The following is a 66,046-nucleotide window of genomic DNA, read 5'->3' as shown; positions in this document are numbered from 1 at the left end:
ACATAGTTGCCCATTAAATACTCTTTTCACTAGTGAGGAAGTAACCCCAAGGATTCTGGTTATGAATAGGAAAAGAAAAAGTTGTATGAAGAGAAGCAGAAGTAATACTGTAATAAAGATAGCAGTTAGATGATCATCTCTCTTTTTCCATTTATCCTACCTTTCTCAAAACTTGCTCTCACTTAGATTACTGCAACAGTCTCCTCACTGGTTTCCATGCCTCTAAGTCTTGCCCCTCTCCAAACCATTCTCTAGGATGCAACCAGAATTATCTTTCTGTAATGTAAATATGATCATGTTACACCCCTGTTTAAAATGTTTTAATGACTATCCATTTCCTACAAAGTGAAGGCCAGATTTGTGAACATGGCCTTTAAGAGCCATCATACTCATGCTTTTCTCACCAGCTTTACACCTCACCATCTTTCTGCTTACAACCACCATCACTATCCCACCTTCAAGTTCTGTTCATGCTGAATTGATCAGAATCCTTCAGTGTTATTATTCTATCTTCATATCTGGACCCTTTTCACATCCTAAGCACCTAATCTGTTCAATATCTCTCTCAAGACACAATTTAGCAACCATTTTGTGTGTCTTGTAGGGTGCATCACACTTGAAAATTCCTAAGGATTTTTAAAAGTTTAGTTAAAAGGCTAACTATTCTCTGTGAATCCTTCCTTGACTTTCCTAGGCAGAGTTAGTTTCTTTTCTAGTGCTCCTTTTGAACTATGCACATTTCTCAATTATAGCATTAACTGTTGCATTTCAGTTCTTTGTCTGCCTATCTCACTCTCTACTATATATACAGCATCCTAGCAATGGGCCTAACAAAAAGTTGATGCTCAATAAATGTTGAATAAGTAAATATAATAATAAATCAACCAATAAATAAATAACCATCAATTATTTAAATTGTGATAGCCCAGCAAGATATCTTAATTTAGGAAAGCACCAACTATGAAAGCAATTTCAATTGGCTCTCAGAGCAGAAGAAAACAAGAGAAAAAGTATTACTCTTAGTGGCCATAATTTATGAGAAAGATCCATTATTCATAATACAGTAGCTAAAAGCAAATTAATGTTTCTGTCTGTAGCAAAGATTTCTGAGGATATCTGCAGTTGAGTTAATCTACAAAAGATAATTATGGCAATTAATTTTGAGACAACTTTATATTCCAACATGATTGCATACATATAAATAGTAAAATAAATTGTTTTTTCTTAAATGTGTTATAAAATATTTATAATTAGTACCAAGACTGTCTTAGTCCATTCAGGCTGACCTTATAGAATACCATAGATGGAGCCTCAAATAATCTCAATTACTTTTCATGCATAGTAATCTGCACTCTACCTAAAACATATAAAAATTTTTTACTAAAAACCAAGAAAAAGAGACTACATAATCAAACCCATGTAAAGTCTGGAAATTGTAGATTTTAGACATGAACCTTAAAAGAAAATAATGATCAACAATTTAAGAAGTTCAATGACAAGGTGAAGAATTTAGCAGAGAACTAAGAATTGAAACCAAAAAATCACATAGGAATTCTAGAATGAAAAATTATAATAATTATAACTAGACTTAATGGATGGGTTTAATAGCATATTAGAAATGAAGAGAGAAGAAACAAATTGAAATATGTGTGAGAATTAAAGAAAAACTATATTATGAAACAAAATAACAGAAAAAAAGTATAAGAAACATATGGTGCATGGGGAAGAATTTTGACATACATGTAATTGGCATCACAAAAGGAGAAAAATAGAAATTTGGGCAGAAACAATCCTTGCAGGCAATGCCTAAGAATTTTCAAAATTGAGAGGTAATATCAAGCTACAGATTCAGAATGTGCTACCCCAAGAAGTATAAATGCAAAGAAAACTACTTGTAGTATAAAAATTAATGAAATAAATTGAACACAACACAAATGAAAAGATATTTCATGTTCATGGATTGGAAGAATTAATATTGTTAAAATGTCCACACTGGGGCGCCTGGGTGGCTCAGTTGGTTAAGCAACTGCCTTCGGCTCAGGTCATGATCCTGGAGTCCCGGGATTGAGTCCCACATCGGGCTTCCTGCTCAGCAAGGAGTCTGCTTCTCCCTCTGACCCTCTTCTCTCTCATGCTCTCTGTCTCTCATTCTCTCTCTCTCAAATAAATAAAATCTTAAAAAAAAAAAAAGTCCATACTACCCAAAGCAACCTACAGATTCAATGTCATCCTTATCAAAATATCAACAGAACTTTTTCCAGAACTTGAACAAATAATCCTAAAATTTGTGTGAAGACACAATAGACCCTAAATAGCCAAAGAAGTCTTGAGAAAGAACAAAGTTGGAGGTATCTCAATCCCAGATTTCAAGATACACTACAAAGCTGTAGTAATCAAAACAGCATGGTATGGGCACAAAAATAGACACATAGATCAATGGAACAGAATAGAGAGCCTAGAAATAAACCCATGCTTATATGATCAATTAATCTACAACAAAGAAGACAAGAATGTACAATGGAGAAAAGAGAGTGTCTTCAATAAATGGTGCTGGGAAAACTGGACAGCTACATGCAAAATAATGAAACTGGACCACTTCGTTACACAATACATGAAAATAAACTCAATATGAATTAAAGAACTAAATATGAAACCTAAAACCATAAAACTCCTTAAAGAAAATAATAGTCAGTAATCTCTTTGGCATTGGCCTTAGTAACATTTTTCTAGACATGTCTCCTCAGTCAAGGAAAACAAAAGCAAAAATAAACATTGGGATTACACCTAAGTAAAAAGATTTCACACAGCAAAAGAAACATCAACCAAAGGAAAAGACAACCTACTAAATGGGAGAAAATATTTGCAAATCATATATCTGATAAGCAGTTGATATCCAAAATAAAGAACTTATACAACTAAAGACCAAAGAAAAACCCCATAAACAATCCAATTATAAAATTGGCAGAGGACCTGAATAGATATTTTTTTCCAAAGAAGACAAAGATGGCCAACAGACACATGAAAAGATGCTTAATATCATTAATCATCAGAAAAATGTAAATCAAAACCACAATAAGCTATCACCTCACTTCAGTCAGAATGGCTAGTAATCAAAAGACAATAACAAGTGTTGGCAAGGATGTAGAGAAAAGGGAACCTTCATGTTCTGTTAGTGGGAATGTAAATTGGTGCAGCCACTATGGAAAACAGTTCCTCAAAAAATTAAAAATAGAAACACTATATGATCCAATAATTCCACTACTGGGTATTTACCCAAAGAAAACAAAAACACTAACTCAAAGAGATATAGCCACCCTTATGTTATTGCATCATTATTTATAATAGTCAAGATACAGATGCAACCTAAGTGTCCATCAATAGATGAATGAATAAAGAAATCACACACACACACACACACACACAGAGTGAAATATTAGTCATAAAAAAGAATGAGATCTTGCTATCAGACAATATGGTTGGACCTAGAGGGTATTATTTTAAGTGAAATAAGTCAGACAGAGAAAGACAAATACCATGTGATGTTACTTATATGTGGAATCTAAAAAAATAAAACAAATGAACAAACAGTATGGCAGAAACAGACCTGTAAATACAAAGAACAAAACAATGTTTGCCAGCGGGGAGGGGACTGGGGAGATAGGAAAAATGAGTGAAGGGGAGTGGGAGGTATAGGCTTCCGGTTATGGAATGAATAAATCACAAGGATGAAAGGTACAGCATAGGGGATATAGTCAATGGTATAATAATGTATGGTGACAGATGGTAGCTACACTTGTGGTGAGCATAGCATAACATATAGAGTTGTAGAATCACTATGATATACACCTGAAATGTAAGATTGCGTGTCAACTATATTTCACTTAAAAAAATCACTAGTATATGAGAAAATATGAAAAAAGAAAACTGTGTATGCTCATCATAGAAAAGTTGTTGAAACCCCACACAAATTTTTTAATTGTAAAAACAGCCATAGAAGGCAACACATGTATTACTTTTACATTTTGGGTCACTTTGCCCCTACAGAGTTTCCCTTGGGATGACCCAAATTGAGTTCCTTCTGTGGGATCCACATTTAGCCTACAGGAAACGTGGGCTGCACACATCTTTCTATATACAGTCAATCTCTGAAGGTGCAAGCTATTTCCAAACAGCTGTATCTTTCTGCTCTACTCCCCTACATGTCCCAATCCTTCATCTTCATTTCTTCAGACATGAATCAGGTATGAGCACTCTTATCTTCAAGATGTCCCCTCTGAAATACACATAAATCGCCTCTGAAACCCTTCATTTGGCTTGATGGAGTAAGTATACCTCCCACTGGCATAGGATGGGGTTGGAGAAGTAGAAAAAGACCAAATCATTTAGTCTCTTGTAGGTCATGGTAAAGAGAGAGAGAGAGAGAGAGAGTTTTCTAGTGCAAGTGGAAGCCCTGAGGTGTGTTAAGAAAGGAGGTTAAAGGTACAAATGTCCAGTATAAAATAAGTAAGTCATGGGATGTAATGTACAGCATGGTGACTATAGTTAATAATACTGTATTGAAAATTTGAAAGTTGATAAGAATAAGAAAGCACATCTTTAAAAAGTTCTCATCACAAGTAAAAACTTTTTGTAAGTATGTATTGTGAAGGATGTTAACTAAACTTACATGGTAATCATTTCACAATGTGTACAGATATCAAATCATGTTCAACAATGCCCTCCTTGTTGCAATGAACACTGGGTGCTGTATGGAAGTGTTGAATCACTATATTGTATACCTGAAACTAATATAATGCTATATGTCAATTATACATCAATTAAAAGAAGAGAGAGAAAAAGAAGAAAAAAAGAAAGGAGTAACAAAATAATGTTTGCATTTTAAAAATATCAGTATATTTGCAATTTGGAAATAAGATTAGTTGTAGTAATAGAAGATAAAGCAGTGACACTAACTAGGAGACCATTGAAATAGTCTAAACTAGAGATTATGGTGGCTTGAACTTGATGGTAATAATACATATAGAAATAAGTATACAGATTATAGAAATATTTTGAATGATTCTTTTTGAGGTAGCCAGGTCTCCATTCCTGTCTGCTACTTTGACTCATCTGCTGTTTTTCATGTCAATATATACTAGCTTTTTATATTTCTGCTCCTATTACATAGAATTCATGATTTCTTATACTATATAAGGAAAGAAAAAATATTCTTTGAAATATTATAATTAGGTTTGTTAGTAGTTTACATCCGAGTCTTCTCTTTAACTTGTTTTGCAGTATTTTATTTTTCAAAGTTTCCATATATGGTTCTTTTCTTTCTGTACATCCTTGAAAGATGCAATATTTATCCAGATATGGTATATAGCAAAGAAAACATCCATTAATTTTTTGGTTGTATTCACTCCTTTGCTTCCATGAAATGCTTTCATAAAGACACAGAGGTAGTCAAGTTGAGTCTCTGCTATACTAAAGTGGGTTCTATTTCTATATCCACCTATTAACTTTCTGATATTTGGAAGCAAAATAGTTCCAGAAATGAAAAATAGTTGGGCACTGTGGTTGATCCTAGGGCTGTTCACATATCTAGTTTTCTCTATAGTGACATGGCAAGATGGCACTCTCAGCTTCTGTTGAAGTTAGGTAATGTTTTCATTGGCCAATAAAATGGAGTACATTTACAAGGGAAATGTTGAGATATTGTGTGATTCACTATCTTCTCTTTCCAGTGCTCTAGTGATAATGGAAGCTCATGCCAAAATGAGAACTCAATCAACCTGAGTCCCTATTTAATGATGATGAGCAGAACCAACTGTATACTACCCCCCCCAACTTCCCTTGTACTGTTAGCATGTGAGAAAGCTTTTTAAAAAATATTTTATTGGGCACGTGGGTGGCTCAGATGGTTAAGCGTCTGCCTTCGGCTCAGGTCATGATCTCAGGGTCCTGGGATCGAGTCCCGCATCGGGCTCCCTGCTCCTTGGGAGCCTGCTTCTCCCTCTGCCTCTCTCTCTCTCTGTCTCTCTGTCTCTCATGAATAAATAAATAAAATCTTTAAAAAAATATTTTATTTATTTGAGAGAGAGAGCACAGAAAGGGAGAAGTAGAAGCAGGAAGCCCAACACAGGGCTCAATCCCAGGACGCTGAGATCATGACCTGAGCTGAAGGCAGACACTTAAACAACTGAGCCACCCGGGTGCCCTGTGAGAAACTTTTTTGTCCTAAGCCTACTTTCATAGTGGTTTGTTAATGTGCAGGGCCTAACCTGTCCTTATACAGACATTGGGTTAGGTCAACCTCTCACTTCCAGTATGATTTTCCTCTAAAACAATGGAGTTTCTGGACATTTAACACTGATAATGATTGAGAACTTACTGTCTTGAGGTAGTGTTCTCCATTTTTAAGTAGTTAAAATTATTAAATTATTCTTCTTATCTTGAACCAAAATTTGCCTTTTATAATTTCTACTCAAAAGCTAATTTACATACTGGGCTTAATTAATGAAAAGGTACTTTTCTAAATTTCTTCAGTGATATTCTGCAACTTAGAATTTATAACCAGCCTCAGGAAGTGTTCTGTTGAAACTATTTTCTGAAAAGCCTAAACCCTAAACAACAGAACACATTTAATGTAAATTAAGCAGTGCTCTTGAGCAGAAAATTAAATTTGTTCTATGACATGGGTTTTAAGGAAGCCCACGTAATATAAACAGTGCTGTAAGTGACTGATAAATCTATAAACTCAATTGGTACCCTACCTTGGTGATAACCAGTGGGGAAAATTAGAGTAATATGCATGAGCATCTCATTCAAATACTTTGATTCTATTATCTAAGCAGAACCAGAAAATATTTTCAAGTAATTAATAACACTTTAGTCCAGAAATATCAATATAATACACTTTTAAAGTGCTCTCCTTGGATGAGCACTAGGTGTTGTGTTGAATCACTTTACTATACACCTGAAACTAATATTACACTGTTTGTTAACTAACTAGAATTTAAATAAAAACTTCAAAAAATACCCTCCTTTTAGTTTTTATAGGAAGAATGCTCTACTCACCATAATCCTAGGTTTAAAACTAAGGTTTGGTGGTTAAGAGCTCTTCATTATAATGGTCTATTTTACAACTGGTGCAAAGAAATGAGTAACAATCTACCCAGTACAATTTATAAGGCACTAGAAAACTGCTATTGCCCCAAGTATCTTTACCAAGGGTCATTCACATTTGAGGCTTATCATATTACTTATTAAATATTTTGGGCTCTTAAAAATAAATACAACTTATATAAATGCACAACAGAATGATAAGAGAAGGAGAAAAATAGGGTCTTCAAAAATGAAGAAATGTGAAAGCATAAGAATTGTGTATAAACATGCTTAATTCCCTAGAAATCAAATAGCAAAATTAAAGTAATAAGATCCCATTTTTTATCTACAATATTGGCAATTTTATTTATACTAACAATATCTATTATTGATAAGAGTTTGGGAAATGCACCCTCATCACTTTTGATAGAAATGTAAAGTGGCATAGTTTTATCTATCTATCTATCAACTATCTATCTAACTATCTACCTGGTGATTAATGAAAAGGAAAATACTTTGTAATATGTAATTATAGCAAACAAGACCCAATAGGGATGAAGAAACTGTCTCAGGTGCTTCAGGGATGAGCATCTTCATTACCACCACCCCCAAACAAGAAAATTAGACTTGCTAAAGGGTTAGTTATGGTGAGAGAAATTTAGAATGTATAGTGAAGGATGAGAGTGGATGATAATTACGTCATCAGAATCAGTGACAAGTAAGACTTGGAGCTTCTTCTACTGCCTTTCCTGTATTAAAACCTTTTTAGAGATTGTGACTGGCCACAAACTTCAAGGCTAATAGACATTAATAAATGGCTTAATTGTATCAGGCTTCTTGTGTACCACCTCACATAATCTCAACATCAATTCTGAATCTCACCATGCCTATGGCGAACAGTTTTCTGCAGGCTTCATCCTACTTCTCACCAACTGCCCTAAGAGGGTTCCACATTTCTCTCATTTATGGCTCTAGGATTTCTCTGATGCTGCAGCATGAGCCACCTATGGAAGAATCCTCAGCACTTGTATATGTTCTACCAAGAAGTGTGGGGGAGTTAATACCCCAATGGGACAACTGTTACCAAAAGAAGATAAGAGTCAAAGGATAAGTGCTTTTGCCCTTTATGCTCCAGCAGAAACTTTACAAATGCATCTGGTACAGAATTCTTAGAAATTCCTGTGGAACAAAGCACAGGGTAACTGTTATTTTTCCTTTGTCCTAGGTTTCACTCTCCATGGGCCCTCAATCCTGCAATCTCACATAACTTTCCATAAAAACACCCTTATGTGGGCCCCTATTCTAGGTTTTATTTGAAAGAAACCCAGGCTAAGACAATATGAATAACTTTATACAGAGAAATTTATTTTCAAGAAATTTATTCTGAGGAAATAATTAGTCACAAGAAAAAATTTCCTTCTGACATCAGGTGTAATATTTTACAGAATAAAAATACTTAAAATGCAAATGTTCGGTAATAAGGGGTTGGCTAATCCAAATCTCAAATTTCTATGGGGAAATGACAGTAGTTTTATTGGAAGATAACCCACATTTTAGCCCACCTCCACTTCGGCAAGTAAGTGAGATCCCTAAAACCTGGCAGAGAGTCACAGAACAAAAATTATAAAGGAGGAGATTATTGGGTTTTGAACTTCTGTGGAAGTTTAATTTATGTACAAGATTTCCCCCATATTTCATTTTTGTGTTTTTAAAGTCTCTTTGGGAAATTATAATAATGTGATAGAGGTTGATTATATTTAAAATTCAGCCCTCTTCTATTTTATTGTATAACCCTTTATGAAGAATTAGTAAGATTGTATAACTTTACCTTTTATTTATTGGACTAAAGAATAGGAGTCAAACATTCAGCTTCAGGAATAGGGAGGCCTTAGAGGTAATTTAAGTTATGGTCCTGACCAATCTCTGGAACTTTTGAGGACAATCAACTAGAATGTCTATTGTACTGGTCCAAGAAGGATCAATAGAAGCTCTGGTAAATTATAAACAAAATATAGAAATCCTATTTTTGATAGGCCTTTTATCTATATTTTCCAGAGGGAAACAACCACATCATGGGCTTACCCATTAAACTTAATGGCTTAAACAAGAAAGGAAAATGGGAGAATCAGGGAGAAGCCTCTTAGCCTTTGACTTCTTCCCTGTCCACTTTTGTCAGTACCTCCTTCTACCCAACTCCCCAAACCAAAAAGGGTGAAATAATAATCTTATTTGTGAGATACTAGGAAACTGATAAGGTTGCAATTACTATGAGCAGTAACTGTTATAAATGCTCATGAATCTCTTTCTCCTTCTGCCTCTTTTTTATGTAGCATCAAGAGAAAGTAAAGATATGTAGCATATTCTCCCTCATGGGCTTTCTGGAATTTAAGCCTTCTTATTACTTTGAGTTTAGTGAAAGACTGGTTGTAAACTACAGATTTGAAGTGAGTCAAATGTATGGTCTTTTCTACATTTCTAAGTTACATGTTCTAATTTAGTCTTATGAGAGAGCCTTGCACTTCAGTTTGTAGTGACCTGGACAATAATAGAGTGGCAGTTCATATCTAATTTAGCATTTTCAGACATGCATACAGCTTTCTAGTAAACATCCAGGGATGAGCTGGGGCAGAGGCAGGATTCAGGTATCCCTAAATAATCTGGCTATACTACCATTTAAGATCACCACAACTTTAATTCCATATATCAAATACTACTCTTTCATATCCAAAAATTAACTTTTTAGGACTGACTTTGAATTATCTGTTATTTTTATATGGTCTTAATTTTTCAGTTAAGTTGGATAATGATGAAAACCTCAAGTTCCAGAATACTGTTGATGGACAATTACAAGGTATGGAGGTGGAGAAAGTTTCATATATGTAAGATGGTTTTTACCTTGCTAGGTAGGACAATAGATTCATTTATGCAGGACAGTTCAAGTTATGTGCCCCACTTATATTTTCTCATAGAATCCTCTACTTTTTACTTTGGATATGTCATTGCCAGTCACTCCTGTTAATCTGTAAGCTCCCAAAGGTTAAGAAGTATGTTTAAGTTACTTTGTCTTGCCAATAACTACCAGATTTCCTAGAAAAAACTGTGCACTCAATCAATCAATAAATTAACATATACTTTGCATCATGAGAAAATAAAGTTAGTCATTGTCTTAGTCTGCTCAGGCTGCTGTAACAAAATACCATAAACTGGGTGACTAAAACAACATTCATTTCTCATAATTCTGGAGCCTGGAAAAATCAAAGTGCTAGCCAATTCAAGTTCCTCCTGAGGACACTTTTCTTGTCTTATAGATGGTCATCTCTTCATACAGTGGTGACAGTGTGAAGTGAGAGAGAACAAGTATGAGCAAGAGCATGCAAGCAAAAGCAAACTCTGGTCTCTTATAAGGGAAGTAATCCCATCAGAAAGACTCTACTCTCATGACCTCATTTAAATCTAATTACCTCCCAAAGAACCCACCTGATACCATTACACTGAGGTTAGGGTTTTAACAAATGAATTTTGAGGGAACACAAGCATTCAGTCCATACTAGCTAGATACATAAATGATCTCATAGTATTTGAATTGATCTTAGAACAACATACTTTTAAAAAGCATTGTGATTCTAAAAGGAGATGAGTTTTTGATTGGTATGAAGACTGGTAAAATAATTTTAAATAACTCAATCATAAAAATAATTACTCTTTGGCAATTTATAAATTCTTATTTACTTATTTATTTAGAGTTTGGGAAGTTAGCATAATAGTTAAATATAAAGGGATTTTATTTAATTTTTTTTTGTTTTTAAAGATTTTTGTTTATTTATCTGAGAGAGAGAACAGGAGTGGAGAGAGGGGTGGAGGGAGAGGGATAAGCAGACTCCCTGCTTATGGAGAGCCTGACATGGGGCTTGATCCTAGGATTCTGAGATTACGACCTGAGCCAAAGTCAAATGCTCAACTGACTGAACCACCCAGGTGCCCCCTTATTTAACTTTATTTTAGTCCTAGGTATATTTTAAAAGAGTATACCACTTTTCCTCATTGTACAGGGGTTGACAGATGCTTAAGACATCAGGATAATATAATGATGGAAATTAAAGTATTGATTTTGTTTTTTTTTAAATCTTACTGTAATATAGATAATAATAAGATATTCTGCTAATTCAGGGCAAATTACTCCTTGCAGCCTTTAGTCATCCGAATTAAGCAACAGATATATAGTTCTTTGCCAAGACAGCATAGGTATCATCTCAGGGGGCACCTCTAAAAGTATTAAGTGCTCCTTTACACCACAGTGAGCAAACACCCTCTAAGTGATTTCTGAGAGTAAGCTGAGTAACTTTATTTGACACAAATATATCTTCACTTGTCTACATGGTTAATTGGATGATTCAGTTCATTTGCTCTTCTATTTAGCTGACAATTACCATATATACATTATATGGATTACCCCATTTCAACAAAATGGCATTTCACTGTAAGGCAACACTGAACACAATTTATATTGTTTAATGACTGAGAAGGCACCTCATGATCTAGTTATGGGACCTCAGGGACATCACAGTAAATCTCAAACATCATACTGATATATAAAGAATTGATTGAAGTAATATACTGTGTTTTCAGAAAAAAATCATCACTTTATTTATGTTTTACTTTGTTATACTCTCCACAATTTGGTACAAAAAAATAATTTATTGATACTTTGAATATGGCAATGCCAGTACACCATCATTTAATCATTAGCTCTTTTTTTAAAAAAAATATTTTATTTATTTATTTGCCAGAGAGAGAGAACACAAACAGGGAAGCAGGGTGAGCGGCAGGCAGAGGGAGAAGCAGGCTCCTTGCTGAGCAAGGAGCCTGATGCGGGACTCAATCCCAGGACTCTGGGATCATGTCCTGACCTGAAGGCAGGTGCTTAACCACCCAGGCATCCCTCATTAGCTCTTTTTTTAAACCATAGAAATTGGAATTATTTAAATCCTGACTATCTTTAAGGAGAAATCTGCAACATTCTGGGAAGTTTTTTTTTTTTTTTTCTCCTGGAAAGTTTATCTCAGTTTCAAAGGACTTCAGTTAAAATGCAGAAACTAGGAAATCTCCTGTTAAGGAGGGTGATATCATAAACATGATCACTTGTCCGAAATAAAATCTGGTGTGTTTAAGTTTTAACCCATTAACTACACAGTTTTATTTAAAGTAGCATCACATAGAGAATTAGAAAAAGAATTAGATGATAAACCTACCAAGTGAATTTTTGTTTTAGCAGTTATATAGCTAACCCTGAACAATTTCTAGAAGAATCAGCCACTTTGGGAGTAATAAATCTTTATAAATGGAAGCAGAGACCTGTAATGCATTCACCTCTCCAGTTGAATTTAATAATTAGATAACTGTCTAGTGGTGATTTCTGACCTTTTGTTAATAAAAAATAAACAAATTATTATTACTGCTGTAATTGAATCAAGCATGAAAAGCACAAAGCCCAAACAGCAATAAGTTTCCTATTTCCTTGGTCTCCCCTCAACCCAAATATCCCCATTAGTAAGCCAGCAGCCCAATATGGCTTTTCTTCTCTTCCTCCAAAAAACCCAGCAATTATGCTAATCAGTTGTTGCCTAACAATTAAGCCACTGTGTAGAAATGAACTATCATAAAAACATACTTATTCCATTCCAAGGAATTCAAAGCAAGACCTGGTTAGTAGTTTTTTTTTACACAGTGATTTGTTTTCATCACACACTGTGCCCATGTGCCAGTTACACAACTGCTGCCAGGCCCAGCTGCTGAGCCATGCCCAGCTGCTGCACCTTGTCATACCCAGCCATGTGCCCCATGCCACCATGGCGTACCTAACCCAGACACATCCAGCCATCACCATATGCTTTCCCCAGCCTCACACACCCTCAGATGTTGCAGCATGCATCTTCCAGCCACTGCAGTGCTTTGGAGGACATGGCATAGGACTACTGGCTGAGTGGGCAAGTTTTGCTAATACTGCCACCCACTCCCAAGTTCCTTGGTAGACACACCCCTTCAGAGCTGGCATGCCTGTGTCCCACTAACACCACAGAGAGGAAGTTCAGGCCACAATGAACAGAGAGTCAGTACAGACAACTACATTAAAAGGAAAAGTAACTCAAATGTAACAAAAGGGCATAAGCAACATACATAGGATACTCTCCTGAAGTGCCAGGTTCTGGTAAAGAGGGGACACTGTACTGAGGGCACTCAGGACTGCTTCTTCATAAAGTCACTACTTTCAAGAGCAGAAGACATAGCTGACTTTCTTAACACCCAGAAACAGACAGAGAGGTTAAAAAAAATGAAGGGACAAAGAAATTTATCCCAAATGAAAGAGAAGAATGAAGCCACAGTCAGAAATCTAAGTGAAACAGATATAAGTAGCATGCCTGATAGAAAATTTAAAGCAATAAAAAAACTCACTAGACTTGAGAAAAGGGTGAAATACATGAGTGACTCCTTAACATAGAGATAAGAAATAACATAGCAGATATAAAGGGCTCAATAAGCAAATTGAGAAACACACTTAAAGGAATCAACAGCAGGATGGAAGAAGCAAAGGAATGAATTAGAGACCTAGAAGACAGAGTAATGGAAAGTAACTAAGCTGAACAAAAGAGAGAAAAAAGAAGTATGTAAAACAAGAATAGACTGAGGAAACTTTGTGACTCCATCAAATATAATAACATTCATATTATAGGAGTCCCAGAATAAGAAAAGGGAGAAAAGGGGTAGAAAATTTATTTAAAGAAATAATAGTTGAAAACTTTCCAAACCTAGAGAAGGAAATAGATATCCAGGTCCAGGAGGCACAGAGAACTCCCATCAAAATCAATAAAAGCAGACACACACCAAGACATAATTAAATTGGCAAGAAACAGTGATGAAGAACAAAATTTAAAAGCAGAAAGACAAAATAATATAGTAACTTACAAGGGACAACCCATAAGGCTAGCAGATTTTTTAACACAACCACTGCAAGCAAGAAGAGAGCGGTGTGATATGCTCAAAGTGCTGAATGGGAAAAATCTGCAGCCAAGAATCCTCTATCCAGCAAGGCTATCATTCAGAATAGAAGGAGAGATGAAGAGTTTCCCAGACAAACAAAAACTAAAGGAGTTGTGACCCCTGAACCAGCCCTGCAAGAAATACTAAAGGGGACTCTTTGAGTGGAAAGGAGAGAACAAAAGAGACAGTATAAAGGTAAGAAACACAAAAGCAGTAAAAATGATTATTTCTATAAAAAAATCAGTCAAGGAACTCACAATATAAAAGGATATAAAATATAACAACATGTACCTAAAACCTGAGGAGGAGAGGAATAAAGAATGGGTTCAAACTTAAACAACCATCAACTTAATATAGACTGCTATATACAGAAGAGGTTATATACCAACCTAATGATAACCTACATCAAAACCCACTAATAAATATGTAAAGAATGAAGACAAAGAAATCCAAATATATCACTAAAGAAAACCAGCAAAACATGAAAGACAAGAAAAAATCAGAGAAAATCTTCAGAAACAACAAAACAAATAATAAAATGACAATAAATATATACCTATCAATGATTACTTTGAATGTAAATGGACTAAAACAATCCAATCAAAAGACATAAGGTGACAGAATGGATGAACAGACAAGACACATCTATATGCTGCCAACAAGAGACTTATTTTAGACCTAATGACACCAGAAGATTGAAAGTGAGAGGATGGAGAAACATCTATCATGCAAATGGATGTCAAAAAAAAGCTGAAAAGCATCACTTATATCAGACAAATCAGACTTTAAAACAAAGACTGTAACAAGAGACAAAGAAGGACACTATATAATAATAAAGGGGACAATCTGAAAAGAAGATATAACAATTGTAAATATTTATGCACCCAATATGGGAGCACCCAAATATATAAAACAATTAATAATAAACATAAAGGAACTAATCAATAATAATACAATAATTGTAGGGGACTTTAAACCCACTTACATCAATGGACAGATCATCTAAACAGAAAATCAGCAAGGAAACAATGGCTTTGAATGACACACTGGAATAGATGGATTTAACAGATATATTCAGAACATTCCAACCTAAAACAGCAGAATACACATTCTTTTGAAGTGCACATGGAACATTCTTCAGAATAGATCACATATTAGCCCACAAAACAAGCCTCAACAGATTCAAGAAGATTGAAGTCATACCATGAAACTTTTCTGACCACAATGCTATGAATCTAGAAGTCAACCACAGGAAAAAATCTGGAAAGACCACAAATACAGGGAGGTTAAATAACATGCTACTAAACAATGAACTGGTCAACGGGGAAATAAAAGAAGAAATTAAAAAGTACATGGAAGCAAATGAAAATGAAAATACAATGGTCCAAAACCTTTAGGATACAGCAGAAGCAGTTCTAAGAGGGAAGTTTATAGCAATACTGGCCTACCTCAAGAAGCAAGAAAAAAATCTCAAATAAACAACCTAACCATACACCTAACAGAGCTAGAAAAGAACAAGAAACAAAACCCAAAACCAGCAGAAGGAAGGAAATAATAAAGATTATACCAGAAATAAATGAATAAATGAAACTTAAAACAGCAATAGAACAGATCAATAAAACCAGGAGCTGAGTCTTTGAAAAAAATCAATAAACCTCTAGTCTGACTTATCAAAAAGAAAAGAGAAAGGACTCAAATAAATAAAATCAGAAATGAGAGAGGAGAAATAACAACCAACACCACACAAATACAAACAATTATAGGGGAAAATTATGAAAAACTATATGCCAACACACTGGAAAACTGAGAAGAAATGGATAAATTCCTAGAAACATATAAACTACCAAAACTAAAACAGGAAGAAAAAGAAAACTTGAGCAGACTGATAACCAGCAAAGAAATTGAATCAGTAAAACAAAACAAAACAAAACAAAAAAAACTCCCAACAAACAAAAGTCTAGGATCAGATGACTTCACAGGCAAATTCTACCAAACATTTATTTATTTATTTTTAAAGATTTTATTTACTTATTTCAGAAAGAGAGTGCATGTAGGAGCACAAGCATGAACAGGGGGAGGAGCAGAGGGAGAAGCAGACACCCTGCTGAACAGGGAGCCAGATGGGGGCTCGATCCCAGGACTGGTATCATGACCTGAGCCGAAGGCAGATGCTTAACTGACTGAGCCACCCAGGCACCCCTCTTCCAAACATTTAAAGAAGAGTTAATACTTATTACTCACAAACTATCCCCCCCCCAAAAAAAGAAAAGGAAGGAAAACTTCCCAATTCATTCTGTGAGGCCAGCATTACCCTCATACCAAGAACAGATAGACACCACTAAAAAAGAGAACTAAAGGCCAATATACCTGATGAACACAGATGCAAAAATCCTCAACAAAATACAAACTAAATCCAATGATACATTAAAAAATCATTCACCATGACCAAGTGGGATTCATTCCTGGGTTGCAAATGTGGTTCAATATTTGCAAATCAATCAACATGATACATAACATCAATAAGAGAAAGGATAAGAGCCATATGATCATTTCAATAAATGAAAAAAAAGCATTTGACAAAATACAACATCCATTCATGATAAAACCCATCAACAAAGGAAGTTTTGAGGAAACATACCTCAATAGTAAAGGCTATCTAGGAAAAACCCACAGCTAATCCTCAATGGGGAAAAACTGAGAGCTTTTCTTCAGTCAGGTATGAGCGACATGGATGTCCACTCTTACCACTGTTATTTAACATAGTACTAGAAGTCCTAGACTGAGCAATCAAACAACAAAAAGAAATAAAAGGCCTCCAAATTGGCAGGGAAGAAGTCAAACTTTCACTATTTGCAGATGACATGATACTATATAGAAAAGCAGAAAGACTCCATCAAAAAACTGCTAGAATGGATACATGAATTCAGTAGTCACAAGATACAAAATAAAAAAACTGCTAGAATGGATACATGAATTCAGTAGTCACAAGATACAAAATCAATGTACAGAAATCTGTTGCATTTCTACACATCAATAATGAAGCAGCAGAAAGAGAAATTAATGGGGTACCTGGGTGGCCAGTCAGTAAGTGTCCAGCTCTTGATTTTGGCTTGATTCATGATCTCAGGGTCCTGAGATCGAGCCCCACATCATTCTCTACACTCTTCAGGGAGTCTGCTTGAGATTCTCTCTCCCTTTCCTTCTGCCCCTCCCCTGCTTGTGTTCTCTTTCTCATCAATCAATCAATCAATCAATCTTAAAAAAAAAAAAAAGGAAAGAGAAATTAAGGGATCAATCCCATTTACAATTGCACCAAAAACAGTAAGATAACTAAGAATAAACCTAACCAAAGAGGTGAAAGACCTGTATTCTGAACACTATAAAACATTGATGAAAGAAATTGAAGATAACACAAAGAAATGGGAAGACATTCCATGCTCATGGATTGGAAGAACAAATATTGTTAAAATGTCTATACTACCCAAAGCAATTTAGAGATTTAATGCAATCCCTATCAAAATACCACCAGCATTTTTCATAGAGCTAGAACAAACAATCCCAAAATTTGTATGGAACCACAAAAGATCTTGAATAGGCAAGGCATCCTTGAAAAAGAAAAGCAAAACTGGAGGCATCACAATTCTGAACTTCGAGTTATATTACAAAGCTGCAGTAATCAAAACAGTATGGTACTGATACAAAAATAGATACATAGATCAACAGAAGAATACAAAGCTCAGAAATGAACCCACAGCTATATGGTCAATCTTTGGCAAAGCAGGAAAGAATATACAGTGGGATAAAGATAGTCCCTTCAAACAAATGATGTTGGGAAAATTGGACGGCAACATGCAAAAGAATGAAAATGGACCACTTTCTTATACCATACACAAAAATAAATTCAAAATGGATTAAAGATCTAAATGGGAGACATGAAACCATAAAGAGCCTAGAGAAGAACACAGGCAGTAACTTCTTTGACATCGGCTGAAGCAACTTCTTACTAAATATGTCTCCTGAGGCTATGGAAAGAAAAGCAAAACTAAATTATTGGGACTTCATCAAAATAAAAAGCTTCTGCACAGTGAAGGAAACAATCAACAAAACACATATGCAACCCAGAGAATGGGAGAAGATATGTGCAAATGAATTATATGATAAAAGCTTAGTATCCAAAGTATATAAAGATCTTATAAAAGTCAAAACCTCAAAAAGGAATAATCCAATTACAAAATGGATAGAAGACACAAATAGTCATTTTCCCAAATAAGACATATAGATGTCCAACAGACACATGAAAGGATGCTCAACATCACTCATCATCAGGGAAATGCAAATCAAAACTACAATGAGATATCGCCTTACACCCATCACATTGGCTAAAATAAAAAACACAAGAAACAACAGGTGTTGGCAAGGATGTAGAGAAAGAGGAATCCTCTTGCACTATCAGAGGAAATACAAATTGGTGCAGGTACTCTGAAAAACAGTATGAAGGTTCCTCAAAAAGTTAAAAATAGGGGTGTCTGGATGGCTCAGTCAGTTAAGCATCTGCCTTCAGCTCAGGTCAGGGTCCTGAGATTGAGCCCTGCATTGGGCTCCTTGATCAGTGGGGAGTCTGCTTCTCCCTCTCCCTCTGCCCCTCCCCCCACTCCTGCTCATGCTCTCTCTCTCTCAAATAAATAAATAAAATTTTTTAAAAAGTAAATAATAGAAGTATCCTATGATCCAGCAATTGCACTACTCATTATTTACCAAAAAAATACCAAAATACTAATTCAAAGTGATACATGCATCCCAATGTTTATAGTAGCATTATCTACATTAGCCAAATTATGGAAATGGTCCACGTGTCCATCTACTGATGAATGGATAAAGAAGAAATGGTATATACATACAATGGAATATTACTCAGCCATAACAAAGAACAAAATCTTGCCATTTGCAATGACATGGATGGAGCTAGAGAGTATTATGCTAAGTGAAATAAGTCATTCAGAGAAAGACAAATACCATATGATTTTACTCATATGTGGAATTTAAGAAAATGAGAAAAGGGTAAAAAAAAGAGAGAGCGAGGCAAACCAAGAAACAGACTCTTAACTATAGTGAGCAAACTGAAGGTTACCAGAGGGGAGGTGGGCAGGGACGGGTTAAATAGGTGATGGGGATTAAGGAGTGCACTTGTTGTGACGAGCACTGAGTGTTGTATGGAAGTGCTGAATCACTATATTGCACAACCAAAACTAAAATTACATTGCATGTTAACTAACAGAGATTTATTTCTTTTAATTTTGTATTTTTTTAAATTTTTTATTTTACTTTATTTTATTTTATTGAGAGGAAGGGTGGGGGGAGAGAGAGTGTGAGAGAATCTTCTTTTTTTAAGATTGTATTTATTTTTTTGACACACAGAGAGAACACAAGCTGGGGGAGCAGCAGGCAGGCAGAGGGAGAGGGAGAAGCAGTCTCTCCACTGAGCAAGAAGCCCGATGCAGGGCTTGATCCCAGGATCCTGGGATCATGACCTGAGCCAAAGGCAGCCACTTAACTGACTGAGCCAACCAGGTGCCCGTGTGAGAGAATCTTAAGCAAGCTCCACACCGCACATGGAGCCCAATGCAGGGCTTTATCTCACAACCCTGAGATAATGACCTGAGCCGAAATCAGTATTTGGACACTTAACTGACTGAACCACCCAGGTGTCCCAACTAACTGGAATTTAAATAAAAACTTAAAAATAATAAAAATAATTAAAAATAAAAATGGTAAAAAAAAGAAATGCTAGAAATCAAAATGTTGTACAGAAATAAAGAATGCCTTGGAGGGGCTCAACAATTGGACAAGGCAAGGAAAGAATCAGTGAGTTTCAAGGTAAGCCAATAGAAACTTTCCAAACTGAAATGCAGAGGAAAAATAATGTGAAAATACAGAGCAGTATATGTAAGAAATTTAGGACAATAACAAAAGAAAAGTATCAAAAGAATAATATGAAACATATATGGAATATCTGAAGGAGAAAGTTTTAAAACTTTCTGAAATCAATGACATTAATGACAGAAACCAAACTATAGACCCAGAAAGTTCAGAGAATACTAAGCATAATAAACACTGAAAGTACTACGCAGATGTATCATAGGCCACACACACACAAAATGAAAAACAAAGAAAAAACCTTTAAAGAAGCCAGATGGGGGGGATATCCCACCTTGCCTATATAGGAAAAAGGATAAGAATTATAGTAGGTTTTTCACAAGACAACATGAAAGCAAAAGAGAGTAGAGTAAAATATTTAAAGTGTTGAAGAAAACCCCAACAACCTGGATTTCTATATCAAATGAAATTATCCTTCAAAATTGAGAGTGCCACTACACATCTATTATAAGGGGAAAATTCAAAACACTGATCACACCAAATGCTGGCAAGGATTTGGAGCAATAGGAACTCGCATTGTTTTTAGTGGGAATACAAAATGGTACAGTCACTTTGCAAGTTTCTTACACAACTAAACATACTCTTACCGTACAATCCAACAATTATATTCCTTGGTATTTACCCAAATGAGTTGAAAACTAATGTCAACACAAAAATCCCACATGGATATGTACAATAGCTTTATTCATAATTGTCAAAATTTAGAAGCAACCAAGATGTTTTTCAGTACATGAATGGATAAATAAACTGTGGCACATCCAAACAATGGGATACTATTCAGCAGCAAAAATTCTGAGTTATCATGCCATGAAAAGACATAGAGGAACTTTAAATTCATATTACTAAGTGAAAGTAGTCAAATTGAAATGACTGTGTGCTATGATTCCAATTACATGTCATTCTGGAAAAGGTAAAACTACAGAGACAGAAAAAAGTTGAGCAGCTGCTAGGGGTTAGAGGGAAGGGAGGGATGAATAGGTAGAGCACAGAGGAGTTTTAGGGCAATTGAAGTATTCTGTTTGATACAATAATAGAGAATACATATTATTATATATTTGTCAGTGCCCATAGAATGTACCACATCAAGCGTGAATGCTAATGTTAATGATAGACTTTGTGTAACCATGTTGACATATATAATATAGGTTCATCAGTTGTAACTAATGTACCCCTCTGGTTCAAGATGTTGAAAATGGGTGAGACTGTATGTACAGAGTCAGCGTTATACAGGAACTCTCTACACTTTCTGCCCAATTTTGCTGTAAACCCAACATTGTTCTAAACAATAGAGTCTATTTTAAAAAGTGAAAGACAACTAACAAGTTTTCTCGGACAAAAAAAAATCCTGAGAAAATTGATCACTCCCAGACCTGTCCTACAAGAAATGTTCAAAGATTTTCTTCAGGGAGAAAGAAAATGATATATGTCTGTCATATGGAACTATAAAAAGGAAGAAAAAGCATTGAAGAAGTAATAAATGAAGATAAAATAAATCTTTTATTTCTTGCATTCTCAATTGATCTAACACATAACTATTTAAAGTAATTAAAGTCACAATGAATTGAGTGATTTCAGCATATGGATAAGTAAGATGAATGATGGAAAGAAGCTTGAGATAGGAGGGAGGAATTCATAATACTCTTATAAGTTATCTGCACTACACGTGAAATAGTGTTATTAAAGCTGGACTTACATTAGTTAGAGATGCATATTGTAAACTCTAGTAAATCATAAAACATTTATTTTTTAATCACAAAAAATTTTAAGCTATATTAATAGTAAATTGGAATAATAAAAAATGCTGAAAACCAGAGAAGACTGATAAAGAAGATGCAAAAAAGAAAGAACAAGTATAACAAACAGAAAACAATTACAGACATGGTAGATATGAATCCAACTATATCAATAATCATATTAAATGCCAATGATCTAAACATACTAAAAGACAGATTATCAAAGTGGATTAAAAAAAGACCAAACACCTTGTCTACTAGAAACCCACTTTAAATATAAAGGCTCAGATGGGTTAAAGTAAAAGGATGGAGAAAAATATAGCATAACACCAATGAAAAGAAAGCTGAAGCTGCTATGTTAATTTTAGGCAAATCAAACTGATAAAAGTTATCAGGGAGAAAGAAGAGCATTACATAGTTATAATAGGATCAATTCTCTAAGAAGACATAATAATCATAAATATGTATGCACCTAACAACATAGCATCAAAAACATGAGATAAAAACTGCTAAAACTGCAAAGAGGAATAGACAAATCCACTATTATAGTTGGAATGTTTAATACCCCTCAGTACTGACAGAACAAGCAGTAAGGACATAGTTTTCCTGAACAGGTCTATCAATCAACATTTTCTAATTGACATTCATAAAATATTCCATCCAGTACCAGAAGAGTACACATTTTTTTTAAGCTTGCTGGAACATTTACCCAAGATATACCACATTCTGGGCCATAAAACACACCTCAATAAACACAAAGAAATAGAAATCATATATAATATGTCCCCTGCAAGAGAATTATGATAGAAATCAATAACAGAAAGAGCTGGATAATCCTTAAATATTTGAAGATTAAACAACACAAATAAATAAGACAAGGGTCAAAGGAAAACATCTCATGATAAAATAAATAATATTTTGAACTGAATAAAAATGAAAATACAACTTATCAAAATTCGTGGGATGTAGAGAAGACAGAGCTTAGGGGAAATTTATAGCACTAAATGCACATAATAAAAAAAGAAAAAAGGATCTAAAATCAATGATCTGAGTTTCTATCTCAAACTAGAAAAGAACAATTTAAGCACAAAACAATAAGAGGAAACAATAAAAATTAGAGCAAAAATCAGTGAAAATGAACACAGGAAGCCAATAAAGAAAAAAAAAAATCAACAAAGCCAAAGCTGGTTCTTTCTTTAAAATCAATTTTAAAAAATGGTAAATCCCTCCCTCCGATTTCCCCTGCCTTCATCATCGGAGGGAGAGATGAACCATGAGGGACTATGGACTCAGAAACAAACAGGGTTTTAGAGGGGAGGGGGGACGGGGTATTGGTTAGCCTGGTGATGGGTATTAAGAAGGGCACATACTGCATGGAGCACTGGGTGTTATACGAAAACAATGGATCGTGGATCACCACATCAAAAACTAATGATGTATTGTATGGTGACTAACATAATAAAATTTTTAAAAAATAAAAAAATAAACATGATTTTAAGTTAAAAGCTTACTGTTCATCTACAGCATTGGGATGGTTATGCAAATTTAAAGCTTACTGCATTTATAAGTGTAATTTATTAGATTTATATAACCTCTGGAAGGTTTGTTTGTTAAATCAGATAATCAAGATACTTAAGAAGGGAATAAAATGAGCTAAATTTTAAAATACAAAAAAAATAAAAATAAAAAAATAAAGAAATTGGTAAATCTCTATCCAGGCTACCCAAGAAAAAAATAAGGCACACATTGCTAATATCAGAACCAAAAGAGGGGTTATCACTACTGATCCCACAGATATTAAAAGGATAATAAAGGGATAGTATGAACCTTTCTAAGTCCAAAAATTTGGTAATTTAGATGAGATTTTTTTAAATTCCTTGAAAGACGTAAACTACCGAAACTCACACAAGGAGAAGTAGGTAATCTGAATAGACATACATACTAATGAAATTGATCAGTAATTCATAACCTTCTAAAAAAGAAAGCAGTAGCCCCAGATGGTTTCCCTGGTGAATTCTACCAAAGATTTAAGAAAGAGATGGTATTAATTCTCCACAATATTTTCAGAAAACAAGAATTCTAGAATAGATTTGGTACAATAAAAAGTGTTAATTATAAATGTAATTTCAAGCTTTTTAGAATGGAGGAGATTTGTTCCCTCATAAAATAAAGATTAAATGATTTTTTTAAAAAAAGACTCTTTATAGAGCTAGTAAATTAATCTCTACCACTAAAGTGTCTTGTGACCCACCCTATAAAATTATGTACAGGTTCATACTTAAAGGACGATCAAAATCCACCTCTGCCTTCACCTAAATTGAATCCAGCATATAAAAAGATTTACATAACTCATGTCCTTATGAGTTATCCTATCCTTTCAAAATTGAGAAATAGTCCTTCCCACATTCCAAGGCTTTGTTGGAGAACTTTGTGGGTAGCGATATTTCTCTATGCAAAGAGTAGTTGAAGAGATTTATAAGAAATACAATTCAGGGCATTGTCCCCAGTAGTTCTCTCAGAAAACACCAAGTAACACGTAGACAATTAGATTGACATACAAATATAGTATAGTTAGACTAATGTAAGATTATAGAAGAATTGGAAAATTAAGCAAGCACAGGGATTTAGACCTTATTCTGAAAGTACATTCAAAATCAAGATTAGATTTATTCACCTTTTATAGTTATTTTTTGTAACTATATAAATTCATAAATTTAAGAGTGAATTTCATATTTCACTTTAAATCCTCTACTGTGTAGAAACTATTTGAAGTTTGGAACTTACTTTGTAAAATAAAATATGTAGAAAAGTGTTATTTATGTTTGTCATTCTGGATATTGGGGGAGTGATATGAAGGCAGGTATCAAGGGAAGATGGTATTGATCATTTAAGGAAGCTAAGTCAGTAGGCTGCATTAGAAACTCAGATTGAGAATTGCCCATAACTGCTTAATAGTTATGATTCAGGCCCCCGGTTCTTAAGTTTTATACATATGCATTATCCAGAATTTGTGTTAAAATGGGATTTTAATCTTTGGGTTTGGGCCAGGAACCAACAATTATGGCAGACATCACAGATGACTGTGATAAAGGGGTCTATCTTAGGTTTTAGTTTCCGAAATGGATCCTAAGTAAAGGATTCATTTATTAAAAAGATACTCACAGGAGAAAAATAAAAGAAGGGAAAACAGTAAAAAGGAAGAAGTCAAACAAGAGTGATATTTTAGGTCAACTCCCAGACTCAGTCTGATCCCATGGAAAGTTCTGGAACATAAATTATACCTCAGAGTCTGTCCCAACTTGAATCAAGAAAGCTAGGTTTTCATACTCTGCCCCCATTCAGTCATAGGCTTAGGGGCAATCCAAGGGAGATATTAATTTCCAGGTACTTTCAGCTCTGCATACATATGTTTTGTGTGTGGTTCCAGTAACTCAATCATTCCCCTAAAGAAGAGTTTTACCTGAAGATCCTTATAGACAAACTCACATTTAAGCTGGGGGACAGGGAAAGGTCCATTTTTATTTATGAAAAATGATGAGCCATGGATGAGATAGAATTTTCATGACACTAGTATTTTACAAAAGGAAAAGGCTAATACACCAAAAATTAGGTCAGAGAAGTTTGAAATTGAGTGGAGGTAATTTTTCTGAATCAGATCCAAAGATGCTCTGACAACTTGATAATGGGAGATTAGAGTGTTTGTTGGACCTGTTCATTTGTAGACCTGTTCAGAGCTAAATTAGTGTCTATCCTTCTCCTATTCACTCATTAACATATAACATAACATTAACATTAACATAACATAAGGAGATTGTGGGAGGATCTATGGCTCCCTTCAGCCTACCTAGTTGAGCTTGCCCATATTTCCCTTACACAATTTATATTATTTATGTTTTGCACCCAGCCTAGACCAGGTTACAGGATGAAAAAGGAACTAAAGTCCACATGCAATCTAAGGTGTGCTGAGACATATTCTGTAACATCATCAATTCATTTTTATATAGAGTTTTTTTTTTCAGTTTCTTTAAATGTTCGGCATTGTGTTTGCTAGTATAAAGAGAAAAGACATGTTTCCTTATCTTTGCTAGAATAAAAGAGAGCTAAATATGGTCTCAAAATCCAAAGAAACCCAGATAAAGCTTGATTGACTAGAAATATGAGATGGAGTAAATTTAGCTGGAAGAACAGACTCTTCAAATGTAACTTGCTTCTCCTATGGTATGTTTAGGAAGCTTAACATCTGTGTGAATGTGATACCTGTTGGGCACATGTCTGGGAAATCTACCAGAAGGGAGAAAATCATCAGTAGGTGGAACTTGATTTCTGGTATACCTGTAATTAAAGATAGAGTCAAAATAGGGGGAAATGGTGAGATATCCCAAGTCAAAATAGAAAAATAAGTGTAAGAATTTCTTATAATTTTAAGCATACTTGGTTACATTCCATCTAGGCCCTGATGCTGCTGAATAGTTTCTTTTTTTTAAGACTTTATTTTATTTATTTGAGAGAGCGAGCGAGCAGGGGTAAGGGCAGAGGGAGGGAGAGAGAATCCTTAAGCAGACTCCCTATTGAGTGCAGAGCCTGATGCAGGTCTCTATCCCATGACCCTAAGACCATGACCTGAGCTGAAGACAGATGCTTAACCGACTGAGCTACCCAGGTGCCTCTGAATAGTTTCTAAAAAGCATGGAGAACAGTGATCTAAACGTATTCAGATAAAAGATTCAGATTTTTATGGCTGTTCTCTGGGAATAAATGTATGTGGGTATATATGCATATCTATAAAATGTGTACTTATGTGTGAATACTTCAAATTGAATAACATTATAGGAATTTAAGTTGGCATAAATATTGCTATTTACTAAAGTGATAGTCAATTATTGCCCTGGGAAAATATTTCTCACTGAACCTATTTTCTCAATTTCATATTCACTTTTACTGAGCACTGGGTATAAAGGCAAATTTCAGTTAATCAAGTTGTAGCACAATCAATCTATTGCTAGTGCTCTTAACTCCTCTGCCTGAGTGTTTTCTCTCTTATTCTTTCCATCTCCTCTAGAAGTTTATTTCCATAGTTGGTAATTCAAACTTGGACACACTTTCTTTAAATCACTGAATTGATTTCTCATCAAGAGGCTCTCTAATATTGACTTGGCTTCCCCCTTGGACAGGTATCACACAAGTCAGCCAATAGGAATCTTCTCTTCCACTTGGCACTTTTATTGCTTAGTATTAACAAATATATCGATAGTTTTTGCTTTTAAAAATCATTTTCTTAGAAGTTCAGTTAACAGGACACCTGGGTGACTCAGTCGGTTAAGTGTCTGCCTTTGGATCAAGTCATGATCTCAGAGTCCTGGAGTCGAACCCCACATTGGGCTCCCTGCTCAGAGGGGAGTCTGCTTTTCCCTCTCCCTCTGCCTCTGCCCAGCTTGTGCTTACTCTCTTCCTCTCTCTCTCTCTCTCTCAAATAAATAAATAAAATCTTTAAAAAAAAAGAGTTCAGTTAGCAATCTCTAAGAATTGAGTTTCCTCTGATAAACTGATGAAATTGAGTTTCTGACCCTGAAATTATGAAAATCCTATCAGAGTACAGATATTCTTTGAGGCTGTTCCTAAAAGCAGTCAAATTGACCCCCCTCCCAACACACACACACACACACACACACACACTTACACAAATATTATGGTAGTCCCTTTTCTTCTCCCTTGAACATTTATAAGCTTCCCCAATGTTTATTTAAAAATTAAATAAATTGACATTGATGTTTCCTCTAGCTTCCATCTTGATGCTTTACATTCCCCTGAAGTCTGTTATCATCTCCCTTTAGTATGTCATTCTGAGCCTATTTCAAATTTACAGACCCAACACTCTCATGAAACCATATATTCCTCCCTCATACCACTTACCAGTCTTAGAACTCACATTTAGTTTGTGTGTATGAATATTCAATTAAAATATTAAAATATTTCTTATAAGTTTAGACTATGTTATTTGTCCTCATTAAACCACAACTCTTCCACTCAATGATTTCATTTAAAAAATTTTATTTCTAACCCCCACGATTCCAAGAAGCTGCTTTGTTGAAGGTAATTAATGTCATAAGTATAAAATCTAGTCAATTTTTTTGTACTTAATTTTTAAAAAAAATTTTTTGTTACTTTTAACTCAAATTTTCTGCATTTTTTTTTAAGATTTAATTTATTTGACAGAGAGAGACATAGTGAGAGAGAGAACATAAGCAGGGGGAGTGGGAAAGGGAGAAGCAGGCTTCCCGTTGAGCAGAGAGCCCGATGTGGGGCTCAATCCCAGGACCCTGGGATCATGACCTGAGCCGAAGGCAGACACTTAACAACTGAGCCACCCAGGCGCCCCTTCTGCAGCATTTGGTACTGTTCACTGGTTCCTCAAGGCTACCTTGGAATGCACTTTCACTCTGTCAGTTTGGGAGATATTTCATTAGTCTCTTTTATCATCTACTTGAATTGCTGTTTTTTTTTTTTTTTTAATCTCTGTTGTTTTTAGCTTTCTCCAAATTTTCTCCAAATGTAAGCATTACTAAAGGCATAGTTCTTGACCATGGAATTACTATTCTAAACTAATTATCCTTGTGAATTCTATCTTATATCTTCAATTACCTTCTCTAGATCTGTAGGCTTGACCTATCCTATCACCAGAGTTCAAGTTCTCTGATGTAAATTGCCTACTGAACATTTCTGTGAATGTCCTCCTCATTTTCCCCTGAACATGCTAATTCTCTCAGACAAGGATGGGAAACTCATCCATTTTGTTTATCCCTTACATAATGATTCAATTATCCAGACCTGTCAATCCTTCCTCTTCATTTCTCGTACGTTTCTATAGTTCCCACGTTCAAATTCTCAGTACTTCAGAGTATAAAATAATATCTCAGGTCATGCTGTGACCACAAATTTAAATAATCAAATTTCCCTAACCTTATGTCATGCCACTTCTATCCACCATTCCTATGGGCCCAACAATACAACATCATTTTACTCTCTCCTATGAACACTAAAACAATGAACATACCAGCACCAGTTACATACTGCTGTCTTACTACCAGTTAACGTTTTGTTCACTAATAGCATATATTCATACCCTAGTGCTTCTTTAAAAAGACTATAAGCTACTTTGTAACATGGACCCCTGCTCCACCCACAACTTTTAATTAGGCAGTAATGTTAAGATTTTTTACAGCATGGTATCCTGGGTGATCCTTCCATATCACAGTATCATAGTTCAATTTTACCTAATCAATATCACATAGAAAAAGGAATATATGCCCATAAACACTTTTAAGATATAATAATAGTACTTTTATGAATATATTACTCTAGAATGTCCAAAGCACTTCCCATCTATTACCTCATTTGAGCATCTCATAAGCCCAGATGATGATGACATGGGTATAAATTTTTATACTCATTTTATAAATGAAAATGCTGAGATTTTCAAAAGTTAAAAGACTTGCTAATTTAAAAATTCACACCCTTTGATATATCTATCCACTTCTGTGAACTATTTCAAAATATAGAGAAAGCTAGAACTGTTGACCACAATGTTTCTTACAATAGTGTCAAAGGAATAAATATATTTCCAATGGATTATTTTTCAACAAAAATTAAAAAGTCAACAAAGATCTACTCAATACTTAAACCCTGAACAAGACATGTAATACCTCTGCTCTGATGAAAATTACATTCATGTGGGGAGAGTCAGGAATTAAAATTAAATACATAGGGCGCCTGGGTGGCTCAGATCGTTAAGCGTCTGCCTTCGGCTCGGGTCATGATCCCAGGGTCCTGGGATCGAGTCCCACATCGGGCTCCCTGCTCGGCGGGGAGCCTGCTTCTCCCTCTGCCTCTGCCTCTCTCTCTCTCTGTGACTCTCATGAATGAATAAATAAATAAAACATTAAAAAAATTAAATACATAAATAAATAAGCAAGAATATATCAGAATATAACAAGGTCTCGCAAAAATAAAGAAGAAAAGAAAATGGGAACAGGGTTAGGTGATGACTGAAATGGTAGTTTTAAAGCTGTTTGATACAGAAACAATAATTGAGATGACTATTCAGTGACATGTCAAAGTGACAATGCTAAAAATATATGTGGTAAAGCAGCATTGAATGCAGATTATAACAGCTAAGCAAAATATAATGCACAGAAAAAAGGAGACTGGAAGAAAATATACCAATATGTTTATACTATTCATCTTAAGGCACTATAACTAGAGGGATTTTTCCTCTTCTACACAATGAGAAAAAATTAATATAAATTTTAATTTTAACATGATGTTAAAATAAACCAACTTGTATGTGGAGGATCCAGTATTCAAACTCGGTCTTTGGGACTTGAATTTAGTATTATTTGTACGACACAAAGAGTCCTATGGGAGAACAAACACTGGTGGAAAATGTTCATATTGTATCAAAATAGCAACAATAATATCCATAAAAGAGGCTGTTACAGAGTCAAAGCTGTGAGTGTCTGAATGAATTTAAGAATTTCTTGAGAATATGGATGAAATTAAGTAACAGGCACTATTTTTTACTTCAAATTTAGTAAGGTTTTGTGGGTTTTTTGTCTTAGCAAATTTACTGTTCTTTCAACATTTGCCTTTTTTCTTAGTGCTTCATTTTATTTTTTTATTTCAAGTTTTTATTTTAATTCTAGTTAGTTAACATATATGATAAAATTGGTTTCGGGTGTAAAATTAAGTGATTCATCACTTACATATAACACCCAGGGCTTATCACAACAAGTGCCCCCCTTAATACCCATCACCCATTTAGCCCATCCCCTGCCCACCTCCCTCCATCAACCCTTAGCTTGTTCTTTATAGTTAAGAGTCTCTTAGGGTTTGCTTCCCTCTCTTTTTTTTTTTTTTTCCCGTCTCCTATGTTCATCTGTTTGTTTCTTAAATTCTAAATATGAGTGAAATCATATGGTATTTGTCTTTCTCTGACTAATTTCACTTAGTATACAATATACTCTAGCTCCATCTATGTTGTTGCAAATGGCAAGATTTCATTCTTTTTTATAGATGAGTGATATTCCATTGTATATATACACCACATTTTCTTTATCCATTCATCAGTCAATGGATATTTGGGCTCTTTTCATAATTTGGCTGTTGTTGAAAATGTTGCTATAAGCATAGGGTGCATGTGCCCCTTTGAATCAGTATTTTTGTACCCTTTGGGTATTTACTTTTTTAATTTGGATTTATATATGGGAAAGTGAGTAAAGCACTTATATACAGGAAAGTGAGTAATGCACAGTAATATGTATACAGTTCTAGGACACATATATCAATGCAGGTATAGAACATTATTCATACCCTATCAGGTTCCTTCATGTCCCTTCTAATTATAGACACTCCCTTTCCCATTATAGACACCCTCTCCAGAAGAAGCCACTATTTGGACTTCAGTTACAATGAATTGATTTTTCCAGTTTTAGAATTTTATACAAATGGTACCATATAGTATGTATTCTTTTGTGAGTAGTTCCTTTCACTCAACATTATATTTGTAATATCAATTCACATATTTTAATGCAGTATTTAATTAATTTTCATTGCTATACAACATTCTATTGTTTATACCACATTTATATATTATACTTTTGATGGACAATTGGATTATTTCCAGTTTGGGCCTACAATGAGTAAAACTGTTATGAAGACTTGGGTACTTTTCTTTTGGTGGACATATGCCCTCTCTTGTCTTGGATATGTAGGTACCTAGAAATAGATAGCTGAGTAATAGAATAGGTAAATATTTAGCTTTAGTCAAAACAGACAATACATACACTTTAAAGGCACTAATAAGAAAATAGAAACTGATTTTTACAATAAACTGAAACAGTCTTGAAAATAAAGACTTCCTGAGGAAAAGTACAGAAGAACCTGGCTGATTATAATCCTGTACTCATTCCACTGCTGAATTTCATAGCTCTGTGATACACAGGCAAGAGATTTGTTTTTTGCAGAAACATTAAAGTCCACATTTCACAGTATCTATGTTCTTCCTAGTAGAGAAAAGAATGTAAATCAAGTAAACTGTATATCCTCACTGTTTTAAATGCATCTTTTCACAAAGCATTATGTTCCTTTATAAATTATTACTAACTCACAGAACAGAAGAAAACATAGATTATAGTTTGGTTTTGCCACCAATTTCCCTTTATATTAACAGTATTTTGAAAAATACATTCTAACAAACCCACATTTGAGGAGCTAGTCTTAAAAGGATGACCTATTAACTTGATTAAGTTTCAGCATAGATTCAAAAGTGATTATTTCAAATATATAGACACACTTCACTTTTTAATTTCATCACACCAAATCTCAATACATTCCTTTTAGCCACTGATATTGTTGAATGGGAAGATCCAGCTACCAATCATAGGTGAGGATTACCACTAGGCAGAGGAAGCAAAGAATAACAATGCCAACCACCAGAAGTAGGAGCCCACAGATCTTGGCCCACAAGGCACTGGTTGGAACAATGCTTGACTCACAAAAAGAAGAGACGTAATAAGATCAGCATCTCTACTGTGCACTGGTCCCCCGTGGCCAGAGGGTCCCTCCCAATACCAAGGTAGAGCAAGGGACTGCACACATTCCTCTCCTGCTGCAGCAAAAAGACCATGTTCCCTTCCAGGTAGGGACAGATATACTGGTGGCACTGGCTAAGTGCATTATGGAACACATGCTTAAGTAACACAAGGAAGTTCACTGTGCACCCAAAACAGGGAAAATTTTCTCCTACAATGGAAGAAGAATCCTAAACCAAGAGACGGCTTGGCAGTAGACTTCCATATAAAGGAATGAGGTCCAGGCACAGGGCACCGACTGGGCAACCCCCGAGGAGGGCAGCAGGTCATGTGATGGCTATTTTCCCAAAATGGAAGGCTTTCCAATTTAATCACAGAAAGACTTCTGGTAAAGAGTAAAGTTAATTATGTAGCACAGTTTGAACATTTGCATCATATTTTCTTTTTCGGGGTGAAATACACATAGATTTACCCTCTTAATAGTTTTTAAGCACACACTACCGTATTGTTAACCATATGCAAATTGCAATAGATTTCTAGAACTTTTTCATCTTGCATGACTGAACTCTCTATACCCATTAATAACAAGTCCTGGTTTCCCCCTCCCCCACAGTCCCTGAAGACCATCATTCCACTTTCTGTTTCTGTGAGTTTGATTGCTATAAGTAACTCATGTTAGTGTGATCATGTAATATTTGTCTTTTTGTGATTGGCTTATTTCACTTATCACAGTGTCCTTAGGGTTAATCTATGTTGTAGCATATGACAGAATTTCCTTTTTTAAAAAAGCTGAATAATATTCCATTGTATATATATATGCCACATTATCTTTTTCCATTCATCCATTAATGGACATTTAGGTTCCAAATTCCACATCTTGGCTATTGTGAATACTGCAGCAAATCTCTCTTCAAGATCTTATTTTTAGTTCTTTTGGATACATACCCAGAAGAGGGATTGCTAGGTCAACAGTAGTACTAATTTTAATTTTTTGAAGATCCTCTATACTGTTTCCAAAGCAGCTGCACCATTCTGCATTCCCATCAACAGTGTGCAAGGGTTCAAATTTCTATACATCTTCACTAACACTTGTTGTTTCCTGGGGTTTTTTAATAGTGGTCATCCTAATGGGTATCAGCGGATTTATCATTGTGGTTTTGTTCTGCATTTCCCTGATGATAAGTAATGTTGAGAACATTTTTCCTTTTTTAAAAAGATTTTATTTATTTATTTATTTATTTAAGAGAGAGAGAGAGTGGGGGGAGGAACAGAGGGAGGGGAACAAGCAGACTCCACACTGAGCATGGAGCTCGATGATGGGCTAGACCTCACAACCCTGAGATCATGACGTGAGCCAAAATCAAGAGTTGGATGCTTAACTGACTGAGCCACCCAGGTGTCCCAAGCACACTTTCTTTTTTTTTTTTTTTTTAGATTTTATTTATTTATTTGAGAGAGAGAATGAGAGAGAGAGAGCACATGAGAGGGGGGAGGGTCAGAGGGAGAAGCAGACCCCCTGCTGAGCAAGGAGCCCGATATGGGACTTGATCCAGGGACTCCAGGATCATGATCTGAGCCGAAGGCAGTCGCTTAACCGACTGAGCCACCCAGGCGCCCCCGAGCACACTTTCTTATATCTGTTGGCCACTCGTAGATCCTCACTGCAAAAATATTAATTCAACCTTTTTGCCCATTTTTAACTAGGTTATTTGATTTTTTTAATTGAGTTTTAAAAATTATTTATATATTCTGGATATTGACCCTTTATTTGGTATATGATTTGCAAATATTCTTTCTCACCCCATAGGTTGCCTTTTTACTTTCTTATTTCCTTTGTTGTGCAGAAGTTTTAAAGTTTGATGAGGTCCCATTTGTCTATTTTTGCTGTTGTTACTTGTGCTTTTGGTGTCATATCCAAAAAAATCATTGCCCATTCCAATGTCATGAAGCTTTCCCCATTTTGTTCTAGAAGTTTTATCATTTTAGAGCTTATCTTTAGGGTTTTAATTCATTTTTGAGCTAATTTTTTTTAAGATTTTATTTATTTGCGAGAGAGAGAATGAGAGACAGAGAGCATGAGAGGGAGGAGGGTCAGAGGGAGAAGCAGACTCCGTGCTGAGCAGGGAGCCCGGTGTGGGACTTGATCCCGTGACTCCAGGATCACGACCTGAGCCGAAGGCAGTCGCTTAACCAACTGAGCCACCCAGGCGTCCCGAGCTAATTTTTGTATATGGTATATACAAGGGTCCAATTTTACTCTTTGTCATGTAGATATCCAGTTTTCCCAATACCATTTGTTGAAGAGACTACCCTTTCCCCATTGTGCCATCCTGGCCCCCTTGTTGAAGATCAGTTAACCATATATGTGAGAGTTTATTTCTGGGTTCTCTCTTCTGTTCCAATGGTGTATATGTCTGTCTTTATCCAATAACATATTGTTTTTACTACTGTAGCTTTATTGTTTCTTCTTCTAAGTTTTTATTTATTTATTTGAGAAAGAGTGAGAGAGAGAGAGAGAGAGAATGAGCAGGGGGAGAGGGAGAAGCAGACTCCCCACTGAGCAGGGAGCCTGATGCAAGCCTTGATCCCAGGACCCTGGGATCATGACCTGAGCTAAAGGCAGACTCTTAACCGACTGAGCCACCCAGGTGCCCCTTAATGTAGTTTATAATATGTTTTGAAATCAGGAAGTGTGAATCCTCCAGCTTTGTTCTTCTTTCTCAAACTGTTTTGGCTATTCAGAGTCCTTTGAGATTCTATATGAATTTTAGGATTTTTTTTCTATTTCTTAAAAACATGTCATTAGAATTTTGATAGGGATTGCATTACTCTGCAGGTTGCTTTGGGTAGTTTGGTCATTTTAACAGTATTAAATCTTCTAATCCATGAACATATGATATCTTTCCATTTATTTGTGTATTCATTAATTTCTTTCAGCAACTTTTTTAATTAAAATTTTTCTTTTTGGGCGCCTGGGTGGCTCAGTCGTTAAGCGTCTGCCTTCGGCTCAGGTCATGATCCCAGGGTCCTGGGATCGAGTCCCGCATCGGGCTCCCTGCTCCTTGGGAGCCTGCTTCTCCCTCTGCCTCTCTCTCTCTCTGTCTCTCATGAATAAATAAATAAAATCTTTAAAAAAAAAAAAAAAATTTTTCTTTTTTAGTTTCCAGTTGACAAGTCTTTCTCCTCTTTGGTTTACTTTATTCCTAAGTATTGTATTCTTTTTTAACTATTGTAAATGGGATGGTTTTCTTAATTTTTTTCAGATTGTTGTTAGTTTATAGAAATGCAACTGATTTTTGAGTGATTTCTAATCTGCAAATTTATTGACTTACTAGTTCTAACAAGTTTTTTCATAAATTTTTAGGGATTTCTACTTTTAAGATCATGTCATCTTGGAAAGGGATGATTATACTTCTTGCTTTCCAATTTGGATGTCTTTTACTTCCTTTTCTTACCTAACTGCTATGGCTAAGACTTCCAGTACTATAGTAATTAAAGATAATGGGATTCCTGGGTGGTTCAGTTGGTTAAATGTCTGCCTTCAGCTCAGGTCATGATCCCGGGGTCCTGGGACCAAGTCCCGCATCGGGCTCCTTGCTCAGTGGGGAGTCTGCTTCTCTCTCTGCCTGCCACTCCTCCTGCTTGTACACTCTCTCTCTCTGACAAGTAAATAAATAAAATCTTAAAAAAAAAAAAGATGGTAAGAGTGGCTTGGCTTGTTTCTGAGTTTACAGGAAAAGTTTTTAGTCTTTCACTACTGAGTATAAATTAGCTATAGGCTTTTCATATATTGTCATTATTATGTTGAGGCAATTTCCTTTTATAAGTAGTTTAAGTGTTTTCAGCATGAAAAACTATTGAATTTTGTCAAATGATTTTTTTTCTGTTGAGATGGTCATGTGATTTTTATTGTTTGTTTTGTTAATGTGTTGTATCACATTGATTTGTGTATGTTGAACCTTCCTGCATCACAGGGGTAAATCACACTTGGTCATGGTATATGATTATTTTAATGTGCTGTTGAATTTGGCTTGCTAGGATTTTGTTGAAGACTTTTGCATTAATATTCATCAGGATTACTGGCCTGTAGTTTTTTTTTTTTCTTTCTTTGTAGTGTCTTTGTCTGGCTTTGGTATCAAGGTAATTCTGGTCTCATAAAATAAGTTTGGAAATGTTCTCTCCTTTTAAATTTTTTGGAAAAGTGAAAAGGATTGGTATTAATTCTTTTTTTAAACTTTCAGAAGAATTCACTAGTAGAACCATCTGGTCTTGGGCTTCTCTTTGTTGGAAGATTTTTTATTACCTTGATAATTTATTTTAATTAGTCCAAACAATGAAAAGCAAGATTTGAAGTAGTCATAAATCACTTCCTGCATATTGTCAATATATGTGTTTATTTTAAATTTCTCTGACAGTCAGGCTAAAATGGCACTTCAATATTGAAAAGATTCAATTGCAATACTGAAGCAACCACTAAAACAAGGCTTTAAGCAACATAAATGAAATACAAAAGGGACAAAATTAAAATACCACATGTTTACTTATCTAAGATAAAGATAGTTCAAAGGCATAAATAAAATGGTGACCCTAAAATAAAAAGAATGAGAGCAACTATCTTTTTTCTGTGTGCTTTATAGGCAACTGTCCCCTTATTACCCATGAATAAAAGTCACAGGATTATACTTCCCTCAATTTCCAAGATAGGCTCTAAAGGATGACAATGGCCTCTGTGGTTCAGAGTACAAGGAAAGGACCTAGTCCCAGTGTTGCCATAGGGGGCAGAAGAACATATAATATAAATATATGTTCATATCACTACATTTCTAGGTTTTCTCTATCTTTTCATGTTGAATTACATTCTAAGCATTTGGTCACTGTGTTTCATTTGACTATCTATTGCAGGCTAGATTTTGCAGTGAGCAATAGCAATCTAGCAATTAATATTGAATGTCCTCTACCTTCAAGAAACTTAATGTGTTCTGAAGGAGGCAGCCATGCTTATGAATTTTCCTTTGGAAGTGTCAAGGAGGGAGCAACTAATTTCAACTATAGGGTAAAGAGAAGGTAGTATTTGAAACTCTCCTCATCTTTTTTTCTTATTTGAGTTCAGTAATTCCTAGAATATAATACAACATTTACTTACAATTTATACAATAACAGTTGATATTTACTGAGCACTTTATGTATGCCCCATACAGATTAATTATACAAGTAATCCAAATATTGGCAGAGGTAACTCTGGCTTTTGATATTTAGACATATTAATTTAAGCATGTGTTACTCATTCTTTGGAACCCAGTGGTCTCCCCAAGATTTCTGCTCTTCTGTGGAATTTTTGACTTTTGGCTCTAGGTCCCTGCTTTCACTGATGCCTGAATCTTATTCTCTAATATTATACCAACATTCTCTTCTTTGTATTAAACTATTTATAAGAACTATTTACAAAAGACATTTGTGTGTGTAGTTTACTTTACTAAAGTTTTGAGCAGGTAGAAGAACTTAACATTTCAATAATACCAAGAAATTAAAGTTAGTTATTTATGTTCTTAAGCCTTTTGGCCATCCTGACACTGAACATTTCCAGCCACTTATTTATTCATAGTTCAGACTTCCATAATTTCAATTGATTATCTCTCTCTTCTTTCTCCTCATGACTAAGAAATCTATTCATTTCTCAAGCAGAGAAGTTAATTATTTCTTACTGTCTTTTTCTAAATCATGGTTTCAGGACCTTATCTTCCATAGCTAAATACATAGTTTAGGCTCTGTGTTCCTCTCCATTCAACAGACAGCTGTATCTTCTTGTGCAATGCCAGCTACAACACTAAGACACAATGGTGAAAGTCAGAGTAAATGGATTTGGCCATATGGGGCACCTGGTCACCAGGACTGCTTTTAAATCTGATGGAGTGGATACCGTCACCACCAATGACCTCAACTATATGGTCTACATGTTACTATATGATTCTAGCATGGCAAGTTCAGTGGCACATCAAGGCTGAGAATGGGAGTCTTGTCATCAATGGAAAGCCCATCTCTATTTTTCAGGAGCAAGATCCTGCCAATATCAAATGGGGGCAATGCTGGTGCTGAATATGTTGCAGAGTCCACTGGTGTCTTCACTACCTTGGGGAAGGCTGGGGGGCTCACTTGAAGAATGGAGCCAAAAGGTCATCGTCCCTGTCCCTTCTGCTGATGCCCCATGATTGTGATGGGTATGAACCATGAGAAGAATGAAAACTCCCTCAAGACTGACAGCAATACTTGTACCACCACCACCTGCTTGCCCCTGCCCAGGCAAGTTAGGTCATCCATGACAACTACAGCATTGTGGAGGGACTGATGATCACAGTCCATACCATCGCTGCCATCCAAAAAACTGTGGATGACCCCTCTGGGAAACTGTGGCGTGATGATCAAAGGGATGCCCAGAATATCATCCCTGCTTCTATTGGCACTACTAAGGCTGTGGGCAAGATCATCCCCAAGCTGAATGGTAAGCTCACTGGCATGGCCTTCTGTGTCCCCACTCCCAACGTGTCAAACATGAATCTGACCTGTTGCCTAGAGAAAGCTGCTAAATATAGTGACATCAAGAAGGTGGTGAAACAGTTATCAGAGGGCTCCCTAAAGGGAATCCTGGGCCACACTGAGGACTAGGCTGTCTCCTGCAACTTTAACAGTTGACACCCACTCTGCCACCTCTGATTCTGGAGTGGCAGTGCCCTCAACAACCACTTTTTCAAGCTTATTTCCTAGAATGACAATAAATTTTGCTATGCCAACAGGTGGACCTTATGGTCCACATAGTCTCTAAAAAGTAAGAGCTCCCCGGACCACCAGCTCTCATGAGAGTACAAGAGAGGACTCAGCTGCTGGCAAGTTGTTGACTCAACTCAATCCCCCCAACACACTGAGAATATCCTGACTTTGACAGTTTCCATCCCAGACCCATAAAGGCAAAGGGCTTAGGGAGCCCTACTTTGTCATGTACCATCAATAAAGTATACTATACCCAGCCTAAATAGTTTACTTTTTCTGAATAAAGACAGTTCCTTTAATAAGAGGAATTCTGTTGCCAACTGTTTAAATGACATATTTCCACTCTGCTACCCATATTTTGTTTAGTTTACTTTTCATGATAACCCAGTGCTAGATATCATTCATTGTGTCCATTTTATAGATTAAAAAACTAATGAGGAGTAAAGTTATTTGAAGTTAGAAAATTACAGATCCTAGAGTAGAATCATAATATGATTCCAAAGACCTGTATGATGTGTGTGTGTGTGTGTGTGTGTATTTCTCCTTATATATCCTATCTTGCTTGACTAGGAAAAATCCCAAAGTCTAAATCTGCAAAAGAAGTCATTTTCATTTATCTAGAGTAGCATATTGCCTATAATATATAGAGTTGGAGCCAATAACCATCAATTTTTTCTATCCCTGGAAATTTAGTGAAACATTCACATTTTATTTATTTGGTTTGGTTTGGGTTTCTGTTTCTACATACTACTATTCTCAGAGGGAGAGAAATCACTTGACAAGTATGCTCACAGAATTCTAATCTATGACTTCTAATTGAAGAGGAGTTATTAATAGCTTCAAGATGTTTTCTAAGCATATTCTTCTATAAATAAAAAATTACCAGTAAATTCGAATACTACCCTTTAGAAGCTATATTAAGATGTGATTTTTTTTTTAATAACAATGTTAGTACTCTAAATGTCTCTAGATGGCTAGGAGAATTGTGATTCCTAACACTGATGTTCACATTAGAGAAAACAACTGAAACTTAAGTTTTCACTTAATATAATGAATAAAGAGAAAATATGCAGTCATAGCAAATACCTACATTTAGCACTGATGCTTCCCCTGGTTTTTGATCTTCAGTAAATATTTGCTACACTGAGCCAAATCTAGAAAGAGAAATATTTCTAATATACATGTTCATATTGCCAACATTTTGATAAAATACACTTTTACAAGTAAATGAGAAAGACCTACTTTTAAAAAAGTTAAGAGCTAATAAAGAAACATTTTGAGTCTGATGTAATTTCCAAACTGAAGCACAATTAAGCCAGACATCAGTAATTATCAAGGTGGTAGGTATGAAGAACTAAATCATGCTACCTCGAAGAACAAGAAAAATTTATAGTTAAGCTAGATTCATGTCTCTTGTAAAGTTTCAGAATTGAATATATGAAATTGACTGGCAGTAGTCACAGATAGAAGGAGGTGGTGGTCTTTTCTTTAACCAGAAAATTGAATGTAGTGTACCATAGTTCAAACTGAGATATAGATGATTAACTCCTAGGAATTTTGTTAATATTCTTGTTCCTGTTAATACTATCAGATGCCCTAGAGAATTAACCTAAGCCCTGTTATCTATACATTAGAATGATATCAGAAGTTCATTAATAAAGTGCCTAAAAAGCTAAAAATTTTCCATGGATAGCATGGAAAATTTTAAGATGAAAAATTATCTTTGAAGAAACAGAAAAGAGCTGACTCTCTATAAATGAGGTGTTACAGGTCAAACAGTGATGACATTACAAATGATATATTTTAAAAGAGCTGAAAATGACTTTAAAGATGATCTACTCAATTCTTTCATTTATCGATAAGAAATTTGAAAGCCAGAGCAGTTAAGAGACTTGCCCAAGATCACATAGCTGGTTACTGACAGAACGTCTAGAAATACACTTTCTCAGTTCAGTCCTCTTTCAACAAGTGATTATTTGTGTTTTTTAATAGCTGACATTTATTATTTTATTGATTTATTTTAAATAATGATATCCATCTTGTGTGTGTGATAACTTAGTAGCTTATAATTGTACTTTCAGATTCTAAATGCAATTGACATAGGTAATACTATTTGGAAAACAGAAGAATGTGAGACAGGAATCTATTTTCCGAATAGCATTATCTATATCAATTGCATCTAGATTCTGAAAGTATAATTATCAGTTTCTAATATACCTTAGTTTTTGTATACTGTTGGAAGTTGGGTTCAAGATTTTTTAAAAGCCAAATTCCTTAACCTGATACATTTCTGTAGTATTCTATCATATAGATGTGATAAATTATTATTATAATATTGATCCTTTAGATAAAAGTATGTTATTATTAGAACTAAATAGACCAGATGGATTTTTTCATCCTTTTAACAGCAATTCAAGAAACAAAATGCAGAATACAAATAAATTTTTGTCTTATTTTAGCAAACATTGACCTTAATCCCATCATTAATTAGCAATTATATTATCTTCATTTCTGCTACCTCTAGTAAAGTACCACTACTGTCCTCTTCACATTCTGGATTGTGTGTTATATTGCTGAAAGACATTTGAACCCTCTATTTCTCTAACAGGCCCTGAGTTGTATTTTTTTTTTCCATTTGCAGCAGATAAAAGAAGTAATAAGATTATACTGTGTCATTTCTTTCTGAGACGCAAAGAGGATGTACTCAGGGACAAAAGTAATTTTGGATCAGAGACTGGAGGGCATAACACAAAGCCAGTGAAAACCTCTGGAGAGAAAAAGAAATATAAGGTCTCCAAGCAGAATTAGGGTTGTAGGAGAGAAGAGGTAGAAATAGAAATCCTAGAGGAGCCCAATTAATAATGGCCCTTCTAATTTGGTGTCTGGCTAGGGACATCATTTTGGTCCACTTTAAATATGTTGTACATTCAAAATACAAGAAATAAGAGATGCAGGTGATAATCAATTTAAGTATTACTTTAATGAAGATGATCATGTGGGGGTAAATTTATGCAACTAAAATTTCCAGGTTTATTGAGTGAGTTTCAAAATAACCATGCCAAGGTTTATAACTACTCACTTCTATGGTCACATTCATGCCAATTTTTAGAAGTTCTACTGAATTTTTTCCATATTTTTTTTTAGTTTTGAATAAATCTTAGCACATGTGAAAATATCTGGTATTGACAGAAATTTGTTTTAGATGTTTCCAAAGACATATGAATCAATCATTATTGTGTAAAAGTTTGTTAGCAATTTAATGTCTTAAGTGGGGATTTATTTAAAGACAACTTCTAAGAGCAGTGAGATACCAAGTATAGGCTAGGGGAAGTGGTTCACTCTAGGTGCAGGCACTGAGGGGGTGCATTGCTTTTGGAGAATTTAAAAATAATGATAACATTTCTGAAAGTTTTTTTAAAAATATCACCATGCACCAGCAATTTCAAATAACCTCAGTGATAACACCTTCTTCCTCACTGAGGCAGACTGCTCCCATTGCCCATCCTTCCTTTCGTATGCTGCTCTCTAACAGCAAATGGCAAATATATGTGCTAACATGTAAATATTACTTATGAATGTGCAGTCACTCTTCCATTCTTTATGTTGATATGGTTGCCAGGGCAGTGCAGAGTTCCCTTTACACATCTGTATTAAGAAATTTCTATTAAGAAATGTGTATTGAGGGCACCTGGGTGGCTCAGTGTGTTAAGCATCTGACTTTGGCTCAGGTCATGATCCCAGAGTCCCAGGATCAAGTCCCACATCAGGCTCCCCACTCAGCAGGGAGTCTGCTTCTCCCTCTGACCCTCCCTCCTCTCATGCTCTCTCTCTCAAATAAATAAATAAAATCTTTTAAAAAAAGAAATCTGTATTGAATAGGTAAGAAAAAATATAGAGAGAGGTATATATAGATACTTATTATCTAAGTTTTTAAATTTTACTCTTTATTGGTGTAAATGTTACATCTTATAATGTATACACATCTTCAGTAAACATCTTGATACATTTTTACAGATATATGTATTTATAAATATAAGTTTATATATATGTGTAAAAAATGTATCAAGTTGCTTATATACATAATCTTCACCTAGATCAAGATATAGGACATTTCCATCACCTAGAAGTTCCCTTTGTGTCCTTCCCAGTCAATACCTAACCCCCAGAGGTAACTACTACTCTAACTTCTATCACCATAATAGATTAGATTTTTTAACTTGCTCATTGTATAAATAGAATCATACAGTGAATAAACACAAAGAAAAAAAGAAATCTGTATTTAGAAATATTCCTTCCATTCTTTTGAGATGAAGTCCCAAGGTGCTTTTTATTCCTGGGGTGTGTCTATCCCAAATGGACCTGTAATCTGGCTCTTATCCAGATCAGCCCTGACCAAACAAGAATATCTTAATGTCCTTCAAAGCCATTAAAACAGCTGTTTCAGATTAGAGAGGAGCAGGCTAAGCAAGCCTTGCTAAAATTCTACTTCCTTTCTTTTCCTTTAATTCAGCATCAGTACAAATTCCCCAAACCTTCATTATTCATTAAAATATCTAAAGCAACATTATCTCTTCTGTGTTTATGGGATACCCTGTAAACAAATAGTTAAATGGTAAAATAAGCTTGGGAAATGTTGCATAATATCTTCTCCTTTGGGGAAATCAAAATGTGCACTAGCACATTAAAGTCATTGAGAAGTCCTATAAGAAAAAATGTATATACATTTAACCTAGTGTTTTCAGACTTATTAAGAATATTTTTGCATACCAATTTTATTTTATTTTATTTTATTTTTAAGATTTTATTTATTTATTTGAGAGAGAGAGAGAATGAGAGACAGAGAGCATGAGAGGGGGGAGGGTCAGAGGGAGAAGCAGACTCCCCGCCGAGCAGGGAGCCCGATGCGGGACTCGATCCCGGGACTCCAGGATCATGACCTGAGCCGAAGGCCGTCGCTTAACCAACTGAGCCACCCAGGCGCCCCTCTGTCTCTCATTCTCTCTCTCTCTCAAATAAATAAATAAAATCTTAAAAAAAAAAATATCCCATGAAATTAATGTTCTCTAGTAGGAGCTTTGGGAAATGCTGGTCTAATTATTTTATTATCACGTTACTGAAAAGCCATCTGTACATTCCATGGGCAACTTTGCATCCCTAATAAATCACTTTCAATACTGTTGGCATTTTAAATAATTTTCAGCCAAATTTAAGACATTCTCATGATTATAAACCATACTATTATTTATGGGAAGCTTAGCTTTAACTAAACTAGAAATAGGTGTGAAAGGAATGTGTATGTATGAGTGTTTGTATGCATGCCTTTATACAGGACATTAAATAACATTGTGGATATGTCCTTAAGAAAAATACCATAGGGGCGCCTGGGTGGCTCAGATGGTTGAGCATCTGCCTTCGGCTCAGGTCATGATCCCGGGGTCCTGGGATCGAGTCCCACATCGGGCTCCCGGCTCAGCGGGGAGCCTGCTTCTCCCTCTGACCCTCTCCCCTCTCATGCTGTTTCTCGCTCGCTCTCTAAAAAATAAATAAAATCTTAAAAAAAAAAAAAAGAAAAAAAGAAAAATACCATAGCAAGTACAGTTGTGAATTGCTTCTTATAGCATCTTCAGATAAAAGCTGGGAGGATAACATTAAATTCCAATTCAGAGATAACAATCTACCAAAAAGGAGTTGTTATATTACATATATGCTTATTTTATTCTTATTAGAGAATAAAGTAGCATATATACATTAATTTTCTAAATAACAGCAACTTATACATTTTTTTTAAAGATTTTTATTTATTTATTTGAGAGAGAATGAGAGACAGAGAGCACGAGAGGGAAGAGGGTCAGAGGGAGAAGCAGACCCCCTGCTGAGCAGGGAGCCTGATGCGGGACTCGATCCCAGGACTCCAGGATCATGACCTGAGCCGAAGGCAATCGCTTAACCAACTGAGCCACCCAGGCGCCCAGCAACTTATACATTTAAGCTCCGAAACCATTCCCCCTTTTATTTAGTCATCTCTGAAATGAAACCTCTAGAATTCAATTAATTTAACAAATTGTATTAAACCTTTTTCTTGATTACTTGAGGCACAAAATGAGTGGCATAGCACTATTTCCTTTCTTTTGATCAGCTGTCCCATTTAAGAATATCAGGTTCAATGCTTCTTTATCAAGTTAACTTTAATTTGCATGTGATCTTAAACTGATGGGCTTTAGTTTCTCCTAAGTAGCTCAGGCCCTGATGGAGATTCCCTCCCCCCCACTGCCATGTGTGGTTCTCTTGCAGACAGTTGTTGGATGTCTGGGAGGGGGATGGGAAATGATATGAAAAGGGGAGTAGGGTGGAATAGTTGTGTGATTCCCTTGTAGTGGTTGAAGGAATGCACTTTGGTATTCCTGAATTCTGGTACTGGCTTCAATACTAACTAGTTGTTACCTATGGCAAGTTACCTAACTTGCGAGCCTCAGGTTTTTCATCTGTAATATACAATCACTGCATTTACCTTTGTGCGAGTATTAAAACAGATTCTAAATGTCACATAAAGTTGCAGGTCACTACAGGTTGAGATCCATAATGATAGCATACATAAACATTGGGAACCTAGAAAAGCAACAAATCAAGAGCCAAATGACAGCCAAGAGCATGAGGGAATATTTTCTGGTCAAAGCAAGGAAAGACTTCTAAAATACAGGCACAGAGTCACCTCTTCATGAGACAGTATAAAGTAGTCAAGCATGTTTTGGAGTCTAGCAGAATTGGTTTTCAACCAAGACTTTAAAACATCATAGGTTTATTACCATGGTCAAGTTATTTATCATAAACCTCTTTACACATATCTAAATAGGATAATATTATATCATAGGGTAGTTATGAGAAGTATACAAACACACACACATACTTTCTTAGTTTCTAGCTGTAAAACCCAATAAGTAGTGCTGACATGATAATGGCAAGGACGATAACAATGACATAACACACTCACCTTAATTCCTGATACAACGTGAACAGGTAGATGTCCTCCAGTGCTGCTAATTAAGCCTGGCTCCACATGTTCCTTCATTGTAATGCTATAAAAAAACATGATAAATGAATGTTTTCATGTTTCTTACTTTTCTCCAATTTTATGTCATATAAGGAGTCTTGCCATTGTAAAGTTGCATTTGTCAAAATCTCTAATGAATGCTATCATCAAAAACTTAGGACAGAGAGTGAAAATAAAAAGTCAAATACTTCATATTTAGCATATTTGGATGCTTGGTATTTTCTCAGTTTTTCTCCACCTTGGCTGCAAATTCTAATCACTGAGAAGCTTTTAAAAATCCCAACTTCCAGGCCACACTTGAGATGAAATAAACCAGAATTTCTGGGGAGTGGGACCCATGATCAGTAATCTGTAACCTCCCCAGATGATTCCAACATTCAGTCAAGTTTGAGAACCACTGCTCCAGATCAGTGGTTGTCAAGTCTGGCTGCATATTAGACTCACCTGAATACTTTTCAGAGTTTATACCAGTCAGACCAGCTACCATTTACTGGGGACCTACTATAGGTCAGGCGTGGGGTCACAGAGTTTAAATATATTGCTTTCTTTACATTTCACAGTATTACAAAATGAATTCATAATATTCCTAATCTCCAACACAACCCTATGAGGTATGTATAATTTTCTCATTTTAGGGATTTTAAATTCCATAAGGATTTATGTATGTTATTTGCCTTATCGTCAGAACCTAGCATAGTACTTGGCACAAAATAAACAAGTGATAAACATTTGCTTAATGAATGAGCAAACAGAATTTCATGTGAAAAAACTTAGAGAATTTAAGAAATTTTCCAAAAGCTGCAGAAGCAGGCTTTAAAGCCATGCACAACTGATTCAGGAATCCATGCTTTCCATACCCCACCACACTGCTTTTCTTGTTTGCCTACGGAACTATATCAGTTATCCATAATAGCACCAGCAGTAATCACATAGGCAAATTATGAGACTGTCAAAGAAGTAATTCATCTTTTTGTACCATCTCAAGTACCCCTCCAAGTGGTCCTAAAATCCATTCCAGAGCCATTGCTTACACTCACCAATGCACATATACAGTATAGTAAATCAACCTTTATGAGTTTGAGGACACCGTGGGAACATTTCCATCAAATCCAGCTGAACCCAATCTCTCCTTCATGATCATCCTAGAAGAATGCTAGACAACTCTAATTTCTCCCTTTCTTCGGATTCCTAAAATAAATATCGTTTCTATTATTCATTTTGGTACATATTACATTCTGTCTCATATATGTAACTTTCATGGAAGCATGTTCTGTATATCCAGTAGAATTACAAAATCTCTAAAAACAGGTAACAATAGCATATGCTTTGTCTCAGATCTGATCCTAAGCACTTTATGTATATTAACCCATTTATCTTTAGAATAACCAGTTGAAGTAGGTACTTTTAATATACTCATTTACAAATAAAAAAGTTATATTGAAATACAGTTATCAAAGTATCTTTAAATTTATATAATACAGTAATATATTTTCTTCATTTTAACATATTTGATAACAAGATTATCAGGTCTAAAATGACCATAAATTTGAAATAAGATAAGCTCAAATTTTATTTCAATATAATTATAACATTTTACATGACATGGAATTATCTGTGTTGTCTACTGCTGACAAAGCCATAGGTAAGGTCTTTGTATTACAGTGGTCTCTTGCCTACGTTCTAAATCAAAGGAAATGCTAATTTGAGGGGATGGGGAAAAAAAGAGATGTAATTTTCCCTATGCAAATTCACATACCAGTTGAATTTAATTAGCAAAAACCCAGGATCCATGAACTCCAAAATAAGACCTCCTGGCCCCGAAACAGTTATTAGGCATTGAACCACCTGCTACCTCGTATGTTCAAATCTTTATGTAGGGGAAAATCAAGTTAGAAGATGTACTTTACTCCTTATTAGCTTGGAAATATATTTTGATTTTATTCACATCAATTATTAGTGAACATTTGAATCAAGATTTAAAGTACTCTGTTGACTGGGTTAGGCTGTGAAGGATTTCAGAGACATTCTAAAGAGAAATGGTTTGTACCTTTGGTAATTTTTCCAAAAATGTCATCAATGTTCAGAGACCATAAAAGAAAAACAAAGAAAAAAATTAAAATTGCAACCAGGGCCATGTAGCTTCTATTTTTACACATAGCATCTATTTAACCAAAAAGGTTGGCATTATATAATGTATATTCAGCTTTCCCATAAAGTACAAGTTGAGGCTACAAAAAATACAGATTATTTTTTTATTTCATCCTAGGGCAAGATATGATAAAAAGTAAAAAACTTAACTGTATTAGTGGGATCTTAAGTCAGCTGCCAAATTGAAATGGGTATCTTTCTTGTTAATGAGCACCAACAAAATTTTGCATGTTATAAATTGCAGAAAGAGTTTCCTTTTGCTTTGGATAAGTTATTCATTCATGATATATTCAGGTTAATGAATATGATTTTCTGCTCTATTTAATGAATATATATCTGCTTTTATGCAGTAGTTCTATTAGACACAGTGGCATAGATTTAGTTAAATCTCGCAGGTACTTAGTTCCCCTAGCTTAGAGAGAAATATTTTCTTTAGGGAACAAAATAAAACAGAATGCTTATTAATGTATCTTTTGAAAAAATAAACATGTTTAAATGTTCTGCTAGTCTCTACTAAAGTTATGAAACTAGGTATTTGTCTTTTAAACCTGCCAGACAACAGCTACACATCACATCTGAGTACTTTGTTATACCTACATGGTGTAGGCAAAAAGCCTTAACTTAGGGTCATAAGCATTTAGTAGTGCCAATTTGATTTATATGAAACATACCAGATATGCCAGTCAAACTTTATGGTGGACTATGCTATAAAACTTTGATGTTTTGATTCATAATTTAATACATTTGTGCAAATACAGCCAAATGTAAATACTAGATTTCTTTTTCTTTTCAGAAACTAAGTATTGGTATTCTTATAAAATTCTATGTTCTTAAGTAGCTTGCATATCCATAAAAAATGTATGCTTCAAGTAGCCTGAAAAAAACACTGTTCATAAAATTTAAATTCCCAAAAGATAGGAATTTTTCAATTCAAATATTATTTGGAGCTATCAAAACATATTTAAATTCAAAGAAAAAGATTGTTCAAAAGCTGATTTTTAATTTTCATATCATCTTCTAACTAGAAATTGTCCAACAGTACCTCATTATATTTTTTGCCCCCCAAAATATTCATGAAATCACAATTAGATCAATTTAAAATTCTGCCATATTAGTTACAAAGCTTGGATTTGTGAGAAAAATATTTTAATGGATAAATTATTAGTGAATCAAAAACAAAACAATGGAACTAGAATATTACTTATTTCCTTACTACATGAATAATAATTTAAATAAAATCAGTAGAGTAAAATGATGATAGTTTCAAATACTAGGACAAAAAAAAGTCAGAATGAATTTATCCATGCACACGAAATTTCATTCCCAGAACATTAGTCAAATAAGAGGCCCTGAAATTTTCTTTTGGTCAATTTTTCTGTAAACATTGACTCCAGAGTCATAAAATGAAAAAATTAATAAATGTTTTATATCAATAATCTATTCTGTTTTTCCAGTTAAGTATCTACTAGAAGAAACTTGGTTTTTTTTGTTTGTTTGCTGGATAACTTTGTATTTTCTTAAGTTTTTACTTAAATTCCAGTTAGTTAACATACAGTGTTATGTTAGTTTCAGATATACAATATAGTGATTCAACACTTCCATACATCACCTGGCGCCCAGCACAACAAGAGCACTCCTTAATCCCATCACCTATTTCACCCATCCCCCTACCCACCTCCCCTCTGGTAACCTTCAGTTTGTTCTCTAGAGTTAAGAGTCTCTTTCTTGGTTTGCCTCTTTCTCTCTCTCTTTTTTCCCATTTGGTTCCTATTGTATTTATCTTTCTCTGACTGACTTATTTTGCCTAGCATAACATGCTTTCTAGCTCCATCCATATCATTACAAATGGCAAGGTTTCATTCTTTTTTATGGCTGAGTAATAGTTCATTGTGTGTGTATACATATATATGTATGTGTGTGTATATAGGCATACATGTGTGTGTGTGTGTGTGTGTGTACCACCTCTTTATCCATTCATCAATGAACAATAATTTGGCTATTGTATAATGCTGTTATAAACATTAGGGTGCATGTATCCCTTTGAATTTGTATTTTTGTATTTTTTGGGTAAATAACTAATAGTGCAATTGCCTAATCGTGGGGTAGTTCTATTTTTAACTTTTTGAGGAAACCCCATACTGTTTTCCAGAGTGACTACACCACTTTGTATTCCCACCGACAGTGTAAGAGGGTTCCACATTCTCCACATCCTCTCCAATATCTGTTGTTTCTTCTGTTGTTGATTTTAGCCATTCTGACAGGTATGAGGTGATATCTCATTGTAGTTTTGATTTGCATTTCCCTGATGATAAGTGATGTTGAGCATTTTTTTCATGGCTATCTGTATGTCTTCTTTGGAAAAATGTCCCCAATTCATGTCTTCTGTCCATTTTTTAATTGGATTATTCCTTTTTTGGGTGTTGACTTTTATAAGTTCTTTATATACTTTGGATACTACTCATTTTCAGATATGTCATTTGCAAATATCTTTTCCCATTCTGTACATTGCCTTTTGGTTTTGTTGACTGTTTCCTTCACTGTGCAGAAGATTTTATTTTTTCATTCATTTTTTTCTTTTTCAAATTTGTATTTAAATTTTAGTTAACATATAGTGTAATATTGGTTTTTGGAGTAGAATTTAGTGATTCATCACTTACATATAACACCCAGTGCTCAACACAACAAATTTCCTCCTTAATACCCAACACCCAGTTAGCCCATCCCCCCACACATCCACCTCCCTCCATCAACCCTCAGTTTGTTCTTTATAGTTGAGAATCTCTTATGGTTTGCTTCCCTCTCTTTTTTTCCCCTTTACCTATGTTCATCTGTTTTGTTTCTCAAGTTCAACATATGACTGAAATCCTGTTGTATTTGTCTTTCTCTGACTGACTTATTTTGCTTAACATAATACTTTCCAGCTCCATCTATGTCTTGCAAATGGCAAGATTTCATTCTTTTTGATGGCTGAGTAATGTTCCATTGTATATATATACCACTTCTTCTTTATCCATTCATCAGTCCATGAACATTTGGGCACTTTCTGAAATTTGGCTATTATCGATAATGCTTCTATAAACATTGGGGTGCATGTATCCCTTTGAACTAGTATTTTTGTAACTTTGGGGTAAATACCTAGTAGTGTAATTGCTGGATCATAGGGTAGTTCTATTTTTAACTTTTTGAGGAACCTCCATACTGTTTTCCAGAGTGGCTGCAGCACTTTGAATTCCCACCAACAGTGTAAGAGGGTTTCCCTTTCTGCACAACTCACCAACATCTATTGTTTCCTGAATTGTTAATTTTAGCCATTTTGACAGGTGTGAGGTGGTATCTCATCGTGGTTTTGATTTGTATTTCCCTGATGATGAGTGATGTTGAATATCTTTTCATGTCTATTTATTATCTGCACATCTTCTTTGGAAAAATGTCTATTCATGTCTTCTGTCCATTTTTTAATTGGATTATTCCTTTTTTCAGTGTCAACTTTTGTAAGTTCTTTATATATTTTGGATACTAACCCTCTATTGGATATGTCATTTGTAAATATCATCTCCCATTCTGTAGGATGTCTTTCTGTTTTGTTGACTGTTTCCTTCACTGAGCAGAAGCTTTTTATTTTGATGAAATCCCAACAATTTATTTTTGCTTTTCTTTCACTTGCCTCTGGAGACATATCTAGAAAGAAATTGCTACAGCCAATGTCAAAGAAGTTATTGCCTGTGTTCCTCTAGGATTTTTATGGTTTCATGTCTCTCATTTAGGTCTTTAATCCACTTTGAATTTATTTTCGTGTATGGTGTAAGAAAGTGGTCCAGATCCATTCTTCTGCATCTTGCTGTCTAGTTTTCCCAACAGCATTTGTTGAAGAGACTTTTTTCATTGGATATTCTTTCTTGCTTTGTCGAAGATTAGTTGACCATACAGTTGTGAGTTCATTTCTGGGATTTCTATTCTGTTCCATGGCTCTATGTGTTTGTTTTTGTCTTGATGACTACAGCTTTGTAATATAGCTTAAATTCTGGAATTGTGATGCTTCCAATTTGCCTTCACCAAGATTACTTTGGCTATTCGGGGTTTTCTGTGGTTCCATACAAATTTTAGGTTTGTTTGTTCTAGCTCTGTGAAATATGCTATTGGTATTTTAATAAGGATTGCATTAAATCTCCGAATTGCTTTGGGTAGTATAGACATTTTTACAGTATTTGTTCTTCCAATCTATGAACATGGAATGTCTTTCCATTTCTTTGTGTCATCTTCAATTTCTTTCATCAGTGTTTTATAGTTTTCAGAGTACAACTATTTCACCTCTTTGGTTAGTATTATTCCTAGATATCCTATAGGTTTTGGTGCAATTGTAAATGGCATTGATTCCTTAGTTTCTCTTTCTGCTACTTCATTATTCATGTACAGAAATGCAACAGATTTCTGTAAGTTGATTTTGTATCCTGCAACTTTACTGAATTTATGTATTAGTTTTAGCAGGTTCTTGGAGTCTTTCAGGTTTTCTTTGTATAGTATCATGTCATCTGCAAATAGTGACAGGTTTACCTATTCCTTGCTGATTTGGATGCCTTTTTATTTCTTTTTGTTATCTAACTGCTGTGGCTAGGACTTCCAGTACTATATTAAATAACAGTGGTGAGAGTTGATATCCCTATCTTGTTCCTGACTGAAGAAAAACTCTCAGTTCTTCCCCATTGAGGATGATATTGGCTGTGGGTTTTTCAGAGATGATCTTTATTATGTTGAAGTATGTTTTCTCTAAACCTTGTTTGTTGAGCATTATTATCATGAATACATATACTTTGTCAAATGCTTTTTCTACATCTTTTGAAATGATCATATGGTTCTTATCCTTTCTTTTGGTAATATAATGCATCTCATTGATTGATTTGTGAATATTGACTGACCCTTGAAACCCAGGAATAAATCCCACTTGATCATGGTGAATGATTTTTTAATGTTTCATTGAATTTGGTTTGCTTGTATTTTGTTGAGGAATTTTGCATGTTCATCAGATATTGGCCTGTAGTTCTCCTTTATTGGGGTGTCTTTATCTGGTTTTGGCATCAGGGTAATGTTGGTCTCAGAATGAATTTGGGTTTTCTTCCTTTTCTATTTTTTGGAATAGCTTGAGAAGAATAGGTATTAATGCTTATTTATTTATTTATTTTAAGAGAAGAGATCATTTCTTTATTTTACTTTTCTGTATTTTAAAAAAATTGCCTCTAGGCATATTTTTTTTATTATTATTGCACTACTAGGTATTTACCCAAAGATATTAATGCTTCTTTAAATGTTTGGTAGAATTTGCCTGTGAAGCCATCTGGCATGGACTTTTGTTTGTTGGGAAATGTTTTTATTATTACTGATTCAACTTCATTGCTGGCTATCAGTCTGTTCAAGTTTTCTATTTCTTTCTGTTTCAGTTTGGGTAGTTTATATGTTCCTAGAAATTCATCCATTTCTTCTCAGTTTTCCAGTGTGTTGGCATATAGTTTTTCATAATATTCTCTTATAATTGTTTGTATTTCTGAGATGTTGGTTGTTTTTGTCCTTTCTCATTTGTGATTTTATTTATTTATTTGGGTCTTTTTTCTTTTTGATATGTTTGGCCAGAGGTTTATCAATTTTATTTTATTTTTTTAAAGAACCCCTCCTGGTTTCATTGATCTATTCTGGTTTTTTGTTTGTTTGTTTTTTACTTTCTATATAATTTATTTCTGCTCTAATCTTTATTGTTTCCTTCCTTGTGCTCACTTTAGGCTTTGTTTATTTTTTTATAGCTCCTTTAGGTGTAAGGTTATGTTGTATATTTGAGATTTTTGTTGCTTCTTGATATGGGCCTGTATTGCTATATACTTCCTCTTACAACTGCTTTTGCTGCATCCCAAAGGTTTTGGACTGTCGTGTTTTCATTTTCATTTGTATCCATGTATTTCTTTATTTCTTCTTTTATTTCCTGGTTGATCCATCCATTGTTTAGAAGCATGTTGTTTTGCTGCCAGTATTTTTGGCCTTTCCACATTTTTTTCTTGTGATTGACTTCTAGTTTCATGATGTTGTGGTCAGAAAAGGGGCATAGTATGACTTCAATCTTCTTGTATTTGTTGAGGCCTGTTCTGTGGGCTAATACATGATCTATTCTAGAGAATGTTCCATGTGCATTTGAAAAGAATGTATATACTGCCACTTTAATATGGAATGTTCTGAATATATATGTTAGATTGATCTCTTCCAATGTGTCATTCAAAGCCATTATTTCCTTGTTGAAATTCTGTTTAGATGATCTGCCCATTGATGTAAGTGGGGTTAAGGTCCCCTACAATTATTGTACTATTATTGATTAGTTCTTTTATGTTTGTTATTAATTGTTTTATATATTTGGGTGCTCCCATATTGGGTGCATAAATATTTACAATTATTATATCTTCTTGTTGGATCATCTCCTTTATTATTAGAGTGTCATGGTTTGTCTTTTGTTACAGTCATTGTTTTCAAATCTAGTTTGTCTCATATAAGTATTGCTACTCTGGCTTTCTTTTGACATCCATTTGCAAGATAAATGTTTCTCCCTCCCCTTACATTTAATCTGCAGATGTCTTTAGGTCTAAGATGGGTCTCTTGTAGGCAGCATATAGATGGGTCTTGGGTTTTTTTTATCCATTCTGATACCCCATGTCTTTTGATTGGAACATTTAGTCTTTTTACATTCACAGTAATTATTGATAGATATTTATTTATTGCCATTTTGTTTCTTGTTTTATGGTTGTTTTTGGAGATTTTCTCTGATCGTTTCTTGTCTTTCTCTCTTTCATGTTCTGCTGATTTTCTTTAGTGATATATTTGGATTTCTTTCTCTTAATTCTTTGCATGTTAATTAGTATTTTTTTGATATATGGTTACCATTAGGTTTGTATATAACCTCTTCTGCAAATAGCAGTCTATATTAAGTTGATGGTCATTTAAGTTTGAACCCATTCTTTTCTCCTCTCCTACCCATGTTTCAGGTATATTATTATATTTTATATCCTTTTATATTGTGAGTTCCTTGACTGATTTTTTACAAAAATATTCATTTTTACTGCCTTTGTGTTTTCTACCTTTCTGCTGTCACTTTCAGTCTCTCCTTTCCACTCAAAGAGTCCCCTCTAATATTTCTTGCAGGCCTGGGTTAGTGGTCATGAACTTCTTTAGTTTTTGTTTGTCTGGGAAACTGTAACTCTCCTTCTATTCTGAATGATAACCTTGCTGGATAGAGGATTCTTGGCTGCAGATTTTTCTCATTCAGCATTTTGAATATATCATGCCACTCCCTTCTGGCCTGCCAAGTTTCAGTTGAAAAATCTCCTGCTAGCCTGATAGGTTTTCCCTTGTAAGTTAGGGACTTCTTTTGTCTTGTTGCCTTTAAGACTTTTTCTTTATTGCCATAATTTGCAAATGTAATTACAATGTCTTGGTGTGGGACTGCTTTTGTTGATTTTGATGGGAGTTCTCTGTACTTCCTCAATCTAAATGTCTGTTTCCTTCTCCAGGTTAGCGAAGTTTTAGCTACTATTTCTTCACATAAATTTTCTGCCCCTTTTCTCTCTTTTCTTTTTCTGCGACTCCTATAATATGAATGTTATTACATTTGATGGAGTCACTGAGTTCCCTAGGTCTATATTCATGTACCATATTTCTTCTTTCTCTCTTTTGATCAGCTTCATTGGTTTCCTTAATTTGTCTTCTAGGGCATTAATTCATTCTCCTGCTTCTTCCATCCTGCTTTTTCATTGCATCAAGCATTTTTCTTATCTCATTTATTGCACCCTTCATCTCTGATTCTTTTTTAGTACATTTATCTCTGTGGTAAGGGTCTCACAGATGTCTTCAATTCTTTTGTCAAGCCCAGTGTGTATCCTCATGATTGCTGCTTTAAATTCTCCATCAGGCATGTTACTTATATCTATTTTGCTTAGGTTTCTGGTCATGGCCTTATCCTGTTATTTCATTTGGGATAAATTCCTCTGTCTTCTCATTTTACCAAGTCTCTGCCTTCTTCTAGTGTTAGAAAAGCCATTTATGTCTCCTTCTCCTGAAATTAATGGCCTTATCAAGAAGAGGTCCTGTGGTGCCCACAGCCTTGTGCTTCAGGGAGTGCCTCCAATATGTGCTTTGTGACCTTTGCTGCTGTGTTCTGGCTGCTGTATTCTTCAGGCCAGTCATCTGGAGAGGCTCTCCTTGCCTGCTGTCCATAGTGTTTGGTCTCTGGCCTGAATAAGGTAAGTTTTCACTAGGTGTGTTCTGTTCTCCTTGTGAAATGACACCTGTCACTACCTCCACCAGAACTGAGGCCCTGCAGAACTCTGATAGGGAGACATTTTGTCGGCAGAGGTTTGTGCTGGTCTTTTTTGGCAGGGGCCCACTGCCCTGGGACCAAAGTAAGCATCACTGAGAAAGGGTGTTCCATCCAAGCACAGCAGAGTGGGGCTTCCTGTAAGCAAGTTAGGCAGCCAGTGTCCCACTCTGCTGATTACTGCAGGTGGCTCTGTGTTTATGCAGAGGGTCAGGGGAGGGAAATGCTCCTGGCCAGTTCCTTTGTTCCTGGAGCAGTGTCTCCATGATTTCTGCCTCTCAGGTACATGCTCCAAGAAGAACAAATACACTCCCACTGTGTGCCCCAGATGCTCTTCTGATCACTGTTTCCATACTATATGCCCCTGGGGTTGTTCACTTGCCTTCTCTCCAAGAGTAGCACAGTGCCCTCCATGTTCTGTCTCAGCCAAGCCTGATGACCTTTCAAATGCCAAGATTTAAGTCCTGGCTACAAGAACTTATGAAATTCAGCCCCTCTTGTTTTCCAAGCCAATGGTTATAGGTAAACAATCTCCTTGTGTGTTCCCGTGTGTGTTCCTTTCTTTCTCTCTCTCTCCCTTCTTCATGACCACAGTGTCCTCCCTTCCACAGCAGCCAGGATCCCATTTCTCCCCTAAACCATGTCTCTGCACTTCCTGTCTTCTTTGACGTGGCTTCTTCTATCTCTTTAGTTGTGGAGTTTGTTCTGTCAGTCCCAGGGCGATTTTGGGGGTATTTAGGATGATTTGATAGTTATCTAATTGTATTTGTGGGATGAGGTGAGCCTACTATCCTCCTACTCTGCCGCCATCTTCCTCTCTCCAAAAGCCTTGGTTTTGACAGATTTTACCTCTTATGGTATTGGCCGATTATTACTATTATTTTGCATTTTGGTTTGTGAAATTAAATTTAAATATAAAGTTTCCTATGGTTCACAAGTCTATAATGTTTTCTATCTATAATGCAACATGCAGTTTGGACTCTAATACAATATTTTAGTAATGGATGGACTTACTAAATGGAGCTTGTGAGTTTTTAATGCAGAAATAATCCAAAAATAGAAGATATGCAAACCAACTATAATTCTCATATTGATATGTTGCCACTAAGATTTGATAGTCAATAAACTTTTACAGGTGGCATACTTTACACTTGGTACTTCTTAGATTTTTTTATTATTCCTCACAATAACATTATAAAACAGATTCAAACAGGTTAAATAACTTGCCCAAGATAAACAGAAAAGCCAAAACTATAATTCAAACCTGCGTCCAAGGCTTCCACTCACAACTACCAAATTGCATTCTTTATCTTATAATTATCTTTGAAAAATTTAATACTCTACAATGGACATTAATAAAAGAAACAGTCAGAGAGATAGGTAGATAGAGCTGGAACTTCCAGATAGTGTAGTTATCAACTCCCAAAATTTCCTCCACTAAGTATGTGAAATAATTTCAGAACTATGAACATTTTACACCAAAATCACACCTCAGCCTTACTTCAAGACAGAATAATGAAACTGCAAAATGACTGAGGGAAACAAAGTGAAATCAACAATACTTAGCACACAGTCACTCACACTCATTCCCCCACACCTCTGCCCTGCTACAGAGCTTTGTAATGAGCAAATGCAGACTGGGAAAAGCTGTGAGGAAGACTGGGGCTAGCAAAGGTTCCTAAGGGTGATTTGGAATGTGCACCTAAAAGATTAAACCAACCCTAAATCTAAACACAGTGATAAAGTATCCAGGCAAAACAGAGTATGAGTACAGGTAGGAAATTTCAAAATAAGTTTGATTTAAAGGGCCAGAAGCAATTTATAGAGATATATAAAATTTGAAAGGACAGTTTTACAATCTCTTAGCTTCTGGGGAAGAATAAAGGGTAAAAGGAAGGAAAAATCAGTCTATGGCAACTAGATGATAATGGGAAAAAATAAGAAAAAAATGAAAATTTAAAGTCCTGAAAAATACAAGATAAACTTAAAAATAAACATTCACAACATTCAAAACCCCTCTTTTACCATCAAGGTAACAAAATAAAAAACATTACTGTAGCACCTGGACTTTTCTAGACTGACAATAAAGGGCAACATTAAACAAGGAATCCTGTAAATCACCCCAATGCCATAAAAATGAGGAGGAGGAATATAATACCCATAGAGAAATATTTGCAAAATCAACTGAGTAAACCAAACCTGAAAAACACATTTGAAGCAGAATAAAACTGCAAGTCTACACTACAACAAGAATTAAATATATTAAAACAAGCACTTAATATGAAAAACTTTCAAAACAAACAAATACAAACACTAGGAAATCTCATTCTTTGCTGTTGGGAATAGAAAATGGGATGATGCAGCCACTTTGGAAGACAATTTAGCAATTTATTACTAAGCTAAACATAGTCTTATCATATGATCTAGCAATCATGACCCTAAGTTTCAACTGATTTGAAAACATATCCATACAAACACCTACAAACAAATATCTATAGAAGCTTTATTCAAAATCTCTAAAGCTTATGAGCAACCAAGTTGTACTTCAATACACGAATGGATAAAAAAACTGTGCTAGGGGCGCCTGGGTGGCTCAGTCATTAAGCGTCTGCCTTCGGCTCAGGTCATGATCTCAGGGTCCTGGGATCAAGCGCCGCATCGGGCTCCCTGCTCCGCGGGAAGCCTGCTTCTCCCTCTCCCGCTCCCCCTGCTTGTGTTCCTGCTCTAGCTATCTCTCTCTCTGTCAAATAAATAAATAAAATCTTAAAAAAAAAACAAACCTGTGCTATATCTATATAAGAGAATACTATTCAGCAATAAAAAGAAATGAGCCATGAAGCTACACAAAATCATGGGTGAATCTTAAGTACACATTACTAAGTTAAAAAAGGCACTCTTTAAAAGGTTACATACTATATGACTCCATTTATATGACATTCTGGATACAAGCAAAATTCTAGAGATAATAAATAGATCAGTGGTTGCCATGGGTTTACTGTGGGGAGGGTTGAATAGATGAATCACAGGATTTTTGTAAGGGGGTATAAAGATGGACTTTAATCTCCCCTCCTAAGTGTGGACTGCACATAATGACTTTTTTCAAAAAAAAAAGAGTAACTTTCCAGTGGAGAGCCATGAAAAAAACTAATTCAGCTATAGGTGGCTGAGGTTGACATCAGAATTATAAGTTATATTATAATATGTACTCTGATATGATATGATGAGAATGGCATTTTAGTTCTTATGGCTTTCCTCCCTCAAATCCATAATTCCAGGGGTGTCTGCATGGCCAGTCTTTAAGCCTCTGCCTTCGGCTCAGGTCATGATCCCAGGGTCCTGGGATCGAGCCCCTCATCAGGCTCCCTGCTCAGCAGGAGGCCTGCTTCTCCCTCTCCCGCTCCCCCTGCTTGTGTTCCCTCTCTTGCTGTCTCTCTCTGTCAAATAAATAAAATCTTTTAAAAAATCCATAATTCCAATCTAATCATGAGAAAAACATCAGACACAACCCAATGGAGGGGCATTCTACAAAAATCCCTGACCAGTACTCCTGAAAACTGTCAAGGCCATCAAAAACAAGTAAAGTTTAAGAAACTATCACAACCAAGAGGGGCCTAAAGAGACATGAAAACTAAATGTAATATGGTACTCTAGATGTGATCCTGGAATACAGAAAGAATGTTAAATAAAAATTAAGGAAATATAAATAAAGTATTCATTTCTATTAATAATAATGTAACAATGTTGGCTCATTAATCATGACAAATATACCATGGTACAGAAGGATGTAATAACAGGAAACTGGATATGGAATTTATAGGAACTCCATACTATTTTACTTATTTTGCTATAAATTTAAAACACACATAAAATATAAAGTTTATTTAAAATATTAAAGTGGGGGCAACTGGGTGGCTCAGATGGTTAGGTGTCTGCCTTCTGCTGGGGTCATGTTCTCTGGGTCCTGGGATGGAACCCCACATCAGATTCCTGGCTGGCTCAGCGGGGAGTCAGCTTCTCCCTCCCTCTGACTCTCCCCCTGCTTGTGTGCGCTCTCTGTCTCTCTCTGTCTCTCTCTCTCTTAAATGAATAAATAAAATCTAAAAAAATAATAAAATAAAATATTAAACTATTTAACAAAGAAGTGTGAATCAAGGATTTTATATCCAGCCAAGGTGTCCTTTAAATATCAATGTTATTAAGGGGCACCTGGGTGGCTCAGTTTGTTAAGCATCTGCCTTCAGCTCAGGTCATCCCAGGGCCCTGGGATTGAGCCCCACATCAGGCTCCCTGCTCAGTGGGGATTCTGCTTCTCCCTCTCCCTCTGCCTATCACTCTCCCTGCTTGTGCTCTCTCTTGCTACCTCTCTCTGTGTCAAATAAATAAAGTCTTAAAAAATAATACTGAATTTTATACTTGAACTTTACTAAGACAGTAGATCTTAAGTTTTCTTAACACATAAAAAAGGTAATTATGAAAGGCAATAGATATGTTAATTTGCTTGACTGGTAATCATTTTACAATATATACATATACTAAATCATGATGTTATAGACCTTAAATATATACAATTTTTATTTGCCAATTATACCTCACTATATATGGAAAGATTTTTAAAAAGAACTTAAGGAATTCTGCACCCATTAGCCTTTCTTGAGGAATCTACTAGATGATGAATTGTTATACAAGTGATGACAGAGATAACTTCAGCAAAAGGACTAATGTTGAATATTTAAAAACATAAGTGTATATTATAAGACTAAAACCTAGGTGAAGATGAAGGTACAAAACTATAAATGTTATATATTACAAGAAAATTAAAATTATGCATCTAAAAAAAAATCAAAGAATGGGATGCCTGGATGGCTCAGTCAGTTAAGCCTCTGTGTTCAGCTCAGGTCATGATCCCAGGGTCCTGAGATCGAGTCCTGCTTCAGGTTCCTTGCTCAGCGGGGAGCCTGCTTCTCCCTCTCCCTCTGCCTGCCACTCCCCCTGCTTGTGCTCTCTCTCTCTCTCCCTCTGACAAATAAATTAATAAAATCTTTTAATTTTTTTTAATTAAAAAATCAAAGAAAAAGGAGAGGAAAAAGGAAAATAGAAAATACTTATAGTTGTATAGCATGGGTGGGTTTTAAAGAATACTGGAAAAAAATAAAAAACAAAAACAAAAACAAATGCAACCAAACAAAAGTCCAAACAACCAAACCAGAGAGTAAAATGTTAAATAAGAAAGCAGGGTAACAGGGAACTAAGTTCATTTTTTAAAAGATATAAGCATGGGTTAGTATAAATACAAACATTTCCTAGTTGTGTCTATTGAAAAGACTTAGAAACACTGACAACCTAGTAGCAAAGCATACCTTGTGCATAGATCTTGGTTTCTAAATATCACTTTCCAAATAAAGAAACTCGAGTTCATTGGAGAGATGGCTGATGTTAAGTCTGGAGCAAGTGAAACTGAAGGTGGTCTTGTAGCATCTTATAGTGCCAAAAAACAAGATTGTGCTCAAGATACACAAGGATGGAGGCATGTCAAAGGGACACAGGAATCAATCTGAAAGAGCTCCCAATGGCCAAAATTAGAATAAAATAAACAACATAGTACTATATGCAAAAATATTTTAATATTTACATTTTATTATATGAAATATACATTATAGATTATATACACTATTGCCTATTATTATATATTATGTTTATATTTTATTATATAAAATAAATTTATTTTGAGCAGCAAAACAAATAATATTAAATTTTAATCAAAAGTATAAAATAAATATACATGACCCCACACTGACATAAGTTATTAGATAAATAAATAAGTGGATTAGAAGATAAATTCTTAGATGAAAATTCTAAATATACATAAATACTCCCCCAAAAGTTAGATCTTAATTTTTCACACCTTGGAGTGTGGAATAGACTTAGTCTTACATCCAAAGTATAGCATACTGTAAGTACAGTATATTTATAGAATCTTTACTATTTTAACCACTTTGTTCTTTATTTTCAGGATTGCTTTAACTATTCAAGGTCTTTTGTGTTTCCATACAAATTTAGGATTGTTTGTTCTATTTCTGTGAAAAATGTTAGTGGGATTTTGATAGGTATTGCATTGAATCTGTAGATTACTCTGGGTAATATGAATATTTTGACAATATTAATTCTTTGAATCCATGAGCACAGAATATTTTTCCATTTTTTGTGTCTTATTCAACTTCTTTCATCAATATCTTACAGTTTTCAGTGTACAGGTCTTTCACCTCCTTGGTTAAATTTGTTCCTAGGTGTTTTATTCTTTTTGGTGAAGTTGTAAATGGGATTATTTTCTTAATTTCTCTTTCTGATACTTTGTTGTTAGTATATAGAAACACAACAGATTTAAAGTTTTTGCACAGCAAAGGAAACCATCAACCAAATGAAAAGGCAACCTATTGAATGGGAGAAAATATTTGCAAACCATGTATCTGATAAGGGGTTAATATCCAAAATATATAAAGAACTCCTACAACTCAGGAAAGAAACAATCAGTCTGTTATAAAAATGGGTAGAGGACCTGAATAGACATTTTTCTAAAGAAGACATATAAATGGCCAACAGACACATGAAAGGTGCTCAACATCACTAATCATCAGAGAAATGCAAATCAAAATGAGATAGCACCTCATGCCTGTTAGGATGGATATTATCAAAAAGACAAGAAATAATAAGTGTTGGTGAGGATGCGGAGGACTATACTGACTATAGTCAATAATATTATGGTGTATATTTGAAAGTTGCTAAGGGAGTAAACCTTAAAAGTTCAAATTATAAAAAAAAATTTGTAACTGCATGGTGATGAATAGTAATTAGACTTATTGTGATTATTTCACAGTGTATACAAGTATCAAATCATTACATTTTACACCTAAAACTGATATAATGTTATATGTCATTTATACCTCAATAAAAAAATCAGTTCTCATTAATCTATAGAGCACAATCCCAATAAAAGTTATAGTTGTGCTTTTTCCTATTTCTCACCTGATTTCTTTTAGATTTAGCCCAAGATAATTAGAATAATTGGCTAAGACACACCTGACTCACTGCTATAGGTTTTATTTTGTTACAAACACATTCCAGAGAAATAACTATATTCTTTACTGCCTAGGGATATTTATGCAACATGACACAGTTCTGTTCTACGCACTAGGTGAAAGAAATAGAAAACAGGTATATCCTTGGGAATTCAGGTTGAAGCAAGAGCCCAAGGAAATGAAGAGATCAATAAATAATATGTACAGGCTTTTGTTATTCCTGTTTTTGGTCTTGTGGCATCTGTGAGTAATTCAATTTTCATAATTGTAAAGGGAAAATATCACTTCTGCTCACCTTGAAGGTGGTGATTGACTTAACCCAGCAGCCAGGTAGTTGTACAGAAAATAATGATAAATTCGAGGGAGCATGCTTGCCCGCAACCAATCTAAAATGCTGTCCTACCAGCAAGCCAGGCTCTACGTGATACTAGTTTCATGAAGGTGGAGTCACTCTTAAATCAATCCTTCCAGTAAATATTGATGGTGGACATCACATGAGGCAACATAGGTTGAATCGTCCCATTTGTTTCTTTGAAAGTGTCATATTATCAGTGTTAGGTTATCAGCTTGCAAAAGAAAGAACATTGCATCCAGACCAACAGCAGAACTTTGTTATCAACTTCCAAAACCACTGGAGAAAAAAAAAAGCTAGACTGAGCAAAGGTAAACACTTCAATTTAATTATTTTGCTTTAACACTTCAAAAGCTGAATCCTGCTATTGTAGAATGTAAGTAATTCACAGCAGTGTTGAAATGGAGTAGATAGAACTGTGATTGGAGGTTGTGGAAGCTATCATCAACATGAAATTAGCAATCGCTCTTACCAAAAAAGGCAGATTCTGAAATTGATCTGACAAAAGTGATAGATAAATAGCTAAGCTCTAGCTTGAATACATCATAAAGTGTGAAAGAACAAGAAATTGGCAGAGTATCAAGCTAAGCATTGTACTCAAGCAAAATTCAGCCCCCTAAACAACCAAATGTGGATGAAAAGTACAACTAAACTGAAAGAAACTGTAAAGGAAAACTATTCTATTCTATTCTAAAATGTACACATATGCCATGGAGTATCATCATCCCATTCACTATTATATAATACAAATTATAGAACATTGAATAACCACAAAGCAGTGTGTGGAAAGGTCAAGACATAGCATGATACTGCAATGCATTCTAGGCTCCACAAGAAGATACCAGACTTTGATTTCTCAATTCACTTTCTGACCACTTAGCACAGAGTGGCCCCAGGACAGTTTTATACTTGCTTTGGTGTCCTGTCTCAGATTACACAATGAATAGGTTCAAAATAATCCAGAGAAGAAGGAAATATTGGTTAGATAAAATAAAATATGAATAAAATAATGAGAGGATTATGTTAAATAATTTCTGGACCTCACCTTTTAGTATTAACTTGTCTGTAATATCGATCCCAGGGACTCAGCTCTGTCTGAACCCTATGCTTTAACAGGTCTTATATAAAGTTTCCTGTTGAAACCTACACGTGAGGAGTGACATGAAGACAAAGAACAAAGAACTGTGATGATTGTGTCACATTTCACAGGTAAATGAGACTAAGGCTAAACCATTAACAAAAAATTCCCCAAAGAGACCTAACATCCATCATCCCACCTCTATCTGTATCAATGGATGGACAAAAACATTGACATACAATTTTATAATATAAGTTGATCTCTTCTCAAGGAGTTCTTACTAGCATATAATTCCACAGGTTATTTTGAGAATGTATAATCAATAAAACTGTCACCAGAGATCCAGAAATAACAGCAGATGCATGCCAAGAAGGAATGTGATTTTGCCTTATTCCCCCTTGGTATTCTCCCTCATAGATTATATAATTCATCCAAGTCTGAAAAAATGATTCTGATAAAAGGCTCTACATAGTCTCTTGAAAGTCTATCAGTATAATCTAAGCCAGACAGGGAGCCCTGCAGTTTGTGAACCTTGACTGATAAAGTTCTTACTAGGGACAGCCTGCTGCTCAGAAGTAGCCAGGCAGCTCTCATACAAAAGGGTGACCATGAATTGCATCCTCCAGCAGCAAGATGCCATACTGTGAAATGCCTCAGACAGAAGGCAATAATCAGATCTATTTTCTTTTTTTTCCTATCCAATCATATCTTTCTAATGTAGAAAAAGAAGAACATGAAGAGTTTTTTGTTTTGTTTTATTTTGCTGAATCAAAATTGCAAAGGTCCAATTTCTCTTCATGTTGGGAATATTCTAAGCCTCAATAACATCATACCCAGTGAAAGGAAACTGCAAGGATATAAAAATTAAAA

General features: G+C 35.1%; 1 pseudogene; it reads left to right on the top strand.

Moving 5' to 3' along the window:
• The first annotated feature begins 12,932 nt into the window (after window positions 1-12,932).
• On the top strand, window positions 12,933-39,061 carry LOC118010783 (annotated as a pseudogene).
• The last annotated feature ends 26,985 nt before the right edge of the window (window positions 39,062-66,046 follow it).

Source organism: Mirounga leonina, unplaced genomic scaffold, assembly GCF_011800145.1.
Source record: "Mirounga leonina isolate KUSES-001 unplaced genomic scaffold, KU_Mleo_1.0 Mir_101664, whole genome shotgun sequence".
Classification (NCBI taxonomy): domain Eukaryota; kingdom Metazoa; phylum Chordata; class Mammalia; order Carnivora; family Phocidae; genus Mirounga; species Mirounga leonina.
Note: the sequence above shows the minus strand (reverse complement) of the source record. Positions and strands in the feature narration are given on the sequence as shown.